This window comes from Coccinella septempunctata, chromosome 6, assembly GCF_907165205.1.
Source record: "Coccinella septempunctata chromosome 6, icCocSept1.1, whole genome shotgun sequence".
Taxonomy (NCBI): Eukaryota; Metazoa; Arthropoda; class Insecta; order Coleoptera; family Coccinellidae; genus Coccinella; species Coccinella septempunctata.
The window spans coordinates 592,736-664,824 of record NC_058194.1 but is presented as its reverse complement, the minus strand read 5'-3'; the positions used below and the strand labels follow the sequence as shown (position 1 = coordinate 664,824).

Below are 72,089 nucleotides of genomic sequence, written 5' to 3'. Positions count from 1 at the left end.
CATATAAAAAAGTCGTTCGGACTCTGAAAATTCCACATATAGTAAAATGTGAGGTTCGAGGACATGATTTTCGTATTTTTCAAAAATTAGCGGAGGTATGAACGGAAAACTTCCTACGAAGTAGTATCTTACCTAATTCAACCCAAATCGACGATAAAAACCATAGGTCACGCTTCATATAAGAAAGTCGTTCGGACTCTGAAAATTCCACATATAGTAAAATGTGAGGTTCGAGGACATGATTTTCGTATTTTTCAAAAATTAGCAGAGGTATGAACGGAAAACTTCCTAGGAAGTAGTATCTTATCTAATTCAACCCAAATCGACGATAAAAACCATAGGTCACGCTTCATATAAAAAAGTCGTTCGGACTCTGAAAATTCCACATATAGTAAAATGTGAGGTTCGGAGACATAATTTTCTTATTTTTCCAAAATTAGGGAAGTTATGAACGGGAAACTTCGTAGGAAGTAGTATCTTACCTAATTCAACCCAAATCGACGATAAAAACCATAGGTCACGCTTCATATAAGAAAGTCGTTCGGACTCTGAAAATTCCACATATAGTAAAATGTGAGGTTCGGAGACATAATTTTATTATTTTTCAAAAACTATTGAAGGAACGTTGGAAATACTTTCTACGAAGTAGTATCTCACCTAAGTCAACCCAAATCGACGATGAAAACCATAGGTCACGCTTCATATAAGAAAGTCGTTCGGACTCTGAAAATTCCACATATAGTAAAATGTGAGGTTCGGAGAGATAATTTTTTTTTTTTCAAAAATTAGGGAAGATATGAACGGAAACTTCGTAGGAAGTAGTATCTCACCTAACTCAACCCAAGTCGACGATAAAAACCATAGGTCACGCTTCATATAAGAAAGTCGTTCGGACTGAAAATTCCACATATAGTAAAATGTGAGGTTCGGAGACATAATTTTATTATTTTTCAAAAACTATTGAAGGAACGTTGGAAATACTTTCTACGAAGTAGTATCTCACCTAAGTCAACCCAAATCGACGATAAAAACCATAGGTCACGCTTCATATAAGAAAGTCGTTCGGACTCTGAAAATTCCACGTATAGTAAAATGTGAGGTTCGGAGACATAATTTTCCTTTTTTCAAAAATTAGGGAAGGTATGAACGGGAAACTTCGTGGGAAGTGGTATCTCACCTAATTACACTCAAATCGACGATAAAAACCATAGGTCACGCTTCATATAAGAAAGTCGTTCGGACTCTGAAAATTCCACATATAGTAAAATGTGAGGTTCGGAGACATAATTTTCTTATTCTTCAAAAATTAGGGAAGATATGAACGGGAAACTTCGTGGGAAGTTGTATCTCACCTAATTACACTCATATCGACGATAAAAACCATAGGTCAAGCTTCATATAAGAAAGTCGTTCGGACTCTGAAAATTCCACATATAGTAAAATGTGAGGTTCGGAGACATAATTTTCTTTTTTTCAAAAATTAGGGAAGATATGAACGGGAAACTTCGTAGGAAGTTGTACTTCACCTAATTACACTAAAATCGACGAAAAAAACCATAGGTCACGCTTCATATAAGAAAGTCGTTCGGACTCTGAAAATTCCACATATAGTAAAATGTGAGGTTCGGAGACATAATTTTCTTTTTTTCAAAAATTAGGGAAGGTATGAACGGGAAACTTCGTAGGAAGTAGAATCTAACCTAATTACACCCAAATCGACGATAAAAACCATAGGTCACGCTTCATATAAGAAAGTCGTTCGGACTCTGAAAATTCCACATATAGTAAAATGTGAGGTTCGGAGACATAATTTTCTTTTTTTCAAAAATTAGGGAAGGTATGAACGGGAAACTTCGTAGGAAGTAGAATCTAACCTAATTACACCCAAATCGACGATAAAAACCATAGGTCACGCTTCATATAAGAAAGTCGTTCGGACTCTGAAAATTCCACATATAGTAAAATGTGAGGTTCGAGGACATGATTTTCGTATTTTTCAAAAATTAGCAGAGGTATGAACGGAAAACTTCCTAGGAAGTAGTATCTTACCTAATTCAACCCAAATCGACGATAAAAACCATAGGTCACGCTTCATATAAGAAAGTCGTGCGGACTCTGAAAATTCCACATATAGTAAAATGTGAGGTTCTAGGACATGATTTTCGTATTTTTCAAAAATTAGCAGAGGTATGAACGGAAAACTTCCTAGGAAGTAGTATCTTACCTAATTCAACCCAAATCGACGATAAAAACCATAGGTCACGCTTCATATAAGAAAGTCGTTCGGACTCTGAAAATTCCACATATAGTAAAATGTGAGGTTCTAGGACATGATTTTCGTATTTTTTCAAAAATTAGCAGAGGTATGAACGGAAAATTTCCTAGGAAGTAGTATCTTACCCAATTCAACCCAAATCGACGATAAAAACCATAGGTCACGCTTCATATAAGAAAGTCGTTCGGACTCTGAAAATTCCACATATAGTAAAATGTGAGGTTCGGAGACATAATTTTCTTATTTTTCAAAAATTAGGGAAGTTATGAACGTTAAACTTCGTAGGAAGTAGTATCTTTCCTAATTCAACCCAAATCGACGATAAAAACCATAGGTCACGCTTCATATAAGAAAGTCGTTCGGACTCTGAAAATTCCACATATAGTAAAATGTGAGGTTCGAGGACATGATTTTCGTATTTTTCAAAAATTAGCAGAGGTATGAACGGAAAACTTCCTAGGAAGTAGTATCTTACCTAATTCAACCCAAATCGACGATAAAAACCATAGGTCACGCTTCATATAAAAAAGTCGTTCGGACTCAGAAAATTCCACATATAGTAAAATGTGAGGTTCGAGGACATGATTTTCGTATTTTTCAAAAATTAGCAGAGGTATGAACGGAAAACTTCTAGGAAGTAGTATCTTACCTAATTCAACCCAAATCGACGATAAAAACCATAGGTAACGCTTCATATAAGAAAGTCGTTCGGACTCTGAAAATTCCACATATAGTAAAATGTGAGGTTCGAGGACATAATTTTCGTATTTTTCAAAAATTAGCAGAGGTATGAACGGAAAACTTCCTAGGAAGTAGTATCTTATCTAATTCAACCCAAATCGACGATAAAAACCATAGGTCACGCTTCATATAAGAAAGTCGTTCGGACTCTGAAAATTCCACATATAGTAAATGTGAGGTTCGGAGACATAATTTTCTTATTTTTCCAAAATTAGGGAAGTTATGAACGGGAAACTTCGTAGGAGAGTAGTATCTTACCTAATTCAACCCAAATCGACGATAAAAACCATAGGTCACGCTTCATATAAGAAAGTCGTTCGGACTCTGAAAATTCCACATATAGTAAAATGTGAGGTTCGGAGACATAATTTTATTATTTTTCAAAAACTATTGAAGGAAACGTTGGAAATACTTTCTACGAAGTAGTATCTCACCTAAGTCAACCCAAATCGACGATGAAAACCATAGGTCACGCTTCATATAAGAAAGTCGTTCGGACTCTGAAAATTCCACATATAGTAAAATGTGAGGTTCGGAGAGATAATTTTTTTTTTTTCAAAAATTAGGGAAGATATGAACGGAAACTTCGTAGGAAGTAGTATCTCACCTAACTCAACCCAAGTCGACGATAAAAAACCATAGGTCACGCTTCATATAAGAAAGTTGTTCGGACTGAAAATTTCCACATATAGTAAAATGTGAGGTTCGGAGACATAATTTTATTATTTTTCAAAAACTATTGAAGGAACGTTGGAAATACTTTCTACGAAGTAGTATCTCACCTAAGTCAACCCAAATCGACGATAAAACCATAGGTCACGCTTCATATAAGAAAGTCGTTCGGACTCTGAAAATTCCACGTATAGTAAAATGTGAGGTTCGGAGACATAATTTTCCTTTTTTCAAAAATTAGGGAAGGTATGAACGGGAAACTTCGTGGGGAAGTGGTATCTCACCTAATTACACTCAATCGACGATAAAAACCATAGGTCACGCTTCATATAAGAAAGTCGTTCGGACTCTGAAAATTCCACATATAGTAAAATGTGAGGTTCGGAGACATAATTTTCTTATTCTTCAAAAATTAGGGAAGATATGAACGGGAAACTTCGTGGGAAGTTGTATCTCACCTAATTACACTCATATCGACGATAAAAACCATAGGTCAAGCTTCATATAAGAAAGTCGTTCGGACTCTGAAAATTCCACATATAGTAAAATGTGAGGTTCGGAGACATAATTTTCTTTTTTTCAAAAATTAGGGAAGATATGAACGGGAAACTTCGTAGGAAGTTGTACTTCACCTAATTACACTAAAATCGACGAAAAAAAAACCATAGGTCACGCTTCATATAAGAAAGTCGTTCGGACTCTGAAAATTCCACATATAGTAAAATGTGAGGTTCGGAGACATAATTTTCTTTTTTTCAAAAATTAGGGAAGGTATGAACGGGAAACTTCGTAGGAAGTAGAATCTAACCTAATTACACCCAAATCGACGATAAAAACCATAGGTCACGCTTCATATAAGAAAGTCGTTCGGACTCTGAAAATTCCACATATAGTAAAATGTGAGGTTCGGAGACATAATTTTCTTTTTTTCAAAAATTAGGGAAGGTATGAACGGGAAACTTCGTAGGAAGTAGAATCTAACCTAATTACACCCAAATCGACGATAAAAACCATAGGTCACGCTTCATATAAGAAAGTCGTTCGGACTCTGAAAATTCCACATATAGTAAAATGTGAGGTTCGAGGACATGATTTTCGTATTTTTCAAAAATTAGCAGAGGTATGAACGGAAAACTTCCTAGGAAGTAGTATCTTACCTAATTCAACCCAAATCGACGATAAAAACCATAGGTCACGCTTCATATAAGAAAGTCGTGCGGACTCTGAAAATTCCACATATAGTAAAATGTGAGGTTCTAGGACATGATTTTCGTATTTTTCAAAAATTAGCAGAGGTATGAACGGAAAATTTTCCTAGGAAGTAGTATCTTACCCAATTCAACCCAAATCGACGATAAAAACCATAGGTCACGCTTCATATAAGAAAGTCGTTCGGGACTCTGAAAATTCCACATATAGTAAAAATGTGAGGTTCGGAGACATAATTTTCTTATTTTTCAAAAAATTAGGGAAGTTATGAACGTTAAACTTTCGTAGGAAGTAGTATCTTTCCTAATTCAACCCAAATCGACGATAAAAACCATAGGTCACGCTTCATATAAGAAAGTCGTTCGGACTCTGAAAAATTCCACATATAGTAAAATGTGAGGTTCGGTGACATAATTTTTCAAAAACTATTGAAGGAATGTTCGGAAAACTTCCTAGGAAGTAGTATCTCACCTAATTCAACCCAAATCGACGATAAAAACCATAGGTCACGCTACATATAAGAAAGTCGTTCGGACTCTGAAAATTCCACATATAGTAAAATGTGAGGTTCGGAGACATAATTTTATTATTTTTCAAAAACTATTGAAGGAACGTTGGAAATACTTTCTACGAAGTAGTATCTCACCTAATTCAACCCAAATCGACGATAAAAACCATAGGTCACGCTTCATATAAGAAAGTCGTTCGGACTCTGAAAATTCCACATATAGTAAAATGTGAGGTTCGGAGAGATAATTTTTTTTTTTTCAAAAATTAGGGAAGATATGAACGGAAACTTCGTAGGAAGTAGTATCTCACCTAACTCAACCCAAGTCGACGATAAAAACCATAGGTCACGCTTCATATAAGAAAGTCGTTCGGACTGAAAATTCCACATATAGTAAAATGTGAGGTTCGGAGACATAATTTTATTATTTTTCAAAAACTATTGAAGGAACGTTGGAAATACTTTCTACGAAGTAGTATCTCACCTAAGTCAACCCAAATCGACGATAAAAACCATAGGTCACGCTTCATATAAGAAAGTCGTTCGGACTCTGAAAATTCCACGTATAGTAAAATGTGAGGTTCGGAGACATAATTTTCCTTTTTTCAAAAATTAGGGAAGGTATGAACGGGAAACTTCGTGGGAAGTGGTATCTCACCTAATTACACTCAAATCGACGATAAAAACCATAGGTCACGCTTCATATAAGAAAGTCGTTCGGACTCTGAAAATTCCACATATAGTAAAATGTGAGGTTCGAGGACATGATTTTCGTATTTTTCAAAAATTAGCAGAGGTATGAACGGAAAATTTCCTAGGAAGTAGTATCTTACCTAATTCAACCCAAATCGACGATAAAAACCATAGGTCACGCTTCATATAAGAAAGTCGTTCGGACTCTGAAAATTCCACATATAGTAAAATGTGAGGTTCGGTGACATAATTTTTCAAAAAACTATTGAAGGAATGTTCGGAAAACATCTCAGGAGGTAGTATCTCACCTAATTCAACCCAAATCGACGATAAAAACCATAGGTCACGCTTCATATAAGAAGGTCGTTCGGACTCTGAAAATTCCACATATAGTAAAATGTGAGGTTCTAGGACATGATTTTCGTATTTTTCAAAATTAGCAGAGGTATGAACGGAAAATTTCCTAGGAAGTAGTATCTTACCTAATTCAACCCAAATCGACGATAAAAACCATAGGTCACGCTTCATATAAGAAAGTCGTTCGGACTCTGAAAATTCCACATATAGTAAAATGTGAGGTTCGGAGACATAATTTTCTTATTTTTCCAAAATTAGGGAAGGTATGAACGGGAAACTTCGTAGGAAGTAGTATCTTACCTAATTCAACCCAAATCGACGATAAAAACCATAGGTCACGCTTCATATAAGAAAGTCGTTCGGACTCTGAAAATTCCACATATAGTAAAATGTGAGGTTCGAGGACATGATTTTCGTATTTTTCAAAAATTAGCAGAGGTATGAACGGAAAACTTCCTAGGAAGTAGTATCTTACCTAATTAAACCCAAATCGACGATAAAAACCATAGGTCACGCTTCATATAAGAAAGTCGTTCGGACTCTGAAAATTCCACATATAGTAAAATGTGAGGTTCGAGGACATGATTTTCGTATTTTTCAAAAATTAGCAGAGGTATGAACGGAAAACTTCCTAGGAAGTAGTATCTTATCTAATTCAACCCAAATCGACGATAAAAACCATAGGTCACGCTTCATATAAAAAAGTCGTTCGGACTCTGAAAATTCCACATATAGTAAAATGTGAGGTTCGGAGACATAATTTTCTTATTTTTTCCAAAATTAGGGAAGTTATGAACGGGAAACTTCGTAGGAAGTAGTATCTTACCTAATTCAACCCAAATCGACGATAAAAACCATAGGTCACGCTTCATATAAGAAAGTCGTTCGGACTCTGAAAATTCCACATATAGTAAAATGTGAGGTTCGGAGACATAATTTTATTATTTTTCAAAAACTATTGAAGGAACGTTGGAAATACTTTCTACGAAGTAGTATCTCACCTAAGTCAACCCAAATCGACGATGAAAACCATAGGTCACGCTTCATATAAGAAAGTCGTTCGGACTCTGAAAATTCCACATATAGTAAAATGTGAGGTTCGGAGAGATAATTTTTTTTTTTTCAAAAATTAGGGAAGATATGAACGGAAACTTCGTAGGAAGTAGTATCTCACCTAACTCAACCCAAGTCGACGATAAAAACCATAGGTCACGCTTCATATAAGAAAGTCGTTCGGACTGAAAATTCCACATATAGTAAAATGTGAGGTTCGGAGACATAATTTTATTATTTTTCAAAAACTATTGAAGGAACGTTGGAAATACTTTCTACGAAGTAGTATCTCACCTAAGTCAACCCAAATCGACGATAAAAACCATAGGTCACGCTTCATATAAGAAAGTCGTTCGGACTCTGAAAATTCCACGTATAGTAAAATGTGAGGTTCGGAGACATAATTTTCCTTTTTTCAAAAATTAGGGAAGGTATGAACGGGAAACTTCGTGGGAAGTGGTATCTCACCTAATTACACTCAAATCGACGATAAAAACCATAGGTCACGCTTCATATAAGAAAGTCGTTCGGACTCTGAAAATTCCACATATAGTAAAATGTGAGGTTCGGAGACATAATTTTCTTATTCTTCAAAAATTAGGGAAGATATGAACGGGAAACTTCGTGGGAAGTTGTATCTCACCTAATTACACTCATATCGACGATAAAAACCATAGGTCAAGCTTCATATAAGAAAGTCGTTCGGACTCTGAAAATTCCACATATAGTAAAATGTGAGGTTCGGAGACATAATTTTCTTTTTTTCAAAAATTAGGGAAGATATGAACGGGAAACTTCGTAGGAAGTTGTACTTCACCTAATTACACTAAAATCGACGAAAAAAACCATAGGTCACGCTTCATATAAGAAAGTCGTTCGGACTCTGAAAATTCCACATATAGTAAAATGTGAGGTTCGGAGACATAATTTTCTTTTTTTCAAAAATTAGGGAAGGTATGAACGGGAAACTTCGTAGGAAGTAGAATCTAACCTAATTACACCCAAATCGACGATAAAAACCATAGGTCACGCTTCATATAAGAAAGTCGTTCGGACTCTGAAAATTCCACATATAGTAAAATGTGAGGTTCGGAGACATAATTTTCTTTTTTTCAAAAATTAGGGAAGGTATGAACGGGAAACTTCGTAGGAAGTAGAATCTAACCTAATTACACCCAAATCGACGATAAAAACCATAGGTCACGCTTCATATAAGAAAGTCGTTCGGACTCTGAAAATTCCACATATAGTAAAATGTGAGGTTCGGAGACATAATTTTATTATTTTTCAAAAACTATTGAAGGAACGTTGGAAATACTTTCTACGAAGTAGTATCTCACCTAAGTCAACCCAAATCGACGATGAAAACCATAGGTCACGCTTCATATAAGAAAGTCGTTCGGACTCTGAAAATTCCACATATAGTAAAATGTGAGGTTCGGAGAGATAATTTTTTTTTTTTTCAAAAATTAGGGAAGATATGAACGGAAACTTCGTAGGAAGTAGTATCTCACCTAACTCAACCCAAGTCGACGATAAAAACCATAGGTCACGCTTCATATAAGAAAGTCGTTCGGACTGAAAATTCCACATATAGTAAAATGTGAGGTTCGGAGACATAATTTTATTATTTTTCAAAAACTATTGAAGGAACGTTGGAAATACTTTCTACGAAGTAGTATCTCACCTAAGTCAACCCAAATCGACGATAAAAACCATAGGTCACGCTTCATATAAGAAAGTCGTTCGGACTCTGAAAATTCCACGTATAGTAAAATGTGAGGTTCGGAGACATAATTTTCCTTTTTTCAAAAATTAGGGAAGGTATGAACGGGAAACTTCGTGGGAAGTGGTATCTCACCTAATTACACTCAAATCGACGATAAAAACCATAGGTCACGCTTCATATAAGAAAGTCGTTCGGACTCTGAAAATTCCACATATAGTAAAATGTGAGGTTCGGAGACATAATTTTCTTATTCTTCAAAAATTAGGGAAGATATGAACGGGAAACTTCGTGGGAAGTTGTATCTCACCTAATTACACTCATATCGACGATAAAAACCATAGGTCAAGCTTCATATAAGAAAGTCGTTCGGACTCTGAAAATTCCACATATAGTAAAAATGTGAGGTTCGGAGACATAATTTTCTTTTTTTCAAAATTAGGGAAGATATGAACGGGAAACTTCGTAGGAAGTTGTACTTCACCTAATTACACTAAAATCGACGAAAAAAACCATAGGTCACGCTTCATATAAGAAAGTCGTTCGGACTCTGAAAATTCCACATATAGTAAAATGTGAGGTTCGGAGACATAATTTTCTTTTTTTCAAAAATTAGGGAAGGTATGAACGGGAAACTTCGTAGGAAGTAGAATCTAACCTAATTACACCCAAATCGACGATAAAAACCATAGGTCACGCTTCATATAAGAAAGTCGTTCGGACTCTGAAAATTCCACATATAGTAAAATGTGAGGTTCGGAGACATAATTTTCTTTTTTTCAAAAATTAGGGAAGGTATGAACGGGAAACTTCGTAGGAAGTAGAATCTAACCTAATTACACCCAAATCGACGATAAAAACCATAGGTCACGCTTCATATAAGAAAGTCGTGCGGACTCTGAAAATTCCACATATAGTAAAATGTGAGGTTCTAGGACATGATTTTCGTATTTTTCAAAAATTAGCAGAGGTATGAACGGAAAACTTCCTAGGAAGTAGTATCTTACCTAATTCAACCCAAATCGACGATAAAAACCATAGGTCACGCTTCATATAAGAAAGTCGTGCGGACTCTGAAAATTCCACATATAGTAAAATGTGAGGTTCTAGGACATGATTTTCGTATTTTTCAAAAATTAGCAGAGGTATGAACGGAAAATTTCCTAGGAAGTAGTATCTTACCCAATTCAACCCAAATCGACGATAAAAACCATAGGTCACGCTTCATATAAGAAAGTCGTTCGGACTCTGAAAATTCCACATATAGTAAAATGTGAGGTTCGGAGACATAATTTTCTTATTTTTTCAAAAATTAGGGAAGTTATGAACGTTAAACTTCGTAGGAAGTAGTATCTTTCCTAATTCAACCCAAATCGACGATAAAAACCATAGGTCACGCTTCATATAAGAAAGTCGTTCGGACTCTGAAAATTCCACATATAGTAAAATGTGAGGTTCGAGGACATGATTTTCGTATTTTTCAAAAATTAGCAGAGGTATGAACGGAAAACTTCCTAGGAAGTAGTATCTTACCTAATTCAACCCAAATCGACGATAAAAACCATAGGTCACGCTTCATATAAAAAAGTCGTTCGGACTCTGAAAATTCCACATATAGTAAAATGTGAGGTTCGAGGACATGATTTTCGTATTTTTCAAAAATTAGCAGAGGTATGAACGGAAAACTTCCTACGAAGTAGTATCTTACCTAATTCAACCCAAATCGACGATAAAAACCATAGGTCACGCTTCATATAAGAAAGTCGTTCGGACTCTGAAAATTCCACATATAGTAAAATGTGAGGTTCGAGGACATAATTTTCGTATTTTTCAAAAATTAGCAGAGGTATGAACGGAAAACTTCCTAGGAAGTAGTATCTTATCTAATTCAACCCAAATCGACGATAAAAACCATAGGTCACGCTTCATATAAAAAAGTCGTTCGGACTCTGAAAATTCCACATATAGTAAAATGTGAGGTTCGGAGACATAATTTTCTTATTTTTCCAAAATTAGGGAAGTTATGAACGGGAAACTTCGTAGGAAGTAGTATCTTACCTAATTCAACCCAAATCGACGATAAAAACCATAGGTCACGCTTCATATAAGAAAGTCGTTCGGACTCTGAAAATTCCACATATAGTAAAATGTGAGGTTCGGAGACATAATTTTATTATTTTTCAAAAACTATTGAAGGAACGTTGGAAATACTTTCTACGAAGTAGTATCTCACCTAAGTCAACCCAAATCGACGATGAAAACCATAGGTCACGCTTCATATAAGAAAGTCGTTCGGACTCTGAAAATTCCACATATAGTAAAATGTGAGGTTCGGAGAGATAATTTTTTTTTTTTCAAAAATTAGGGAAGATATGAACGGAAACTTCGTAGGAAGTAGTATCTCACCTAACTCAACCCAAGTCGACGATAAAAACCATAGGTCACGCTTCATATAAGAAAGTTGTTCGGACTGAAAATTCCACATATAGTAAAATGTGAGGTTCGGAGACATAATTTTATTATTTTTCAAAAACTATTGAAGGAACGTTGGAAATACTTTCTACGAAGTAGTATCTCACCTAAGTCAACCCAAATCGACGATAAAAACCATAGGTCCACGCTTCATATAAGAAAGTCGTTCGGACTCTGAAAATTCCACGTATAGTAAAATGTGAGGTTCGGAGACATAATTTTCCTTTTTTCAAAAATTAGGGAAGGTATGAACGGGAAACTTCGTGGGAAGTGGTATCTCACCTAATTACACTCAAATCGACGATAAAAACCATAGGTCACGCTTCATATAAGAAAGTCGTTCGGACTCTGAAAATTCCACATATAGTAAAATGTGAGGTTCGGAGACATAATTTTCTTATTCTTCAAAAATTAGGGAAGATATGAACGGGAAACTTCGTGGGAAGTTGTATCTCACCTAATTACACTCATATCGACGATAAAAACCATAGGTCAAGCTTCATATAAGAAAGTCGTTCGGACTCTGAAAATTCCACATATAGTAAAATGTGAGGTTCGGAGACATAATTTTCTTTTTTTCAAAAATTAGGGAAGATATGAACGGGAAACTTCGTAGGAAGTTGTACTTCACCTAATTACACTAAAATCGACGAAAAAAAACCATAGGTCACGCTTCATATAAGAAAGTCGTTCGGACTCTGAAAATTCCACATATAGTAAAATGTGAGGTTCGGAGACATAATTTTCTTTTTTTCAAAAATTAGGGAAGGTATGAACGGGAAACTTCGTAGGAAGTAGAATCTAACCTAATTACACCCAAATCGACGATAAAAACCATAGGTCACGCTTCATATAAGAAAGTCGTTCGGACTCTGAAAATTCCACATATAGTAAAATGTGAGGTTCGGAGACATAATTTTCTTTTTTTCAAAAATTAGGGAAGGTATGAACGGGAAACTTCGTAGGAAGTAGAATCTAACCTAATTACACCCAAATCGACGATAAAAACCATAGGTCACGCTTCATATAAGAAAGTCGTTCGGACTCTGAAAATTCCACATATAGTAAAATGTGAGGTTCGAGGACATGATTTTCGTATTTTTCAAAAATTAGCAGAGGTATGAACGGAAAACTTCCTAGGAAGTAGTATCTTACCTAATTCAACCCAAATCGACGATAAAAACCATAGGTCACGCTTCATATAAGAAAGTCGTGCGGACTCTGAAAATTCCACATATAGTAAAATGTGAGGTTCTAGGACATGATTTTCGTATTTTTCAAAAATTAGCAGAGGTATGAACGGAAAATTTCCTAGGAAGTAGTATCTTACCCAATTCAACCCAAATCGACGATAAAAACCATAGGTCACGCTTCATATAAGAAAGTCGTTCGGACTCTGAAAATTCCACATATAGTAAAATGTGAGGTTCGGAGACATAATTTTCTTATTTTTCAAAAATTAGGGAAGTTATGAACGTTAAACTTCGTAGGAAGTAGTATCTTTCCTAATTCAACCCAAATCGACGATAAAAACCATAGGTCACGCTTCATATAAGAAAGTCGTTCGGACTCTGAAAATTCCACATATAGTAAAATGTGAGGTTCGGTGACATAATTTTTCAAAAACTATTGAAGGAATGTTCGGAAAACTTCCTAGGAAGTAGTATCTCACCTAATTCAACCCAAATCGACGATAAAAACCATAGGTCACGCTTCATATAAGAAAGTCGTTCGGACTCTGAAAATTCCACATATAGTAAAATGTGAGGTTCGGAGACATAATTTTATTATTTTTCAAAAACTATTGAAGGAACGTTGGAAATACTTTCTACGAAGTAGTATCTCACCTAAGTCAACCCAAATCGACGATAAAAACCATAGGTCACGCTTCATATAAGAAAGTCGTTCGGACTCTGAAAATTCCACATATAGTAAAATGTGAGGTTCGGAGAGATAATTTTTTTTTTTTCAAAAATTAGGGAAGATATGAACGGAAACTTCGTAGGAAGTAGTATCTCACCTAACTCAACCCAAGTCGACGATAAAAACCATAGGTCACGCTTCATATAAGAAAGTCGTTCGGACTGAAAATTCCACATATAGTAAAATGTGAGGTTCGGAGACATAATTTTATTATTTTTCAAAAACTATTGAAGGAACGTTGGAAATACTTTCTACGAAGTAGTATCTCACCTAAGTCAACCCAAATCGACGATAAAAACCATAGGTCACGCTTCATATAAGAAAGTCGTTCGGACTCTGAAAATTCCACATATAGTAAAATGTGAGGTTCGGAGACATAATTTTCCTTTTTTCAAAAATTAGGGAAGGTATGAACGGGAAACTTCGTGGGAAGTGGTATCTCACCTAATTACACTCAAATCGACGATAAAAACCATAGGTCACGCTTCATATAAGAAAGTCGTTCGGACTCTGAAAATTCCACATATAGTAAAATGTGAGGTTCGAGGACATGATTTTCGTATTTTTCAAAAATTAGCAGAGGTATGAACGGAAAATTTCCTAGGAAGTAGTATCTTACCCAATTCAACCCAAATCGACGATAAAAACCATAGGTCACGCTTCATATAAGAAAGTCGTTCGGACTCTGAAAATTCCACATATAGTAAAATGTGAGGTTCGGTGACATAATTTTTCAAAAACTATTGAAGGAATGTTCGGAAAACTTCCTAGGAAGTAGTATCTCACCTAATTCAACCCAAATCGACGATAAAAACCATAGGTCACGCTTCATATAAGAAAGTCGTGCGGACTCTGAAAATTCCACATATAGTAAAATGTGAGGTTCTAGGACATGATTTTCGTATTTTTCAAAAATTAGCAGAGGTATGAACGGAAAATTTCCTAGGAAGTAGTATCTTACCCAATTCAACCCAAATCGACGATAAAAACCATAGGTCACGCTTCATATAAGAAAGTCGTTCGGACTCTGAAAATTCCACATATAGTAAAATGTGAGGTTCGGAGACATAATTTTCTTATTTTTCCAAAATTAGGGAAGGTATGAACGGGAAACTTCGTAGGAAGTAGTATCTTACCTAATTCAACCCAAATCGACGATAAAAACCATAGGTCACGCTTCATATAAGAAAGTCGTTCGGACTCTGAAAATTCCACATATAGTAAAATGTGAGGTTCGAGGACATGATTTTCGTATTTTTCAAAAATTAGCAGAGGTATGAACGGAAAACTTCCTAGGAAGTAGTATCTTACCTAATTCAACCCAAATCGACGATAAAAACCATAGGTCACGCTTCATATAAGAAAGTCGTTCGGACTCTGAAAATTCCACATATAGTAAAATGTGAGGTTCGAGGACATGATTTTCGTATTTTTCAAAAATTAGCAGAGGTATGAACGGAAAACTTCCTAGGAAGTAGTATCTTATCTAATTCAACCCAAATCGACGATAAAAACCATAGGTCACGCTTCATATAAAAAAGTCGTTCGGACTCTGAAAATTCCACATATAGTAAAATGTGAGGTTCGGAGACATAATTTTCTTATTTTTCCAAAATTAGGGAAGTTATGAACGGGAAACTTCGTAGGAAGTAGTATCTTACCTAATTCAACCCAAATCGACGATAAAAACCATAGGTCACGCTTCATATAAGAAAGTCGTTCGGACTCTGAAAATTCCACATATAGTAAAATGTGAGGTTCGGAGACATAATTTTATTATTTTTCAAAAACTATTGAAGGAACGTTGGAAATACTTTCTACGAAGTAGTATCTCACCTAAGTCAACCCAAATCGACGATGAAAACCATAGGTCACGCTTCATATAAGAAAGTCGTTCGGACTCTGAAAATTCCACATATAGTAAAATGTGAGGTTCGGAGAGATAATTTTTTTTTTTTCAAAAATTAGGGAAGATATGAACGGAAACTTCGTAGGAAGTAGTATCTCACCTAACTCAACCCAAGTCGACGATAAAAACCATAGGTCACGCTTCATATAAGAAAGTCGTTCGGACTGAAAATTCCACATATAGTAAAATGTGAGGTTCGGAGACATAATTTTATTATTTTTCAAAAACTATTGAAGGAACGTTGGAAATACTTTCTACGAAGTAGTATCTCACCTAAGTCAACCCAAATCGACGATAAAAACCATAGGTCACGCTTCATATAAGAAAGTCGTTCGGACTCTGAAAATTCCACGTATAGTAAAATGTGAGGTTCGGAGACATAATTTTCCTTTTTTCAAAAATTAGGGAAGGTATGAACGGGAAACTTCGTGGGAAGTGGTATCTCACCTAATTACACTCAAATCGACGATAAAAACCATAGGTCACGCTTCATATAAGAAAGTCGTTCGGACTCTGAAAATTCCACATATAGTAAAATGTGAGGTTCGGAGACATAATTTTCTTATTCTTCAAAAATTAGGGAAGATATGAACGGGAAACTTCGTGGGAAGTAGTATCTTTCCTAATTCAACCCAAATCGACGATAAAAACCATAGGTCACGCTTCATATAAGAAAGTCGTTCGGACTCTGAAAATTCCACATATAGTAAAATGTGAGGTTCGGTGACATAATTTTTCAAAAACTATTGAAGGAATGTTCGGAAAACTTCCTAGGAAGTAGTATCTCACCTAATTCAACCCAAATCGACGATAAAAACCATAGGTCACGCTACATATAAGAAAGTCGTTCGGACTCTGAAAATTCCACATATAGTAAAATGTGAGGTTCGGAGACATAATTTTATTATTTTTCAAAAACTATTGAAGGAACGTTGGAAATACTTTCTACGAAGTAGTATCTCACCTAAGTCAACCCAAATCGACGATAAAAACCATAGGTCACGCTTCATATAAGAAAGTCGTTCGGACTCTGAAAATTCCACATATAGTAAAATGTGAGGTTCGGAGAGATAATTTTTTTTTTTTCAAAAATTAGGGAAGATATGAACGGAAACTTCGTAGGAAGTAGTATCTCACCTAACTCAACCCAAGTCGACGATAAAAACCATAGGTCACGCTTCATATAAGAAAGTCGTTCGGACTGAAAATTCCACATATAGTAAAATGTGAGGTTCGGAGACATAATTTTATTATTTTTCAAAAACTATTGAAGGAACGTTGGAAATACTTTCTACGAAGTAGTATCTCACCTAAGTCAACCCAAATCGACGATAAAAACCATAGGTCACGCTTCATATAAGAAAGTCGTTCGGACTCTGAAAATTCCACATATAGTAAAATGTGAGGTTCGGAGACATAATTTTCCTTTTTTCAAAAATTAGGGAAGGTATGAACGGGAAACTTCGTGGGAAGTGGTATCTCACCTAATTACACTCAAATCGACGATAAAAACCATAGGTCACGCTTCATATAAGAAAGTCGTTCGGACTCTGAAAATTCCACATATAGTAAAATGTGAGGTTCGAGGACATGATTTTCGTATTTTTCAAAAATTAGCAGAGGTATGAACGGAAAATTTCCTAGGAAGTAGTATCTTACCCAATTCAACCCAAATCGACGATAAAAACCATAGGTCACGCTTCATATAAGAAAGTCGTTCGGACTCTGAAAATTCCACATATAGTAAAATGTGAGGTTCGGTGACATAATTTTTCAAAAACTATTGAAGGAATGTTCGGAAAACTTCCTAGGAAGTAGTATCTCACCTAATTCAACCCAAATCGACGATAAAAACCATAGGTCACGCTTCATATAAGAAAGTCGTTCGGACTCTGAAAATTCCACATATAGTAAAATGTGAGGTTCTAGGACATGATTTTCGTATTTTTCAAAAATTAGCAGAGGTATGAACGGAAAATTTCCTAGGAAGTAGTATCTTACCCAATTCAACCCAAATCGACGATAAAAACCATAGGTCACGCTTCATATAAGAAAGTCGTTCGGACTCTGAAAATTCCACATATAGTAAAATGTGAGGTTCGGAGACATAATTTTCTTATTTTTCCAAAATTAGGGAAGGTATGAACGGGAAACTTCGTAGGAAGTAGTATCTTACCTGATTCAACCCAAATCGACGATAAAAACCATAGGTCACGCTTCATATAAGAAAGTCGTTCGGACTCTGAAAATTCCACATATAGTAAAATGTGAGGTTCGAGGACATGATTTTCGTATTTTTCAAAAATTAGCAGAGGTATGAACGGAAAACTTCCTAGGAAGTAGTATCTTACCTAATTCAACCCAAATCGACGATAAAAACCATAGGTCACGCTTCATATAAGAAAGTCGTTCGGACTCTGAAAATTCCACATATAGTAAAATGTGAGGTTCGAGGACATGATTTTCGTATTTTTCAAAAATTAGCAGAGGTATGAACGGAAAACTTCCTAGGAAGTAGTATCTTATCTAATTCAACCCAAATCGACGATAAAAACCATAGGTCACGCTTCATATAAGAAAGTCGTTCGGACTCTGAAAATTCCACATATAGTAAAATGTGAGGTTCGGAGACATAATTTTCTTATTTTTCCAAAATTAGGGAAGTTATGAACGGGAAACTTCGTAGGAAGTAGTATCTTACCTAATTCAACCCAAATCGACGATAAAAACCATAGGTCACGCTTCATATAAGAAAGTCGTTCGGACTCTGAAAATTCCACATATAGTAAAATGTGAGGTTCGGAGACATAATTTTATTATTTTTCAAAAACTATTGAAGGAACGTTGGAAATACTTTCTACGAAGTAGTATCTCACCTAAGTCAACCCAAATCGACGATGAAAACCATAGGTCACGCTTCATATAAGAAAGTCGTTCGGACTCTGAAAATTCCACATATAGTAAAATGTGAGGTTCGGAGAGATAATTTTTTTTTTTTCAAAAATTAGGGAAGATATGAACGGAAACTTCGTAGGAAGTAGTATCTCACCTAACTCAACCCAAGTCGACGATAAAAACCATAGGTCACGCTTCATATAAGAAAGTCGTTCGGACTGAAAATTCCACATATAGTAAAATGTGAGGTTCGGAGACATAATTTTATTATTTTTCAAAAACTATTGAAGGAACGTTGGAAATACTTTCTACGAAGTAGTATCTCACCTAAGTCAACCCAAATCGACGATAAAAACCATAGGTCACGCTTCATATAAGAAAGTCGTTCGGACTCTGAAAATTCCACGTATAGTAAAATGTGAGGTTCGGAGACATAATTTTCCTTTTTTCAAAAATTAGGGAAGGTATGAACGGGAAACTTCGTGGGAAGTGGTATCTCACCTAATTACACTCAAATCGACGATAAAAACCATAGGTCACGCTTCATATAAGAAAGTCGTTCGGACTCTGAAAATTCCACATATAGTAAAATGTGAGGTTCGGAGACATAATTTTCTTATTCTTCAATAATTAGGGAAGATATGAACGGGAAACTTCGTGGGAAGTTGTATCTCACCTAATTACACTCATATCGACGATAAAAACCATAGGTCAAGCTTCATATAAGAAAGTCGTTCGGACTCTGAAAATTCCACATATAGTAAAATGTGAGGTTCGGAGACATAATTTTCTTTTTTTCAAAAATTAGGGAAGATATGAACGGGAAACTTCGTAGGAAGTTGTACTTCACCTAATTACACTAAAATCGACGAAAAAAACCATAGGTCACGCTTCATATAAGAAAGTCGTTCGGACTCTGAAAATTCCACATATAGTAAAATGTGAGGTTCGGAGACATAATTTTCTTTTTTTCAAAAATTAGGGAAGGTATGAACGGAAAACTTCGTAGGAAGTAGAATCTAACCTAATTACACCCAAATCGACGATAAAAACCATAGGTCACGCTTCATATAAGAAAGTCGTTCGGACTCTGAAAATTCCACATATAGTAAAATGTGAGGTTCGGAGACATAATTTTCTTTTTTTCAAAAATTAGGGAAGGTATGAACGGGAAACTTCGTAGGAAGTAGAATCTAACCTAATTACACCCAAATCGACGATAAAAACCATAGGTCACGCTTCATATAAGAAAGTCGTTCGGACTCTGAAAATTCCACATATAGTAAAATGTGAGGTTCGGAGACATAATTTTATTATTTTTCAAAAACTATTGAAGGAACGTTGGAAATACTTTCTACGAAGTAGTATCTCACCTAAGTCAACCCAAATCGACGATGAAAACCATAGGTCACGCTTCATATAAGAAAGTCGTTCGGACTCTGAAAATTCCACATATAGTAAAATGTGAGGTTCGGAGAGATAATTTTTTTTTTTCAAAAATTAGGGAAGATATGAACGGAAACTTCGTAGGAAGTAGTATCTCACCTAACTCAACCCAAGTCGACGATAAAAACCATAGGTCACGCTTCATATAAGAAAGTCGTTCGGACTGAAAATTCCACATATAGTAAAATGTGAGGTTCGGAGACATAATTTTATTATTTTTCAAAAACTATTGAAGGAACGTTGGAAATACTTTCTACGAAGTAGTATCTCACCTAAGTCAACCCAAATCGACGATAAAAACCATAGGTCACGCTTCATATAAGAAAGTCGTTCGGACTCTGAAAATTCCACGTATAGTAAAATGTGAGGTTCGGAGACATAATTTTCCTTTTTTCAAAAATTAGGGAAGGTATGAACGGGAAACTTCGTGGGAAGTGGTATCTCACCTAATTACACTCAAATCGACGATAAAAACCATAGGTCACGCTTCATATAAGAAAGTCGTTCGGACTCTGAAAATTCCACATATAGTAAAATGTGAGGTTCGGAGACATAATTTTCTTATTCTTCAAAAATTAGGGAAGATATGAACGGGAAACTTCGTGGGAAGTTGTATCTCACCTAATTACACTCATATCGACGATAAAAACCATAGGTCAAGCTTCATATAAGAAAGTCGTTCGGACTCTGAAAATTCCACATATAGTAAAATGTGAGGTTCGGAGACATAATTTTCTTTTTTTCAAAAATTAGGGAAGATATGAACGGGAAACTTCGTAGGAAGTTGTACTTCACCTAATTACACTAAAATCGACGAAAAAAACCATAGGTCACGCTTCATATAAGAAAGTCGTTCGGACTCTGAAAATTCCACATATAGTAAAATGTGAGGTTCGGAGACATAATTTTCTTTTTTTCAAAAATTAGGGAAGGTATGAACGGGAAACTTCGTAGGAAGTAGAATCTAACCTAATTACACCAAAATCGACGATAAAAACCATAGGTCACGCTTCATATAAGAAAGTCGTTCGGACTCTGAAAATTCCACATATAGTAAAATGTGAGGTTCGGAGACATAATTTTCTTTTCTTCAAAAATTAGGGAAGGTATGAACGGGAAACTTCGTAGGAAGTAGAATCTAACCTAATTACACCCAAATCGACGATAAAAACCATAGGTCACGCTTCATATAAGAAAGTCGTGCGGACTCTGAAAATTCCACATATAGTAAAATGTGAGGTTCTAGGACATGATTTTCGTATTTTTCAAAAATTAGCAGAGGTATGAACGGAAAACTTCCTAGGAAGTAGTATCTTACCTAATTCAACCCAAATCGACGATAAAAACCATAGGTCACGCTTCATATAAGAAAGTCGTGCGGACTCTGAAAATTCCACATATAGTAAAATGTGAGGTTCTAGGACATGATTTTCGTATTTTTCAAAAATTAGCAGAGGTATGAACGGAAAATTTCCTAGGAAGTAGTATCTTACCCAATTCAACCCAAATCGACGATAAAAACCATAGGTCACGCTTCATATAAGAAAGTCGTTCGGACTCTGAAAATTCCACATATAGTAAAATGTGAGGTTCGGAGACATAATTTTCTTATTTTTCAAAAATTAGGGAAGTTATGAACGTTAAACTTCGTAGGAAGTAGTATCTTTCCTAATTCAACCCAAATCGACGATAAAAACCATAGGTCACGCTTCATATAAGAAAGTCGTTCGGACTCTGAAAATTCCACATATAGTAAAATGTGAGGTTCGAGGACATGATTTTCGTATTTTTCAAAAATTAGCAGAGGTATGAACGGAAAACTTCCTAGGAAGTAGTATCTTACCTAATTCAACCCAAATCGACGATAAAAACCATAGGTCACGCTTCATATAAAAAAGTCGTTCGGACTCTGAAAATTCCACATATAGTAAAATGTGAGGTTCGAGGACATGATTTTCGTATTTTTCAAAAATTAGCAGAGGTATGAACGGAAAACTTCCTAGGAAGTAGTATCTTACCTAATTCAACCCAAATCGACGATAAAAACCATAGGTCACGCTTCATATAAGAAAGTCGTTCGGACTCTGAAAATTCCACATATAGTAAAATGTGAGGTTCGAGGACATAATTTTCGTATTTTTCAAAAATTAGCAGAGGTATGAACGGAAAACTTCCTAGGAAGTAGTATCTTATCTAATTCAACCCAAATCGACGATAAAAACCATAGGTCACGCTTCATATAAAAAAGTCGTTCGGACTCTGAAAATTCCACATATAGTAAAATGTGAGGTTCGGAGACATAATTTTCTTATTTTTCCAAAATTAGGGAAGTTATGAACGGGAAACTTCGTAGGAAGTAGTATCTTACCTAATTCAACCCAAATCGACGATAAAAACCATAGGTCACGCTTCATATAAGAAAGTCGTTCGGACTCTGAAAATTCCACATATAGTAAAATGTGAGGTTCGGAGACATAATTTTATTATTTTTCAAAAACTATTGAAGGAACGTTGGAAATACTTTCTACGAAGTAGTATCTCACCTAAGTCAACCCAAATCGACGATGAAAACCATAGGTCACGCTTCATATAAGAAAGTCGTTCGGACTCTGAAAATTCCACATATAGTAAAATGTGAGGTTCGGAGAGATAATTTTTTTTTTTTCAAAAATTAGGGAAGATATGAACGGAAACTTCGTAGGAAGTAGTATCTCACCTAACTCAACCCAAGTCGACGATAAAAACCATAGGTCACGCTTCATATAAGAAAGTTGTTCGGACTGAAAATTCCACATATAGTAAAATGTGAGGTTCGGAGACATAATTTTATTATTTTTCAAAAACTATTGAAGGAACGTTGGAAATACTTTCTACGAAGTAGTATCTCACCTAAGTCAACCCAAATCGACGATAAAAACCATAGGTCACGCTTCATATAAGAAAGTCGTTCGGACTCTGAAAATTCCACGTATAGTAAAATGTGAGGTTCGGAGACATAATTTTCCTTTTTTCAAAAATTAGGGAAGGTATGAACGGGAAACTTCGTGGGAAGTGGTATCTCACCTAATTACACTCAAATCGACGATAAAAACCATAGGTCACGCTTCATATAAGAAAGTCGTTCGGACTCTGAAAATTCCACATATAGTAAAATGTGAGGTTCGGAGACATAATTTTCTTATTCTTCAAAAATTAGGGAAGATATGAACGGGAAACTTCGTGGGAAGTTGTATCTCACCTAATTACACTCATATCGACGATAAAAACCATAGGTCAAGCTTCATATAAGAAAGTCGTTCGGACTCTGAAAATTCCACATATAGTAAAATGTGAGGTTCGGAGACATAATTTTCTTTTTTTCAAAAATTAGGGAAGATATGAACGGGAAACTTCGTAGGAAGTTGTACTTCACCTAATTACACTAAAATCGACGAAAAAAACCATAGGTCACGCTTCATATAAGAAAGTCGTTCGGACTCTGAAAATTCCACATATAGTAAAATGTGAGGTTCGGAGACATAATTTTCTTTTTTTCAAAAATTAGGGAAGGTATGAACGGGAAACTTCGTAGGAAGTAGAATCTAACCTAATTACACCCAAATCGACGATAAAAACCATAGGTCACGCTTCATATAAGAAAGTCGTTCGGACTCTGAAAATTCCACATATAGTAAAATGTGAGGTTCGGAGACATAATTTTCTTTTTTTCAAAAATTAGGGAAGGTATGAACGGGAAACTTCGTAGGAAGTAGAATCTAACCTAATTACACCCAAATCGACGATAAAAACCATAGGTCACGCTTCATATAAGAAAGTCGTTCGGACTCTGAAAATTCCACATATAGTAAAATGTGAGGTTCGAGGACATGATTTTCGTATTTTTCAAAAATTAGCAGAGGTATGAACGGAAAACTTCCTAGGAAGTAGTATCTTACCTAATTCAACCCAAATCGACGATAAAAACCATAGGTCACGCTTCATATAAGAAAGTCGTGCGGACTCTGAAAATTCCACATATAGTAAAATGTGAGGTTCTAGGACATGATTTTCGTATTTTTCAAAAATTAGCAGAGGTATGAACGGAAAATTTCCTAGGAAGTAGTATCTTACCCAATTCAACCCAAATCGACGATAAAAACCATAGGTCACGCTTCATATAAGAAAGTCGTTCGGACTCTGAAAATTCCACATATAGTAAAATGTGAGGTTCGGAGACATAATTTTCTTATTTTTCAAAAATTAGGGAAGTTATGAACGTTAAACTTCGTAGGAAGTAGTATCTTTCCTAATTCAACCCAAATCGACGATAAAAACCATAGGTCACGCTTCATATAAGAAAGTCGTTCGGACTCTGAAAATTCCACATATAGTAAAATGTGAGGTTCGGTGACATAATTTTTCAAAAACTATTGAAGGAATGTTCGGAAAACTTCCTAGGAAGTAGTATCTCACCTAATTCAACCCAAATCGACGATAAAAACCATAGGTCACGCTTCATATAAGAAAGTCGTTCGGACTCTGAAAATTCCACATATAGTAAAATGTGAGGTTCGGAGACATAATTTTATTATTTTTCAAAAACTATTGAAGGAACGTTGGAAATACTTTCTACGAAGTAGTATCTCACCTAAGTCAACCCAAATCGACGATAAAAACCATAGGTCACGCTTCATATAAGAAAGTCGTTCGGACTCTGAAAATTCCACATATAGTAAAATGTGAGGTTCGGAGAGATAATTTTTTTTTTTTCAAAAATTAGGGAAGATATGAACGGAAACTTCGTAGGAAGTAGTATCTCACCTAACTCAACCCAAGTCGACGATAAAAACCATAGGTCACGCTTCATATAAGAAAGTCGTTCGGACTGAAAATTCCACATATAGTAAAATGTGAGGTTCGGAGACATAATTTTATTATTTTTCAAAAACTATTGAAGGAACGTTGGAAATACTTTCTACGAAGTAGTATCTCACCTAAGTCAACCCAAATCGACGATAAAAACCATAGGTCACGCTTCATATAAGAAAGTCGTTCGGACTCTGAAAATTCCACGTATAGTAAAATGTGAGGTTCGGAGACATAATTTTCCTTTTTTCAAAAATTAGGGAAGGTATGAACGGGAAACTTCGTGGGAAGTGGTATCTCACCTAATTACACTCAAATCGACGATAAAAACCATAGGTCACGCTTCATATAAGAAAGTCGTTCGGACTCTGAAAATTCCACATATAGTAAAATGTGAGGTTCGAGGACATGATTTTCGTATTTTTCAAAAATTAGCAGAGGTATGAACGGAAAATTTCCTAGGAAGTAGTATCTTACCCAATTCAACCCAAATCGACGATAAAAACCATAGGTCACGCTTCATATAAGAAAGTCGTTCGGACTCTGAAAATTCCACATATAGTAAAATGTGAGGTTCGGTGACATAATTTTTCAAAAACTATTGAAGGAATGTTCGGAAAACTTCCTAGGAAGTAGTATCTCACCTAATTCAACCCAAATCGACGATAAAAACCATAGGTCACGCTTCATATAAGAAAGTCGTGCGGACTCTGAAAATTCCACATATAGTAAAATGTGAGGTTCTAGGACATGATTTTCGTATTTTTCAAAAATTAGCAGAGGTATGAACGGAAAATTTCCTAGGAAGTAGTATCTTACCCAATTCAACCCAAATCGACGATAAAAACCATAGGTCACGCTTCATATAAGAAAGTCGTTCGGACTCTGAAAATTCCACATATATTAAAATGTGAGGTTCGGAGACATAATTTTCTTATTTTTCCAAAATTAGGGAAGGTATGAACGGGAAACTTCGTAGGAAGTAGTATCTTACCTAATTCAACCCAGATCGACGATAAAAACCATAGGTCACGCTTCATATAAGAAAGTCGTTCGGACTCTGAAAATTCCACATATAGTAAAATGTGAGGTTCGAGGACATGATTTTCGTATTTTTCAAAAATTAGCAGAGGTATGAACGGAAAACTTCCTAGGAAGTAGTATCTTACCTAATTCAACCCAAATCGACGATAAAAACCATAGGTCACGCTTCATATAAGAAAGTCGTTCGGACTCTGAAAATTCCACATATAGTAAAATGTGAGGTTCGAGGACATGATTTTCGTATTTTTCAAAAATTAGCAGAGGTATGAACGGAAAACTTCCTAGGAAGTAGTATCTTATCTAATTCAACCCAAATCGACGATAAAAACCATAGGTCACGCTTCATATAAAAAAGTCGTTCGGACTCTGAAAATTCCACATATAGTAAAATGTGAGGTTCGGAGACATAATTTTCTTATTTTTCCAAAATTAGGGAAGTTATGAACGGGAAACTTCGTAGGAAGTAGTATCTTACCTAATTCAACCCAAATCGACGATAAAAACCATAGGTCACGCTTCATATAAGAAAGTCGTTCGGACTCTGAAAATTCCACATATAGTAAAATGTGAGGTTCGGAGACATAATTTTATTATTTTTCAAAAACTATTGAAGGAACGTTGGAAATACTTTCTACGAAGTAGTATCTCACCTAAGTCAACCCAAATCGACGATGAAAACCATAGGTCACGCTTCATATAAGAAAGTCGTTCGGACTCTGAAAATTCCACATATAGTAAAATGTGAGGTTCGGAGAGATAATTTTTTTTTTTTCAAAAATTAGGGAAGATATGAACGGAAACTTCGTAGGAAGTAGTATCTCACCTAACTCAACCCAAGTCGACGATAAAAACCATAGGTCACGCTTCATATAAGAAAGTCGTTCGGACTGAAAATTCCACATATAGTAAAATGTGAGGTTCGGAGACATAATTTTATTATTTTTCAAAAACTATTGAAGGAACGTTGGAAATACTTTCTACGAAGTAGTATCTCACCTAAGTCAACCCAAATCGACGATAAAAACCATAGGTCACGCTTCATATAAGAAAGTCGTTCGGACTCTGAAAATTCCACGTATAGTAAAATGTGAGGTTCGGAGACATAATTTTCCTTTTTTCAAAAATTAGGGAAGGTATGAACGGGAAACTTCGTGGGAAGTGGTATCTCACCTAATTACACTCAAATCGACGATAAAAACCATAGGTCACGCTTCATATAAGAAAGTCGTTCGGACTCTGAAAATTCCACATATAGTAAAATGTGAGGTTCGGAGACATAATTTTCTTATTCTTCAAAAATTAGGGAAGATATGAACGGGAAACTTCGTGGGAAGTTGTATCTCACCTAATTACACTCATATCGACGATAAAAACCATAGGTCAAGCTTCATATAAGAAAGTCGTTCGGACTCTGAAAATTCCACATATAGTAAAATGTGAGGTTCGGAGACATAATTTTCTTTTTTTCAAAAATTAGGGAAGATATGAACGGGAAACTTCGTAGGAAGTTGTACTTCACCTAATTACACTAAAATCGACGAAAAAAACCATAGGTCACGCTTCATATAAGAAAGTCGTTCGGACTCTGAAAATTCCACATATAGTAAAATGTGAGGTTCGGAGACATAATTTTCTTTTTTTCAAAAATTAGGGAAGGTATGAACGGGAAACTTCGTAGGAAGTAGAATCTAACCTAATTACACCCAAATCGACGATAAAAACCATAGGTCACGCTTCATATAAGAAAGTCGTTCGGACTCTGAAAATTCCACATATAGTAAAATGTGAGGTTCGGAGACATAATTTTCTTTTTTTCAAAAATTAGGGAAGGTATGAACGGGAAACTTCGTAGGAAGTAGAATCTAACCTAATTACACCCAAATCGACGATAAAAACCATAGGTCACGCTTCATATAAGAAAGTCGTTCAGACTCTGAAAATTCCACATATAGTAAAATGTGAGGTTCGGAGACATAATTTTATTATTTTTCAAAAACTATTGAAGGAACGTTGGAAATACTTTCTACGAAGTAGTATCTCACCTAAGTCAACCCAAATCGACGATGAAAACCATAGGTCACGCTTCATATAAGAAAGTCGTTCGGACTCTGAAAATTCCACATATAGTAAAATGTGAGGTTCGGAGAGATAATTTTTTTTTTTTCAAAAATTAGGGAAGATATGAACGGAAACTTCGTAGGAAGTAGTATCTCACCTAACTCAACCCAAGTCGACGATAAAAACCATAGGTCACGCTTCATATAAGAAAGTCGTTCGGACTGAAAATTCCACATATAGTAAAATGTGAGGTTCGGAGACATAATTTTATTATTTTTCAAAAACTATTGAAGGAACGTTGGAAATACTTTCTACGAAGTAGTATCTCACCTAAGTCAACCCAAATCGACGATAAAAACCATAGGTCACGCTTCATATAAGAAAGTCGTTCGGACTCTGAAAATTCCACGTATAGTAAAATGTGAGGTTCGGAGACATAATTTTCTTTTTTTCAAAAATTAGGGAAGGTATGAACGGGAAACTTCGTGGGAAGTGGTATCTCACCTAATTACACTCAAATCGACGATAAAAACCATAGGTCACGCTTCATATAAGAAAGTCGTTCGGACTCTGAAAATTCCACATATAGTAAAATGTGAGGTTCGGAGACATAATTTTCTTATTCTTCAAAAATTAGGGAAGATATGAACGGGAAACTTCGTGGGAAGTTGTATCTCACCTAATTACACTCATATCGACGATAAAAACCATAGGTCAAGCTTCATATAAGAAAGTCGTTCGGACTCTGAAAATTCCACATATAGTAAAATGTGAGGTTCGGAGACATAATTTTCTTTTTTTCAAAAATTAGGGAAGATATGAACGGGAAACTTCGTAGGAAGTTGTACTTCACCTAATTACACTAAAATCGACGAAAAAAACCATAGGTCACGCTTCATATAAGAAAGTCGTTCGGACTCTGAAAATTCCACATATAGTAAAATGTGAGGTTCGGAGACATAATTTTCTTTTTTTCAAAAATTAGGGAAGGTATGAACGGGAAACTTCGTAGGAAGTAGAATCTAACCTAATTACACCAAAATCGACGATAAAAACCATAGGTCACGCTTCATATAAGAAAGTCGTTCGGACTCTGAAAATTCCACATATAGTAAAATGTGAGGTTCGGAGACATAATTTTCTTTTCTTCAAAAATTAGGGAAGGTATGAACGGGAAACTTCGTAGGAAGTAGAATCTAACCTAATTACACCCAAATCGACGATAAAAACCATAGGTCACGCTTCATATAAGAAAGTCGTTCGGACTCTGAAAATTCCACATATAGTAAAATGTGAGGTTCGAGGACATGATTTTCGTATTTTTCAAAAATTAGCAGAGGTATGAACGGAAAACTTCCTAGGAAGTAGTATCTTACCTAATTCAACCCAAATCGACGATAAAAACCATAGGTCACGCTTCATATAAGAAAGTCGTGCGGACTCTGAAAATTCCACATATAGTAAAATGTGAGGTTCTAGGACATGATTTTCGTATTTTTCAAAAATTAGCAGAGGTATGAACGGAAAATTCCCTAGGAAGTAGTATCTTACCCAATTCAACCCAAATCGACGATAAAAACCATAGGTCACGCTTCATATAAGAAAGTCGTTCGGACTCTGAAAATTCCACATATAGTAAAATGTGAGGTTCGGAGACATAATTTTCTTATTTTTCAAAAATTAGGGAAGTTATGAACGTTAAACTTCGTAGGAAGTAGTATCTTTCCTAATTCAACCCAAATCGACGATAAAAACCATAGGTCACGCTTCATATAAGAAAGTCGTTCGGACTCTGAAAATTCCACATATAGTAAAATGTGAGGTTCGAGGACATGATTTTCGTATTTTTCAAAAATTAGCAGAGGTATGAACGGAAAACTTCCTAGGAAGTAGTATCTTACCTAATTCAACCCAAATCGACGATAAAAACCATAGGTCACGCTTCATATAAAAAAGTCGTTCGGACTCTGAAAATTCCACATATAGTAAAATGTGAGGTTCGGTGACATAATTTTTCAAAAACTATTGAAGGAATGTTCGGAAAACTTCCTAGGAAGTAGTATCTCACCTAATTCAACCCAAATCGACGATAAAAACCATAGGTCACGCTACATATAAGAAAGTCGTTCGGACTCTGAAAATTCCACATATAGTAAAATGTGAGGTTCGGAGACATAATTTTTCAAAAACTATTGAAGGAATGTTCGGAAAACTTCCTAGGAAGTAGTATCTCACCTAATTCAACCTAAATCGACGATAAAAACCATAGGTCACGCTTCATATAAGAAAGTCGTTCGGACTCTGAAAATTCCACATATAGTAAAATGTGAGGTTCGGTGACATAATTTTTCAAAAACTATTGAAGGAATGTTCGGAAAACTTCCTAGGAAGTAGTATCTCACCTAATTCAACCCAAATCGACGATAAAAACCATAGGTCACGCTACATATAAGAAAGTCGTTCGGACTCTGAAAATTCCACATATAGTAAAATGTGAGGTTCGGAGACATAATTTTATTATTTTTCAAAAACTATTGAAGGAACGTTGGAAATACTTTCTACGAAGTAGTATAATTTGAAAAATTTACTACCGAAGAGAACTAATTGTTCTCAACTAATTTCTACAGTTGCTTTGTTGTGAAGTACTGTCAAATGTGGATTTACCAGTGATGAACTGGAAAATTGTACGTTTATAGTGTTATTGTCGGGAATTTTAAAAAACGTTCACGAACATCTGTGGATGCTGTGTTTCGAAGGGAGGCGAAGTACTGCGGCATTTTTGTTACCGTATGTTCATTGTGACAGGCGAGGTACTGCTGCCTTTTTGTTGTCGTCTGTTTGATTGCAGGAAGTGGAGAACTGCAACAATTCTCTGGAGGGCCTCACACACTTCAAGACAAGAATGTCTGTTGGCATGGAGTTTGTAAAAATTTTGAGGGAAGAACTGCTCAAGCAAACTGCTACCTTGAGGAAGGATTTGGAGAGAATAGAGGCCGAAATTAAGGGAGATAGGAAGGATGTGTGGAGCCGACTGCAGTCGGTTGGAACTCGTCTGGATAGTGTGGAGTCTGAGATACTGAAAGCCGAGAGAAAGGCGAGAAAGAATAATTTAATCATTGTGGGACTGGAGGTTGATTTTGGGAATATTGTGGAATCAACAATAGCAAAACTCAATCAGATTTTAAATCTAAGCCTTTCCAAGTTGAGCATCAACAATATATACAGCCTTGGTCGCTCGAGCTTGGCTCTCATCAAGGTGGAGTTTACTTCGTTCCTAGCGAAATCCTTGGTACTGAAGAACAGATCTAAGCTACGTGGAACTAAAATCTATATACGTGAAGACTTGTGTGATAAGGATAGAAGAGACGAAAAAATTCTGAGGAGTCATCTCAGGGAGGCTAGAAAAAGGGAATATAAGGCTTATCTCAAAAACGGTTTCCTTTACGTAAATGGTACTAAATATGGTCCTGAGGAGTTGTCTGGAGGTGAGCCGATAGTGAATGTGCGTGTAAACGATAACGGTGATCCCTCGGGTGATCCTTTGTGTGATGATGTTTTTGATGGGGAGGGATCAGACGTGCTGAATGCGACCGTGAAGGGGGTGCGAGATCAGGGAGTGGCGGAAGTTGAAATTGTGGAGAGTGTGAAGTCAAACAGTGCTCCGAATTCGCCGAACCCAGTGTCGCGTCTCAAGCAGTTATCCCTAGAACATGAGCATATACAGATCTTGGACGAGTGCCGCATCCGTAAGGATGCAGATAGGATCAGCGAAGTTTTAATGAAGGCGGAGGATATTGTCCAACATAAGAAGGGGAGTCATCAAACCACTAGCGTCGAGAGTTCTTCAACTAGAACAACGAGGACCAGGAACAAAGAGACTGTGGTGAATAAAAATTGATACTGCCCAATCTTTCTTTTTTGTTTGATTTTCTATATTGCTGCATGATATTTTTTCGCTATTTTTTTTGCTATTTTTTTTGCTATTTTTTTTTGCTATTTTTTTTGTTGCTATTGTTCAAGCTGCTTGTTGCATCCTTGCTTTTTTTGTTTTTCCTGTTTTTCACTGCATTTGTTTTGCTGCTTGCTTGTTGTTTGTACTAATTTCGGCGAAATTTTTTTTTCTGGTTGTTCTCTGCTGTCTCTAATTTTAACCGCTTAACATGAAGTTGTCTCATTTGAATGCGAGATCTTTGCAGCCCAAGTTGTGTGAGTTCAGGGATATTGTACATAATTCTCAGTACGACATTGTGGGGGTGACTGAGACCTGGTTTGTTGATGGGATGGGATCAGACGATGTGTCGGTGCAGGGTTTTAGGCTATATCGCAGCGACAGGCTCGGGAGGGGTGGCGGAGTTTGTGTGTATGTCAGAGAATATTTGAGGTGTGAGTTGGTTGATTTGGAGGTGGAAACGGAGAGCCCCGTTGAGTACTTGTGGTTGAAGGTTCATCTGTCTGGCTATACAATCATCGTGGGATTTCTTTATCGACCACCTGATAAAAAGAAGCGACCATCTAAGTTGAGTCCTTTTATTGACGACATGAATAAGATGTTGAGTTTAGTTAGTCCTATGGGAAGTTATTTGTTTTGTTTGGGTGATGTCAATGTGGATCTGTTGACTGGTAGAGGCCCGGTTGTTGATTGTTTCTTTTCGTTTGGCCTTGATCAGATAATAAGTGAGCCTACTAGAATAACATCACGTGGAGGTTCGTTGGTGGATCCTATTTTTGTTAGTTGCCCGAGTACAATGATCAAGTCTTCCGGTGTTGTTAACGTGGATCACATAAGTGATCATAGTCTTACATTTGTTGAGGTAAAACTTCTGAGAGAGAAAAAAGTTTCCAGGTTAATTAAATACAGGGACTTCTCCAATTTCGATAATGATGTGTTTCTCGAGGACCTACAAAATAAGAGGTGGATTGAGTTTTTGTACGAGTCGAATATTGATAATAAGGTAGAAATTTTCAACAGCTTTTTACTGAGCGTATTTAATAAGCATGCTCCTGTTGTGACTAGAAGGGTTTCTCGTCCTAAGGCTCCGTGGATTACTGACTTTATAAGACATCTGATGGGAGAACGTGATCGCGCCTTGAACAGGTTTAAGAACTTCCGGAGCGATGACATGTGGAAGGAATATAAGAACTTGAGAAATAAGGTCCTTTTTGAGATTCGTAAGTCAAAGAAGTCATTTATTGCTGAGGCCACATTAGAAGGAGGTAAAAAGGCATGGATGGCGTTGAAAAATATTGGGATTTCTTGTAGATTTAGGTCGGGCTTATCTGGAGAATTATCTGACCCAGAAGTAATTAATGATTATTTTGCACAATTTAATGCCACCACGAATGATGCATTATGTATGGAGAGAACTTCCTTCTATAATGAAAATAAGTTTGACCGGTCATTGTCGTTTGACTTCCACATTGTAGAGCAGGCATTGGTTACCGATTTGCTTAATGATATCAAGACCAAGTCAATGGGTGCAGATTCTATAGACATTGGGATGCTCAATTTTTGTAGGCCATTTATTGATCCCTTCATACTGCACCTAGTGAATAGTTGCATTCTTAAAGGTGTATTTCCGACCACCTGGAAAACTGCTGTTGGGGTTCCCTTGCCGAAGGTCCTAGAACCAAACACCGTGTCGGATTTACGAATTATTAGTATTTTACCTGTTCTATCGAAGGTGCTGGAAAGGGTACTTTACCAGCAGATGAGCTGTTACTTTGAAGCAAAAGAGTTGTTACCTTCCTATCAGTCTGGCTTTCGGAAGGGATGTAGCACGGCTACATGTCTCCTGTCGGTGACTGATGCTATTTTCCGTGATCTTGATCGGGGATTCATTGATGTACTCGTTCTGCTGGATTTCAGCAAAGCCTTCGACACTATCAATCATAAGTTGTTGTGTGCGAAGCTGAAATACTATGGTTTCTCTTTCTCTTCGCTTTCTTTGATATCTTCATTTCTGGCACTCCGTACGCAGACTATAAGGGTTGGTGATAGGCTTTCTAGCAGGAGGGATGTTTTGGCTGGAGTTCCACAGGGATCTATTCTTGGTCCTCTGATGTACATCATCTACACAGCCGATGTTTTTTCTAGGTTGAAATTTTGCATGGTCGAACTATTTGCTGATGATGCGCAATTGTTATTCAGGTTCTTGCCGGAGGACATATTGCTGTCTTCTGACAGAATAAATTCGGACTTGGAGGTTTTAAGGAATATTTCACTGCACCATAATCTGAACATAAACCCAGATAAAAGTAAAATGTTGGTCTTTACGGGCAAGAGAGATTATGAGAATATTGTGAACAGTTTGAACATATGTGTAGAGGGAGTAAAGCTGAAGGCATATGACAGTGCTAGAGATCTGGGTCTATTGATTGATAGAGAGCTCAATTTTTCAGACCATGTATCCCAGATTACGAGATCAGCTTTTTTCAAGCTTAAATTGATTTACTCCGCACGGAGGTATTTGACGATTGAGATCAAGAAAATGCTGTGTGAAACATTGATTCTATCCAGATTCAATTACTGTGACGTTGTGTATGGTTCGTGTATCAATCATTTTTCCCGGAATCGCATTCAGAGTATCCAAAATTGGTGCGTGAGGTTCATTTATGGGCTCAGGAAATTTGACAGGGGAATTTCTCGTAGAATAAATGAGCTGAATTGGCTGCGCATGGATAATCGGGCTAAATTGCACTTGGGTTGCTTCGTGTTCAGATTGATGAAGGTGCCGTCGGTGCACGATCTGAGGCTCAGGTTGATACCGAGATGTGCCGTTCATGATCGTCATATACGTGGCGCGAACTTGCTGACGATTCCGTCTCATCGGACGGCCAGGTTTCAGAGGTCATTCTCTTACGGTGCTGCAAAAATTTTCAATGCTGTCAACTTGGATTTGCATTCAACTTCGTATTCACAGTTTAGGGCACGTTTGAGATCTATATTATTCCAGAGACAGATTCAGTGATGTTTATTTTATCATATTCTATTTTTTTGCTTTTGCTTTCTATAAGTGTTAAGTTTTCACATATGATTTGTTTTTTTTTTCTGGTCTTGTTACATGTTGTATTACTATGGTTTGGACCATTATCGATGTAATTTTTTTTTTTGGGGCCTCTCTGGAGTTAAGTGTAAGAGTAGTCATAGACTAAACTTCGCTTCAGTTGGGTCCCTAACATCTTCAGAGTGTATCTTATGATTTCATTCTAATAAAGGCGACATTATTATTATTATTATTATCTCACCTAAGTCAACCCAAATCGACGATAAAAACCATAGGTCACGCTTCATATAAGAAAGTCGTTCGGACTCTGAAAATTCCACATATAGTAAAATGTGAGGTTCGGAGAGATAATTTTTTTTTTTCAAAAATTAGGGAAGATATGAACGGAAACTTCGTAGGAAGTAGTATCTCACCTAACTCAACCCAAGTCGACGATAAAAACCATAGGTCACGCTTCATATAAGAAAGTCGTTCGGACTGAAAATTCCACATATAGTAAAATGTGAGGTTCGGAGACATAATTTTATTATTTTTCAAAAACTATTGAAGGAACGTTGGAAATACTTTCTACGAAGTAGTATCTCACCTAAGTCAACCCAAATCGACGATAAAAACCATAGGTCACGCTTCATATAAGAAAGTCGTTCGGACTCTGAAAATTCCACGTATAGTAAAATGTGAGGTTCGGAGACATAATTTTCCTTTTTTCAAAAATTAGGGAAGGTATGAACGGGAAACTTCGTGGGAAGTGGTATCTCACCTAATTACACTCAAATCGACGATAAAAACCATAGGTCACGCTTCATATAAGAAAGTCGTTCGGACTCTGAAAATTCCACATATAGTAAAATGTGAGGTTCGGAGACATAATTTTCTTATTCTTCAAAAATTAGGGAAGATATGAACGGGAAACTTCGTGGGAAGTTGTATCTCACCTAATTACACTCAAATCGACGATAAAAACCATAGGTCAAGCTTCATATAAGAAAGTCGTTCGGACTCTGAAAATTCCACATATAGTAAAATGTGAGGTTCGGAGACATAATTTTATTATTTTTCAAAAACTATTGAAGGAACGTTGGAAATACTTTCTACGAAGTAGTATCTCACCTAAGTCAACCCAAATTGACGATAAAAACCATAGGTCACGCTTCATATAAGAAAGTCGTTCGGACTCTGAAAATTCCACATATAGTAAAATGTGGGGTTCGGAGACATAATTTTCTTATTTTTCAAAAACTATTGAAGGAACGTTGAAAATACTTTCTACGAAGTAGTATCTCACCTAAGTCAACCCAAATTGACGATAAAAACCATAGGTCACGCTTCATATAAGAAAGTCGTTCGGACTCTGAAAATTCCACATATAGTAAAATGTGAGGTTCGGAGACATAATTTTCTTTTTTTCAAAAATTAGGGAAGGTATGAACGGGAAACTTCGTAGGAAGTAGAATCTAACCTAATTACACCCAAATCGACGATAAAAACCATAGGTCACGCTTCATATAAGAAAGTCGTTCGGACTCTGAAAATTCCACATATAGTAAAATGTGAGGTTCGAGGACATGATTTTCGTATTTTTCAAAAATTAGCAGAGGTATGAACGGAAAACTTCCTAGGAAGTAGTATCTTACCTAATTCAACCCAAATCGACGATAAAAACCATAGGTCACGCTTCATATAAGAAAGTCGTGCGGACTCTGAAAATTCCACATATAGTAAAATGTGAGGTTCTAGGACATGATTTTCGTATTTTTCAAAAATTAGCAGAGGTATGAACGGAAAATTTCCTAGGAAGTAGTATCTTACCCAATTCAACCCAAATCGACGATAAAAACCATAGGTCACGCTTCATATAAGAAAGTCGTTCGGACTCTGAAAATTCCACATATAGTAAAATGTGAGGTTCGGAGACATAATTTTCTTATTTTTCAAAAATTAGGGAAGTTATGAACGTTAAACTTCGTAGGAAGTAGTATCTTTCCTAATTCAACCCAAATCGACGATAAAAACCATAGGTCACGCTTCATATAAGAAAGTCGTTCGGACTCTGAAAATTCCACATATAGTAAAATGTGAGGTTCGAGGACATGATTTTCGTATTTTTCAAAAATTAGCAGAGGTATGAACGGAAAACTTCCTAGGAAGTAGTATCTTACCTAATTCAACCCAAATCGACGATAAAAACCATAGGTCACGCTTCATATAAAAAAGTCGTTCGGACTCTGAAAATTCCACATATAGTAAAATGTGAGGTTCGGAGACATAATTTTCTTATTTTTCAAAAATTAGGGAAGATATGAACGGGAAACTTCGTAGAAAGTTGTACTTCACCTAATTACACTAAAATCGACGAAAAAAACCATAGGTCACGCTTCATATAAGAAAGTCGTTCGGACCCTGAAAATTCCACATATAGTAAAATGTGGGGTTCGGAGACATAATTTTCTTATTTTTCAAAAACTATTGAAGGAACGTTGAAAATACTTTCTACGAAGTAGTATCTCACCTAAGTCAACCCAAATTGACGATAAAAACCATAGGTCACGCTTCATATAAGAAAGTCGTTCGGACTCTGAAAATTCCACATATAGTAAAATGTGAGGTTCGGAGACATAATTTTCTTTTTTTCAAAAATTAGGGAAGGTATGAACGGGAAACTTCGTAGGAAGTAGAATCTAACCTAATTACACCCAAATCGACGATAAAAACCATAGGTCACGCTTCATATAAGAAAGTCGTTCGGACTCTGAAAATTCCACATATAGTAAAATGTGAGGTTCGAGGACATGATTTTCGTATTTTTCAAAAATTAGCAGAGGTATGAACGGAAAACTTCCTAGGAAGTAGTATCTTACCTAATTCAACCCAAATCGACGATAAAAACCATAGGTCACGCTTCATATAAGAAAGTCGTGCGGACTCTGAAAATTCCACATATAGTAAAATGTGAGGTTCCAGGACATGATTTTCGTATTTTTCAAAAATTAGCAGAGGTATGAACGGAAAATTTCCTAGGAAGTAGTATCTTACCCAATTCAACCCAAATCGACGATAAAAACCATAGGTCACGCTTCATATAAGAAAGTCGTTCGGACTCTGAAAATTCCACATATAGTAAAATGTGAGGTTCGGAGACATAATTTTCTTATTTTTCAAAAATTAGGGAAGTTATGAACGTTAAACTTCGTAGGAAGTAGTATCTTTCCTAATTCAACCCAAATCGACGATAAAAACCATAGGTCACGCTTCATATAAGAAAGTCGTTCGGACTCTGAAAATTCCACATATAGTAAAATGTGAGGTTCGAGGACATGATTTTCGTATTTTTCAAAAATTAGCAGAGGTATGAACGGAAAACTTCGTAGGAAGTTGTACTTCACCTAATTACACTAGAATCGACGAAAAAAACCATAGGTCACGCTTCATATAAGAAAGTTGTTCGGACTCTGAAAATTCCACATATAGTAAAATGTGAGGTTCGGAGACATAATTTTCTTTTTTTCAAAAATTAGGGAAGGTATGAACGGGAAACTTCGTAGGAAGTAGAATCTAACCTAATTACACCCAAATCGACGATAAAAACCATAGGTCACGCTTCATATAAGAAAGTCGTTCGGACTCTGAAAATTCCACATATAGTAAAATGTGAAGTTCGGAGACATAATTTTCTTATTTTTCAAAAATTAGGGAAGATATGAACGGGAAACTTCGTAGGAAGTAGTATCTAACCTAATTACACCCAAATCGACGATAAAAACCATAGGTCACGCTTCATATAAGAAAGTCGTTCGGACTCTGAAAATTCCACATATAGTAAAATGTGAGGTTCGGAGACATAATTTTCTTTTTTTTCAAAAATTAGGGAAGATATGAACGGGAAACTTCGTAGGAAGTTGTACTTCACCTAATTACACTAAAATCGACGAAAAAAACCATAGGTCACGCTTCATATAAGAAAGTTGTTCGGACTCTGAAAATTCCACATATAGTAAAATGTGAGGTTCGGAGACATAATTTTCTTTTTTTTCAAAAATTAGGGAAGATATGAACGGGAAACTTCGTAGGAAGTTGTACTTCACCTAATTACACTAAAATCGACGAAAAAAACCATAGGTCACGCTTCATATAAGAAAGTCGTTCGGACTCTGAAAATTCCACATATAGTAAAATGTGAGGTTCGGAGACATAATTTTCTTTTTTTCAAAAATTAGGGAAGATATGAACGGGAAACTTCGTAGGAAGTAGTATCTCACCTAACTCAACCCAAATCGACGATAAAAACCATAGGTCACGCTTCATATAAGAAAGTCGTTCGGACTCTGAAAATTCCACATATAGTAAAATGTGAGGTTCGGAGACATAATTTTCATTTTTTCAAAAAGTAGGGAAGGTATGAACGGGAAACTTCGTAGGAAGTAGAATCTAACCTAGTTACACCCAAATCGACGATAAAAACCATAGGTCACGCTTCATATAAGAAAGTCGTTCGGACTCTGAAAATTCCACATATAGTAAAATGTGAGGTTCGGAGACATAATTTTCTTTTTTTCAAAAATTAGGGAAGATATGAACGGGAAACTTCGTAGGAAGTAGTATCTCACCTAACTCAACCCAAATCGACGATAAAAACCATAGGTCACGCTTCATATAAGAAAGTCGTTCGGACTCTGAAAATTCCACATATAGTAAAATGTGAGGTTCGGAGACATAATTTTCTTTTTTTCAAAAATTAGGGAAGATATGAACGGGAAACTTCGTAGGAAGTAGTATCTCACCTAACTCAACCCAAATCGACGATAAAAACCATAGGTCACGCTTCATATAAGAAAGTCGTTCGGACTCTGAAAATTCCACATATAGTAAAATGTGAGGTTCGGAGACATAATTTTCTTTTTTTCAAAAAGTAGGGAAGGTATGAACGGGAAACTTCGTAGGAAGTAGAATCTAACCTAATTACACCCAAATCGACGATAAAAACCATAGGTCACGCTTCATATAAGAAAGTCGTTCGGACTCTGAAAATTCCACATATAGTAAAATGTGAGGTTCGGAGACATAATTTTCTTTTTTTCAAAAATTAGGGAAGATATGAACGGGAAACTTCGTAGGAAGTTGTACTTCTCCTAATTACACTAAAATCGACGAAAAAAACCATAGGTCACGCTTCATATAAGAAAGTCGTTCGGACTCTGAAAATTCCACATATAGTAAAATGTGAGGTTCGGAGACATAATTTTCTTTTCTTCAAAAATTAGGGAAGGTATGAACGGGAAACTTCGTAGGAAGTAGAATCTAACCTAATTACACCCAAATCGACGATAAAAACCATAGGTCACGCTTCATATAAGAAAGTCGTTCGGACTCTGAAAATTCCACATATAGTAAAATGTGAGGTTCGGAGACATAATTTTCTTTTTTTCAAAAATTAGGGAAGATATGAACGGGAAACTTCGTAGGAAGTAGTATCTCACCTAATTACACCCAAATCGACGATAAAAACCATAGGTCACGCTTCATATAAGAAAGTCGTTCGGACTCTGAAAATTCCACATATAGTAAAATGTGAGGTTCGGAGACATAATTTTCTTATTTTTCAAAAATTAGCGAAGGTATGAACGGGAAACTTCGTAGGAAGTAGTATCTTACCTAATTCAACCCAAATCGACGATAAAAACCATAGTTCACGCTTCATATAAGAAACTTGTCCGGACTGAAAATTCCACATATAGTAAAATGTGAGGTTCGAGTGACATGATTTCCTCATTTTTCAAAAACTACTGAAGGAATGTTCGAAAAACATCTCAGGAGGTAGAATCGTACCTATACCAACCCAAATCAATGATAAAAACCATAGGTCATGCTTAATATAAGAAACTTGTTCGGACTCTGAAAATTCCACATATAGTAAAATGTGAGGTTCGGGCGATATGATTTCCTTATTTTTCAAAAACTATTGGAGGAATGTTCTAAAAGCAGCTCAGGAGGTAGTATCGTACCTATACCAACCCAAATCAACGATAAAAACCATAGGTCATGCTTCATATAAGAAACTTGTTCGGACCCTGAAAATTGTCGCGGTCTTCTGGAGGGTTACCCCATGCTCTCCTAGCATATGTAGGTAGGGAGGGCTCCGTCTCGGACACATAACGATGTTTAACGTTGAAAAGAGTCGTTCGGATGGGAGACCATAGATGGTTGCTCCGATGCATATTTTCGTTTATGTCTTCGTTTAATAAAGTGTTATTATCCCGAAAGGTGCATTCGAAACTTATGAATGAGAGACCTTCGGACATATTACGAGTGTGAGACTGATACGATTAGAGATATTCGATGCGATCCGAGGCAAATCGCCCCGGATCTAATGAATATGTACGTAATTGTGATTCTGGAGGGTTATCCCATGTCCTCCAGACACATATGTAAAGGGATGGAGAATGGGTCATGCTGGCCAGTTGTGGCGGATTTCTTTTTCTAGGATGAAGTTGCTGTTCTGGTTGGTAGGCTCGAATCGGATCCCCGCAGTGATGGGTTTGACGTGATTTCGTAGAATAAGTCGGTGCATTATCAGAATTAAGCTCCGATGTGCGAACTTTGAAGTGGTTGATCTCAGCTAGTCTTTGTTCTTCCGGAGTATTCTCGATCTCGATGTATCGCTTCTATGTTTCATCTCTTGCCTTGAGCGACCCCTCGCAGCGAGATCGCGGTCCGCTTCGTATCTTTGTATTCGAATGGCCATTATGCGATCGACTATAAAAAACGTGTCTAACCTTTCGGTTTTACCTTTCGGTTATGTCACTATACTTTGCGACCACTCACTCCTCGGACTTCCTTCCGAACGAGAATGAATTACATCTCTCATTCACCGAGTCGTTATTTTTTCATATATAGCGAAGGGTTGAGAATGTGTATGGAGCCGGGGGTTTACCACTTGTGGCAAACGCCTCGGCGAGGGACATAACGGTCTCAGTTTCTTTGCGGTCTAGTAGAAACGTTCAAGGCTTAGAACTCCTGTGTTCGGAGCTAATCGTATCTCTGGGCTCGCAAGGTGCTAAACCTTAGTCTTCCGACGCGGTTAGTGCCATATTACAAGGGTCCGCGCGTAGCTCGTCTGTTATCCTTCTGCCGTGTTGTCTGATTTTCGAGGAGGGTGTTCGACTGCGATTTCGATTGAATTTCGTTAGTCGATTTACCCGAAGATTGTTGATGTACATAGGCGAAGATGCTGACGTCTCGTGGCCCTATCGTGTGAACATAGTCAGTTCACATATACTTAGAGTGGTTAGTTTTACCCTACTGATGACTTAGTTTTAGCTTCTATGAGCCGTAAGACTCAAACAATGTGACTTTACCAAGGCATCAGACGTGTTCGTCTGGTGTCGCACGAGCCAAGGTTGCCGTTTGGAGCTAATGGTCAGCGGCGGGATCGCCACGTACGACCTGGGCCCTTGAGGGTCAATCCTTGACGGTTAATCATGGTTCAATTTCGATGTTGAAGCTTTAAATAATTGCCTGTAGGCAACTTACATCCTGGCAAGGGTGACAGTGGGTACATCGGTTTCCATGCTACGGATCTGTTGATACTCTGCCCTTAGCTTGGGGATTCGTCTTGTCGATTAGACGAGACCCCGTAACGAAGATGAAAGCCTCTTCTCCAGCTCGAAGACGATACACACATTTCGTGTCAGTATCCGTAGTTTACAGAAAAAACGATTCAAAACGTTATAGTTTTCTGAACACTTCACATAAACGAGAATAGCAATAGTACACTTCAAAATAATAAATGAAAAACCGTCTATGTGACCGATAATGCCTGACAAAAAGAATTGTTAAAACTGATGGAGATGTTTGTCTCCCATATCTTCATTAAATTGCGAATGATAGCGCAAGATGATATCACGATAGCGCGATCCGGTTATCGACTATAAGTTTCGGAGCTGTACGAAATAACGTACTGAACCGGGTGCTGTAGGACTGGAACGTGACCACGATTGTCAATATTAAATGCGTTCGGGTGAATAACGTGTTGAATCATTTTCTAGTTTTAAATGCGACCCTTCCTGCCAATAACGTGTTGATTCAACGTGAAATTCATCCGAAATCAGTATCAATTCAATATAAAATTTTTGTCAACCACCGTCATTGAGTAAAATCCAAATCAATCTGACAGTCAACCATCATATCAAGATAACACATTGAAATGGACAGGTAGGTCTTATTCATTTATTTATTTATTCATATATTTATTGAGTATGAGAATACAAACAGTTATTTCAACCCAATACAGTAGTCACAGATTCACATGGAAAAGTTGCAATAACGTACAAAAATACCTCCAATACTTAAACCCAGTATTCAGTGATGAAACTTCTGGAAAAAAACAATATAGTGAAAAATCCCCATTATCGCAAAAAAACAAGTAAAATCATATACATATAAACAGGAAAGCAAATACAACTTTAATCATAACTTCGCATAATAATGAAGTTTCAACATTTTCTTAAACTGCACAATGGAAACATTGAAGGGATCTATATTGACAGAGCTCGAGATGAACTCTGTCAATCGACGATAAAAACCATAGGTCACGCTTCATAGAAGAAAGTCGTTCGGACTCTGAAAATTCCACATATAGTAAAATGTGAGGTTCGGAGACATAATTTTCTTTTTTTCAAAAATTAGGGAAGATATGAACGGGAAACTTCGTAGGAAGTAGTATCTCACCTAACTCAACCCAAATCGACGATAAAAACCATAGGTCACGCTTCATATAAGAAAGTCGTTCGGACTCTGAAAATTCCACATATAGTAAAATGTGAGGTTCGGAGACATAATTTTCTTATTTTTCAAAAATTAGGAAAGATATGAACGGGAAACTTCGTAGGAAGTAGTATCTAACCTAATTACACCCAAATCGACGATAAAAACCATAGGTCACGCTTCATATAAGAAAGTCGTTCGGACTCTGAAAATTCCACATATAGTAAAATGTGAGGTTCGGAGACATAATTTTATTATTTTTCAAAAACTATTGAAGGAACGTTGGAAATACTTTCTACGAAGTAGTATCTCACCTAAGTCAACCCAAATTGACGATAAAAACCATAGGTCACGCTTCATATAAGAAAGTCGTTCGGACTCTGAAAATTCCACATATAGTAAAATGTGGGGTTCGGAGACATAATTTTCTTATTTTTCAAAAACTATTGAAGGAACGTTGAAAATACTTTCTACGAAGTAGTATCTCACCTAAGTCAACCCAAATTGACGATAAAAACCATAGGTCACGCTTCATATAAGAAAGTCGTTCGGACTCTGAAAATTCCACATATAGTAAAATGTGAGGTTCGGAGACATAATTTTCATTTTTTCAAAAAGTAGGGAAGGTATGAACGGGAAACTTCGTAGGAAGTAGAATCTAACCTAGTTACACCCAAATCGACGATAAAAACCATAGGTCACGCTTCATATAAGAAAGTCGTTCGGACTCTGAAAATTCCACATATAGTAAAATGTGAGGTTCGGAGACATAATTTTCTTTTTTTCAAAAATTAGGGAAGATATGAACGGGAAACTTCGTAGGAAGTAGTATCTCACCTAACTCAACCCAAATCGACGATAAAAACCATAGGTCACGCTTCATATAAGAAAGTCGTTCGGACTCTGAAAATTCCACATATAGTAAAATGTGAGGTTCGGAGACATAATTTTCTTTTTTTCAAAAATTAGGGAAGGTATGAACGGGAAACTTCGTAGGAAGTAGTATCTCACCTAACTCAACCCAAATCGACGATAAAAACCATAGGTCACGCTTCATATAAGAAAGTCGTTCGGACTCTGAAAATTCCACATATAGTAAAATGTGAGGTTCGGAGACATAATTTTCATTTTTTCAAAAAGTAGGGAAGGTATGAACGGGAAACTTCGTAGGAAGTAGAATCTAACCTAATTACACCCAAATCGACGATAAAAACCATAGGTCACGCTTCATATAAGAAAGTCGTTCGGACTCTGAAAATTCCACATATAGTAAAATGTGAGGTTCGGAGACATAATTTTCTTTTTTTCAAAAATTAGGGAAGATATGAACGGGAAACTTCGTAGGAAGTTGTACTTCTCCTAATTACACTAAAATCGACGAAAAAAACCATAGGTCACGCTTCATATAAGAAAGTCGTTCGGACTCTGAAAATTCCACATATAGTAAAATGTGAGGTTCGGAGACATAATTTTCTTTTCTTCAAAAATTAGGGAAGGTATGAACGGGAAACTTCGTAGGAAGTAGAATCTAACCTAACTCCACCCAAATCGACGATAAAAACCATAGGTCACGCTTCATATAAGAAAGTCGTTCGGACTCTGAAAATTCCACATATAGTAAAATGTGAGGTTCGGAGACATAATTTTCTTTTTTTCAAAAATTAGGGAAGATATGAACGGGAAACTTCGTAGGAAGTAGTATCTCACCTAATTACACCCAAATCGACGATAAAAACCATAGGTCACGCTTCATATAAGAAAGTCGTTCGGACTCTGAAAATTCCACATATAGTAAAATGTGAGGTTCGGAGACATAATTTTCTTATTTTTCAAAAATTAGCAGAGGTATGAACGGAAAACTTCGTAGGAAGTAGTATCTTACCTAATTCAACCCAAATCGACGATAAAAACCATAGTTCACGCTTCATATAAGAAACTTGTCCGGACTGAAAATTCCACATATAGTAAAATGTGAGGTTCGAGTGACATGATTTCCTCATTTTTCAAAAACTACTGAAGGAATGTTCGAAAAACATCTCAGGAGGTAGAATCGTACCTATACCAACCCAAATCAATGATAAAAACCATAGGTCATGCTTAATATAAGAAACTTGTTCGGACTCTGAAAATTCCACATATAGTAAAATGTGAGGTTCGGGCGATATGATTTCCTTATTTTTCAAAAACTATTGGAGGAATGTTCTAAAAGCAGCTCAGGAGGTAGTATCGTACCTATACCAACCCAAATCAACGATAAAAACCATAGGTCATGCTTCATATAAGAAACTTGTTCGGACCCTGAAAATTGTCGCGGTCTTCTGGAGGGTTACCCCATGCTCTCCTAGCATATGTAGGTAGGGAGGGCTCCGTCTCGGACACATAACGATGTTTAACGAAGAAAAGAGTCGTTCGGATGGGAGACCATAGATGGTTGCTCCGATGCATATTTTCGTTTATGTCTTCGTTTAATAAAGTGTTATTATCCCGAAAGGTGCATTCGAAACTTATGAATGAGAGACCTTCGGACATATTACGAGTGTGAGACTGATACGATTAGAGATATTCGATGCGATCCGAGGCAAATCGCCCCGGATCTAATGAATATGTACGTAATTGTGATTCTGGAGGGTTATCCCATGTCCTCCAGACACATATGTAAAGGGATGGAGAATGGGTCATGCTGGCCAGTTGTGGCGGATTTCTTTTTCTAGGATGAAGTTGCTGTTCTGGTTGGTAGGCTCGAATCGGATCCCCGCAGTGATGGGTTTGACGTGATTTCGTAGAATAAGTCGGTGCATTATCAGAATTAAGCTCCGATGTGCGAACTTTGAAGTGGTTGATCTCAGCTAGTCTTTGTTCTTCCGGAGTATTCTCGATCTCGATGTATCGCTTCTATGTTTCATCTCTTGCCTTGAGCGACCCCTCGCAGCGAGATCGCGGTCCGCTTCGTATCTTTGTATTCGAATGGCCATTATGCGATCGACTATAAAAAACGTGTCTAACCTTTCGGTTTTACCTTTCGGTTATGTCACTATACTTTGCGACCACTCACTCCTCGGACTTCCTTCCGAACGAGAATGAATTACATCTCTCATTCACCGAGTCGTTATTTTTTCATATATAGCGAAGGGTTGAGAATGTGTATGGAGCCGGGGGTTTACCACTTGTGGCAAACGCCTCGGCGAGGGACATAACGGTCTCAGTTTCTTTGCGGTCTAGTAGAAACGTTCAAGGCTTAGAACTCCTGTGTTCGGAGCTAATCGTATCTCTGGGCTCGCAAGGTGCTAAACCTTAGTCTTCCGACGCGGTTAGTGCCATATTACAAGGGTCCGCGCGTAGCTCGTCTGTTATCCTTCTGCCGTGTTGTCTGATTTTCGAGGAGGGTGTTCGACTGCGATTTCGATTGAATTTCGTTAGTCGATTTACCCGAAGATTGTTGATGTACATAGGCGAAGATGCTGACGTCTCGTGGCCCTATCGTGTGAACATAGTCAGTTCACATATACTTAGAGTGGTTAGTTTTACCCTACTGATGACTTAGTTTTAGCTTCTATGAGCCGTAAGACTCAAACAATGTGACTTTACCAAGGCATCAGACGTGTTCGTCTGGTGTCGCACGAGCCAAGGTTGCCGTTTGGAGCTAATGGTCAGCGGCGGGATCGCCACGTACGACCTGGGCCCTTGAGGGTCAATCCTTGACGGTTAATCATGGTTCAATTTCGATGTTGAAGCTTTAAATAATTGCCTGTAGGCAACTTACATCCTGGCAAGGGTGACAGTGGGTACATCGGTTTCCATGCTACGGATCTGTTGATACTCTGCCCTTAGCTTGGGGATTCGTCTTGTCGATTAGACGAGACCCCGTAACGAAGATGAAAGCCTCTTCTCCAGCTCGAAGACGATACACACATTTCGTGTCAGTATCCGTAGTTTACAGAAAAAACGATTCAAAACGTTATAGTTTTCTGAACACTTCACATAAACGAGAATAGCAATAGTACACTTCAAAATAATAAATGAAAAACCGTCTATGTGACCGATAATGCCTGACAAAAAGAATTGTTAAAACTGATGGAGATGTTTGTCTCCCATATCTTCATTAAATTGCGAATGATAGCGCAAGATGATATCACGATAGCGCGATCCGGTTATCGACTATAAGTTTCGGAGCTGTACGAAATAACGTACTGAACCGGGTGCTGTAGGACTGGAACGTGACCACGATTGTCAATATTAAATGCGTTCGGGTGAATAACGTGTTGAATCATTTTCTAGTTTTAAATGCGACCCTTCCTGCCAATAACGTGTTGATTCAACGTGAAATTCATCCGAAATCAGTATCAATTCAATATAAAATTTTTGTCAACCACCGTCATTGAGTAAAATCCAAATCAATCTGACAGTCAACCATCATATCAAGATAACACATTGAAATGGACAGGTAGGTCTTATTCATTTATTTATTTATTCATATATTTATTGAGTATGAGAATACAAACAGTTATTTCAACCCAATACAGTAGTCACAGATTCACATGGAAAAGTTGCAATAACGTACAAAAATACCTCCAATACTTAAACCCAGTATTCAGTGATGAAACTTCTGGAAAAAAACAATATAGTGAAAAATCCCCATTATCGCAAAAAAACAAGTAAAATCATATACATATAAACAGGAAAGCAAATACAACTTTAATCATAACTTCGCATAATAATGAAGTTTCAACATTTTCTTAAACTGCACAATGGAAACATTGAAGGGATCTATATTGACAGAGCTCGAGATGAACTCTGTCAATCGACGATAAAAACCATAGGTCACGCTTCATAGAAGAAAGTCGTTCGGACTCTGAAAATTCCACATATAGTAAAATGTGAGGTTCGGAGACATAATTTTCTTTTTTTCAAAAATTAGGGAAGATATGAACGGGAAACTTCGTAGGAAGTAGTATCTCACCTAACTCAACCCAAATCGACGATAAAAACCATAGGTCACGCTTCATATAAGAAAGTCGTTCGGACTCTGAAAATTCCACATATAGTAAAATGTGAGGTTCGGAGACATAATTTTCTTATTTTTCAAAAATTAGGAAAGATATGAACGGGAAACTTCGTAGGAAGTAGTATCTAACCTAATTACACCCAAATCGACGATAAAAACCATAGGTCACGCTTCATATAAGAAAGTCGTTCGGACTCTGAAAATTCCACATATAGTAAAATGTGAGGTTCGGAGACATAATTTTATTATTTTTCAAAAACTATTGAAGGAACGTTGGAAATACTTCCTACGAAGTACTATCTCACCTAAGTCAACCCAAATTGACGATAAAAACCATAGGTCACGCTTCATATAAGAAAGTCGTTCGGACTCTGAAAATTCCACATATAGTAAAATGTGGGGTTCGGAGACATAATTTTCTTATTTTTCAAAAACTATTGAAGGAACGTTGAAAATACTTTCTACGAAGTAGTATCTCACCTAAGTCAACCCAAATTGACGATAAAAACCATAGGTCACGCTTCATATAAGAAAGTCGTTCGGACTCTGAAAATTCCACATATAGTAAAATGTGAGGTTCGGAGACATAATTTTCTTTTTTTCAAAAATTAGGGAAGGTATGAACGGGAAACTTCGTAGGAAGTAGAATCTAACCTAATTACACCCAAATCGACGATAAAAACCATAGGTCACGCTTCATATAAGAAAGTCCTTCGGACTCTGAAAATTCCACATATAGTAAAATGTGAGGTTCGAGGACATGATTTTCGTATTTTTCAAAAATTAGCAGAGGTATGAACGGAAAACTTCCTAGGAAGTAGTATCTTACCTAATTCAACCCAAATCGACGATAAAAACCATAGGTCACGCTTCATATAAGAAAGTCGTTCGGACTCTGAAAATTCCACATATAGTAAAATGTGAGGTTCTAGGACATGATTTTCGTATTTTTCAAAAATTAGCAGAGGTATGAACGGAAAATTTCCTAGGAAGTAGTATCTTACCCAATTCAACCCAAATCGACGATAAAAACCATAGGTCACGCTTCATATAAGAAAGTCGTTCGGACTCTGAAAATTCCACATATAGTAAAATGTGAGGTTCGGAGACATAATTTTCTTATTTTTCAAAAATTAGGGAAGTTATGAACGTTAAACTTCGTAGGAAGTAGTATCTTTCCTAATTCAACCCAAATCGACGATAAAAACCATAGGTCACGCTTCATATAAGAAAGTCGTTCGGACTCTGAAAATTCCACATATAGTAAAATGTGAGGTTCGAGGACATGATTTTCGTATTTTTCAAAAATTAGCAGAGGTATAACGGAAAACTTCCTAGGAAGTAGTATCTTACCTAATTCAACCCAAATCGACGATAAAAACCATAGGTCACGCTTCATATAAAAAAGTCGTTCGGACTCTGAAAATTCCACATATAGTAAAATGTGAGGTTCGGAGACATAATTTTCTTATTTTTCAAAAATTAGGGAAGATATGAACGGGAAACTTCGTAGAAAGTTGTACTTCACCTAATTACACTAAAATCGACGAAAAAAACCATAGGTCACGCTTCATATAAGAAAGTCGTTCGGACTCTGAAAATTCCACATATAGTAAAATGTGGGGTTCGGAGACATAATTTTCTTATTTTTCAAAAACTATTGAAGGAACGTTGAAAATACTTTCTACGAAGTAGTATCTCACCTAAGTCAACCCAAATTGACGATAAAAACCATAGGTCACGCTTCATATAAGAAAGTCGTTCGGACTCTGAAAATTCCACATATAGTAAAATGTGAGGTTCGGAGACATAATTTTCTTTTTTTCAAAAATTAGGGAAGGTATGAACGGGAAACTTCGTAGGAAGTAGAATCTAACCTAATTACACCCAAATCGACGATAAAAACCATAGGTCACGCTTCATATAAGAAAGTCGTTCGGACTCTGAAAATTCCACATATAGTAAAATGTGAGGTTCGAGGACATGATTTTCGTATTTTTCAAAAATTAGCAGAGGTATGAACGGAAAACTTCCTAGGAAGTAGTATCTTACCTAATTCAACCCAAATCGACGATAAAAACCATAGGTCACGCTTCATATAAGAAAGTCGTGCGGACTCTGAAAATTCCACATATAGTAAAATGTGAGGTTCTAGGACATGATTTTCGTATTTTTCAAAAATTAGCAGAGGTATGAACGGAAAATTTCCTAGGAAGTAGTATCTTACCCAATTCAACCCAAATCGACGATAAAAACCATAGGTCACGCTTCATATAAGAAAGTCGTTCGGACTCTGAAAATTCCACATATAGTAAAATGTGAGGTTCGGAGACATAATTTTCTTATTTTTCAAAAATTAGGGAAGTTATGAACGTTAAACTTCGTAGGAAGTAGTATCTTTCCTAATTCAACCCAAATCGACGATAAAAACCATAGGTCACGCTTCATATAAGAAAGTCGTTCGGACTCTGAAAATTCCACATATAGTAAAATGTGAGGTTCGAGGACATGATTTTCGTATTTTTCAAAAATTAGCAGAGGTATGAACGGAAAACTTCGTAGGAAGTTGTACTTCACCTAATTACACTAGAATCGACGAAAAAAACCATAGGTCACGCTTCATATAAGAAAGTTGTTCGGACTCTGAAAATTCCACATATAGTAAAATGTGAGGTTCGGAGACATAATTTTCTTTTTTTCAAAAATTAGGGAAGGTATGAACGGGAAACTTCGTAGGAAGTAGAATCTAACCTAATTACACCCAAATCGACGATAAAAACCATAGGTCACGCTTCATATAAGAAAGTCGTTCGGACTCTGAAAATTCCACATATAGTAAAATGTGAGGTTCGGAGACATAATTTTCTTATTTTTCAAAAATTAGGGAAGATATGAACGGGAAACTTCGTAGGAAGTAGTATCTAACCTAATTACACCCAAATCGACGATAAAAACCATAGGTCACGCTTCATATAAGAAAGTCGTTCGGACTCTGAAAATTCCACATATAGTAAAATGTGAGGTTCGGAGACATAATTTTCTTTTTTTTCAAAAATTAGGGAAGATATGAACGGGAAACTTCGTAGGAAGTTGTTCTTCTCCTAATTACACTAAAATCGACGAAAAAAACCATAGGTCACGCTTCATATAAGAAAGTTGTTCGGACTCTGAAAATTCCACATATAGTAAAATGTGAGGTTCGGAGACATAATTTTCTTATTTTTCAAAAATTAGGGAAGATATGAACGGGAAACTTCGTAGGAAGTTGTACTTCACCTAATTACACTAAAATCGACGAAAAAAACCATAGGTCACGCTTCATATAAGAAAGTCGTTCGGACTCTGAAAATTCCACATATAGTAAAATGTGAGGTTCGGAGACATAATTTTCTTTTTTTCAAAAATTAGGGAAGATATGAACGGGAAACTTCGTAGGAAGTAGTATCTCGCCTAACTCAACCCAAATCGACGATAAAAACCATAGGTCACGCTTCATATAAGAAAGTCGTTCGGACTCTGAAAATTCCACATATAGTAAAATGTGAGGTTCGGAGACATAATTTTCATTTTTTCAAAAAGTAGGGAAGGTATGAACGGGAAACTTCGTAGGAAGTAGAATCTAACCTAGTTACACCCAAATCGACGATAAAAACCATAGGTCACGCTTCATATAAGAAAGTCGTTCGGACTCTGAAAATTCCACATATAGTAAAATGTGAGGTTCGGAGACATAATTTTCTTTTTTTCAAAAATTAGGGAAGATATGAACGGGAAACTTCGTAGGAAGTAGTATCTCACCTAACTCAACCCAAATCGACGATAAAAACCATAGGTCACGCTTCATATAAGAAAGTCGTTCGGACTCTGAAAATTCCACATATAGTAAAATGTGAGGTTCGGAGACATAATTTTCTTTTTTTCAAAAATTAGGGAAGATATGAACGGGAAACTTCGTAGGAAGTAGTATCTCACCTAACTCAACCCAAATCGACGATAAAAACCATAGGTCACGCTTCATATAAGAAAGTCGTTCGGACTCTGAAAATTCCACATATAGTAAAATGTGAGGTTCGGAGACATAATTTTCATTTTTTCAAAAAGTAGGGAAGGTATGAACGGGAAACTTCGTAGGAAGTAGAATCTAACCTAATTACACCCAAATCGACGATAAAAACCATAGGTCACGCTTCATATAAGAAAGTCGTTCGGACTCTGAAAATTCCACATATAGTAAAATGTGAGGTTCGGAGACATAATTTTCTTTTTTTCAAAAATTAGGGAAGATATGAACGGGAAACTTCGTAGGAAGTTGTACTTCTCCTAATTACACTAAAATCGACGAAAAAAACCATAGGTCACGCTTCATATAAGAAAGTCGTTCGGACTCTGAAAATTCCACATATAGTAAAATGTGAGGTTCGGAGACATAATTTTCTTTTCTTCAAAAATTAGGGAAGGTATGAACGGGAAACTTCGTAGGAAGTAGAATCTAACCTAATTACACCCAAATCGACGATAAAAACCATAGGTCACGCTTCATATAAGAAAGTCGTTCGGACTCTGAAAATTCCACATATAGTAAAATGTGAGGTTCGGAGACATAATTTTCTTTTTTTCAAAAATTAGGGAAGATATGAACGGGAAACTTCGTAGGAAGTAGTATCTCACCTAATTACACCCAAATCGACGATAAAAACCATAGGTCACGCTTCATATAAGAAAGTCGTTCGGACTGAAAATTCCACATATAGTAAAATGTGAGGTTCGGAGACATAATTTTCTTATTTTTCAAAAATTAGCAGAGGTATGAACGGAAAACTTCGTAGGAAGTAGTATCTTACCTAATTCAACCCAAATCGACGATAAAAACCATAGTTCACGCTTCATATAAGAAACTTGTCCGGACTGAAAATTCCACATATAGTAAAATGTGAGGTTCGAGTGACATGATTTCCTCATTTTTCAAAAACTACTGAAGGAATGTTCGAAAAACATCTCAGGAGGTAGTATCGTACCTATACCAACCGAAATCAATGATAAAAACCATAGGTCATGCTTAATATAAGAAACTTGTTCGGACTCTGAAAATTCCACATATAGTAAAATGTGAGGTTCGGGCGATATGATTTCCTTATTTTTCAAAAACTATTGGAGGAATGTTCTAAAAGCAGCTCAGGAGGTAGTATCGTACCTATACCAACCCAAATCAACGATAAAAACCATAGGTCATGCTTCATATAAGAAACTTGTTCGGACCCTGAAAATTGTCGCGGTCTTCTGGAGGGTTACCCCATGCTCTCCTAGCATATGTAGGTAGGGAGGGCTCCGTCTCGGACACATAACGATGTTTAACGTTGAAAAGAGTCGTTCGGATGGGAGACCATAGATGGTTGCTCCGATGCATATTTTCGTTTATGTCTTCGTTTAATAAAGTGTTATTATCCCGAAAGGTGCATTCGAAACTTATGAATGAGAGACCTTCGGACATATTACGAGTGTGAGACTGATACGATTAGAGATATTCGATGCGATCCGAGGCAAATCGCCCCGGATCTAATGAATATGTACGTAATTGTGATTCTGGAGGGTTATCCCATGTCCTCCAGACACATATGTAAAGGGATGGAGAATGGGTCATGCTGGCCAGTTGTGGCGGATTTCTTTTTCTAGGATGAAGTTGCTGTTCTGGTTGGTAGGCTCGAATCGGATCCCCGCAGTGATGGGTTTGACGTGATTTCGTAGAATAAGTCGGTGCATTATCAGAATTAAGCTCCGATGTGCGAACTTTGAAGTGGTTGATCTCAGCTAGTCTTTGTTCTTCCGGAGTATTCTCGATCTCGATGTATCGCTTCTATGTTTCATCTCTTGCCTTGAGCGACCCCTCGCAGCGAGATCGCGGTCCGCTTCGTATCTTTGTATTCGAATGGCCATTATGCGATCGACTATAAAAAACGTGTCTAACCTTTCGGTTTTACCTTTCGGTTATGTCACTATACTTTGCGACCACTCACTCCTCGGACTTCCTTCCGAACGAGAATGAATTACATCTCTCATTCACCGAGTCGTTATTTTTTCATATATAGCGAAGGGTTGAGAATGTGTATGGAGCCGGGGGTTTACCACTTGTGGCAAACGCCTCGGCGAGGGACATAACGGTCTCAGTTTCTTTGCGGTCTAGTAGAAACGTTCAAGGCTTAGAACTCCTGTGTTCGGAGCTAATCGTATCTCTGGGCTCGCAAGGTGCTAAACCTTAGTCTTCCGACGCGGTTAGTGCCATATTACAAGGGTCCGCGCGTAGCTCGTCTGTTATCCTTCTGCCGTGTTGTCTGATTTTCGAGGAGGGTGTTCGACTGCGATTTCGATTGAATTTCGTTAGTCGATTTACCCGAAGATTGTTGATGTACATAGGCGAAGATGCTGACGTCTCGTGGCCCTATCGTGTGAACATAGTCAGTTCACATATACTTAGAGTGGTTAGTTTTACCCTACTGATGACTTAGTTTTAGCTTCTATGAGCCGTAAGACTCAAACAATGTGACTTTACCAAGGCATCAGACGTGTTCGTCTGGTGTCGCACGAGCCAAGGTTGCCGTTTGGAGCTAATGGTCAGCGGCGGGATCGCCACGTACGACCTGGGCCCTTGAGGGTCAATCCTTGACGGTTAATCATGGTTCAATTTCGATGTTGAAGCTTTAAATAATTGCCTGTAGGCAACTTACATCCTGGCAAGGGTGACAGTGGGTACATCGGTTTCCATGCTACGGATCTGTTGATACTCTGCCCTTAGCTTGGGGATTCGTCTTGTCGATTAGACGAGACCCCGTAACGAAGATGAAAGCCTCTTCTCCAGCTCGAAGACGATACACACATTTCGTGTCAGTATCCGTAGTTTACAGAAAAAACGATTCAAAACGTTATAGTTTTCTGAACACTTCACATAAACGAGAATAGCAATAGTACACTTCAAAATAATAAATGAAAAACCGTCTATGTGACCGATAATGCCTGACAAAAAGAATTGTTAAAACTGATGGAGATGTTTGTCTCCCATATCTTCATTAAATTGCGAATGATAGCGCAAGATGATATCACGATAGCGCGATCCGGTTATCGACTATAAGTTTCGGAGCTGTACGAAATAACGTACTGAACCGGGTGCTGTAGGACTGGAACATGACCACGATTGTCAATATTAAATGCGTTCGGGTGAATAACGTGTTGAATCATTTTCTAGTTTTAAATGCGACCCTTCCTGCCAATAACGTGTTGATTCAACGTGAAATTCATCCGAAATCAGTATCAATTCAATATAAAATTTTTGTCAACCACCGTCATTGAGTAAAATCCAAATCAATCTGACAGTCAACCATCATATCAAGATAACACATTGAAATGGACAGGTAGGTCTTATTCATTTATTTATTTATTCATATATTTATTGAGTATGAGAATACAAACAGTTATTTCAACCCAATACAGTAGTCACAGATTCACATGGAAAAGTTGCAATAACGTACAAAAATACCTCCAATACTTAAACCCAGTATTCAGTGATGAAACTTCTGGAAAAAAACAATATAGTGAAAAATCCCCATTATCGCAAAAAAACAAGTAAAATCATATACATATAAACAGGAAAGCAAATACAACTTTAATCATAACTTCGCATAATAATGAAGTTTCAACATTTTCTTAAACTGCACAATGGAAACATTGAAGGGATCTATATTGACAGAGCTCGAGATGAACTCTGTCAATCGACGATAAAAACCATAGGTCACGCTTCATAGAAGAAAGTCGTTCGGACTCTGAAAATTCCACATATAGTAAAATGTGAGGTTCGGAGACATAATTTTCTTTTTTTCAAAAATTAGGGAAGATATGAACGGGAAACTTCGTAGGAAGTAGTATCTCACCTAACTCAACCCAAATCGACGATAAAAACCATAGGTCACGCTTCATATAAGAAAGTCGTTCGGACTCTGAAAATTCCACATATAGTAAAATGTGAGGTTCGGAGACATAATTTTCTTATTTTTCAAAAATTAGGAAAGATATGAACGGGAAACTTCGTAGGAAGTAGTATCTAACCTAATTACACCCAAATCGACGATAAAAACCATAGGTCACGCTTCATATAAGAAAGTCGTTCGGACTCTGAAAATTCCACATATAGTAAAATGTGAGGTTCGGAGACATAATTTTCTTATTTTTCAAAAACTATTGAAGGAACGTTGGAAATACTTTCTACGAAGTAGTATCTCACCTAAGTCAACCCAAATGGACGATAAAAACCATAGGTCACGCTTCATATAAGAAAGTCGTTCGGACTCTGAAAATTCCACATATAGTAAAATGTGGGGTTCGGAGACATAATTTTCTTATTTTTCAAAAACTATTGAAGGAACGTTGAAAATACTTTCTACGAAGTAGTATCTCACCTAAGTCAACCCAAATTGACGATAAAAACCATAGGTCACGCTTCATATAAGAAAGTCGTTCGGACTCTGAAAATTCCACATATAGTAAAATGTGAGGTTCGGAGACATAATTTTCTTTTTTTCAAAAATTAGGGAAGGTATGAACGGGAAACTTCGTAGGAAGTAGAATCTAACCTAATTACACCCAAATCGACGATAAAAACCATAGGTCACGCTTCATATAAGAAAGTCCTTCGGACTCTGAAAATTCCACATATAGTAAAATGTGAGGTTCGAGGACATGATTTTCGTATTTTTCAAAAATTAGCAGAGGTATGAACGGAAAACTTCCTAGGAAGTAGTATCTTACCTAATTCAACCCAAATCGACGATAAAAACCATAGGTCACGCTTCATATAAGAAAGTCGTGCGGACTCTGAAAATTCCACATATAGTAAAATGTGAGGTTCTAGGACATGATTTTCGTATTTTTCAAAAATTAGCAGAGGTATGAACGGAAAATTTCCTAGGAAGTAGTATCTTACCCAATTCAACCCAAATCGACGATAAAAACCATAGGTCACGCTTCATATAAGAAAGTCGTTCGGACTCTGAAAATTCCACATATAGTAAAATGTGAGGTTCGGAGACATAATTTTCTTATTTTTCAAAAATTAGGGAAGTTATGAACGGGAAACTTCGTAGGAAGTAGTATCTTTCCTAATTCAACCCAAATCGACGATAAAAACCATAGGTCACGCTTCATATAAGAAAGTCGTTCGGACTCTGAAAATTCCACATATAGTAAAATGTGAGGTTCGAGGACATGATTTTCGTATTTTTCAAAAATTAGCAGAGGTATGAACGGAAAACTTCCTAGGAAGTAGTATCTTACCTAATTCAACCCAAATCGACGATAAAAACCATAGGTCACGCTTCATATAAGAAAGTCGTTCGGACTCTGAAAATTCCACATATAGTAAAATGTGAGGTTCGGAGACATAATTTTCTTATTTTTCAAAAATTAGGGAAGATATGAACGGGAAACTTCGTAGAAAGTTGTACTTCACCTAATTACACTAAAATCGACGAAAAAAACCATAGGTCACGCTTCATATAAGAAAGTCGTTCGGACTCTGAAAATTCCACATATAGTAAAATGTGGGGTTCGGAGACATAATTTTCTTATTTTTCAAAAACTATTGAAGGAACGTTGAAAATACTTTCTACGAAGTAGTATCTCACCTAAGTCAACCCAAATTGACGATAAAAACCATAGGTCACGCTTCATATAAGAAAGTCGTTCGGACTCTGAAAATTCCACATATAGTAAAATGTGAGGTTCGGAGACATAATTTTCTTTTTTTCAAAAATTAGGGAAGGTATGAACGGGAAACTTCGTAGGAAGTAGAATCTAACCTAATTACACCCAAATCGACGATAAAAACCATAGGTCACGCTTCATATAAGAAAGTCGTTCGGACTCTGAAAATTCCACATATAGTAAAATGTGAGGTTCGAGGACATGATTTTCGTATTTTTCAAAAATTAGCAGAGGTATGAACGGAAAACTTCCTAGGAAGTAGTATCTTACCTAATTCAACCCAAATCGACGATAAAAACCATAGGTCACGCTTCATATAAGAAAGTCGTGCGGACTCTGAAAATTCCACATATAGTAAAATGTGAGGTTCTAGGACATGATTTTCGTATTTTTCAAAAATTAGCAGAGGTATGAACGGAAAATTTCCTAGGAAGTAGTATCTTACCCAATTCAACCCAAATCGACGATAAAAACCATAGGTCACGCTTCATATAAGAAAGTCGTTCGGACTCTGAAAATTCCACATATAGTAAAATGTGAGGTTCGGAGACATAATTTTCTTATTTTTCAAAAATTAGGGAAGGTATGAACGGGAAACTTCGTAGGAAGTAGAATCTAACCTAATTACACCCAAATCGACGATAAAAACCATAGGTCACGCTTCATATAAGAAAGTCGTTCGGACTCTGAAAATTCCACATATAGTAAAATGTGAGGTTCGGAGACATAATTTTCTTTTTTTCAAAAATTAGGGAAGATATGAACGGGAAACTTCGTAGGAAGTTGTACTTCTCCTAATTACACTAAAATCGACGAAAAAAACCATAGGTCACGCTTCATATAAGAAAGTCGTTCGGACTCTGAAAATTCCACATATAGTAAAATGTGAGGTTCGGAGACATAATTTTCTTTTTTTCAAAAATTAGGGAAGATATGAACGGGAAACTTCGTAGGAAGTAGTATCTCACCTAACTCAACCCAAATCGACGATAAAAACCATAGGTCACGCTTCATATAAGAAAGTCGTTCGGACTCTGAAAATTCCACATATAGTAAAATGTGAGGTTCGGAGACATAATTTTCTTTTTTTCAAAAATTAGGGAAGATATGAACGGGAAACTTCGTAGGAAGTAGTATCTCACCTAACTCAACCCAAATCGACGATAAAAACCATAGGTCACGCTTCATATAAGAAAGTCGTTCGGACTCTGAAAATTCCACATATAGTAAAATGTGAGGTTCGGAGACATAATTTTCATTTTTTCAAAAAGTAGGGAAGGTATGAACGGGAAACTTCGTAGGAAGTAGAATCTAACCTAATTACACCCAAATCGACGATAAAAACCATAGGTCACGCTTCATATAAGAAAGTCGTTCGGACTCTGAAAATTCCACATATAGTAAAATGTGAGGTTCGGAGACATAATTTTCTTTTTTTCAAAAATTAGGGAAGATATGAACGGGAAACTTCGTAGGAAGTTGTACTTCTCCTAATTACACTAAAATCGACGAAAAAAACCATAGGTCACGCTTCATATAAGAAAGTCGTTCGGACTCTGAAAATTCCACATATAGTAAAATGTGAGGTTCGGAGACATAATTTTCTTTTCTTCAAAAATTAGGGAAGGTATGAACGGAAAACTTCGTAGGAAGTAGAATCTAACCTAATTACACCCAAATCGACGATAAAAACCATAGGTCACGCTTCATATAAGAAAGTCGTTCGGACTCTGAAAATTCCACATATAGTAAAATGTGAGGTTCGGAGACATAATTTTCTTTTTTTCAAAAATTAGGGAAGATATGAACGGGAAACTTCGTAGGAAGTAGTATCTCACCTAATTACACCCAAATCGACGATAAAAACCATAGGTCACGCTTCATATAAGAAAGTCGTTCGGACTCTGAAAATTCCACATATAGTAAAATGTGAGGTTCGGAGACATAATTTTCTTATTTTTCAAAAATTAGCAGAGGTATGAACGGAAAACTTCGTAGGAAGTAGTATCTTACCTAATTCAACCCAAATCGACGATAAAAACCATAGTTCACGCTTCATATAAGAAACTTGTCCGGACTGAAAATTCCACATATAGTAAAATGTGAGGTTCGAGTGACATGATTTCCTCATTTTTCAAAAACTACTGAAGGAATGTTCGAAAAACATCTCAGGAGGTAGTATCGTACCTATACCAACCGAAATCAATGATAAAAACCATAGGTCATGCTTAATATAAGAAACTTGTTCGGACTCTGAAAATTCCACATATAGTAAAATGTGAGGTTCGGGCGATATGATTTCCTTATTTTTCAAAAACTATTGGAGGAATGTTCTAAAAGCAGCTCAGGAGGTAGTATCGTACCTATACCAACCCAAATCAACGATAAAAACCATAGGTCATGCTTCATATAAGAAACTTGTTCGGACCCTGAAAATTGTCGCGGTCTTCTGGAGGGTTACCCCATGCTCTCCTAGCATATGTAGGTAGGGAGGGCTCCGTCTCGGACACATAACGATGTTTAACGTTGAAAAGAGTCGTTCGGATGGGAGACCATAGATGGTTGCTCCGATGCATATTTTCGTTTATGTCTTCGTTTAATAAAGTGTTATTATCCCGAAAGGTGCATTCGAAACTTATGAATGAGAGACCTTCGGACATATTACGAGTGTGAGACTGATACGATTAGAGATATTCGATGCGATCCGAGGCAAATCGCCCCGGATCTAATGAATATGTACGTAATTGTGATTCTGGAGGGTTATCCCATGTCCTCCAGACACATATGTAAAGGGATGGAGAATGGGTCATGCTGGCCAGTTGTGGCGGATTTCTTTTTCTAGGATGAAGTTGCTGTTCTGGTTGGTAGGCTCGAATCGGATCCCCGCAGTGATGGGTTTGACGTGATTTCGTAGAATAAGTCGGTGCATTATCAGAATTAAGCTCCGATGTGCGAACTTTGAAGTGGTTGATCTCAGCTAGTCTTTGTTCTTCCGGAGTATTCTCGATCTCGATGTATCGCTTCTATGTTTCATCTCTTGCCTTGAGCGACCCCTCGCAGCGAGATCGCGGTCCGCTTCGTATCTTTGTATTCGAATGGCCATTATGCGATCGACTATAAAAAACGTGTCTAACCTTTCGGTTTTACCTTTCGGTTATGTCACTATACTTTGCGACCACTCACTCCTCGGACTTCCTTCCGAACGAGAATGAATTACATCTCTCATTCACCGAGTCGTTATTTTTTCATATATAGCGAAGGGTTGAGAATGTGTATGGAGCCGGGGGTTTACCACTTGTGGCAAACGCCTCGGCGAGGGACATAACGGTCTCAGTTTCTTTGCGGTCTAGTAGAAACGTTCAAGGCTTAGAACTCCTGTGTTCGGAGCTAATCGTATCTCTGGGCTCGCAAGGTGCTAAACCTTAGTCTTCCGACGCGGTTAGTGCCATATTACAAGGGTCCGCGCGTAGCTCGTCTGTTATCCTTCTGCCGTGTTGTCTGATTTTCGAGGAGGGTGTTCGACTGCGATTTCGATTGAATTTCGTTAGTCGATTTACCCGAAGATTGTTGATGTACATAGGCGAAGATGCTGACGTCTCGTGGCCCTATCGTGTGAACATAGTCAGTTCACATATACTTAGAGTGGTTAGTTTTACCCTACTGATGACTTAGTTTTAGCTTCTATGAGCCGTAAGACTCAAACAATGTGACTTTACCAAGGCATCAGACGTGTTCGTCTGGTGTCGCACGAGCCAAGGTTGCCGTTTGGAGCTAATGGTCAGCGGCGGGATCGCCACGTACGACCTGGGCCCTTGAGGGTCAATCCTTGACGGTTAATCATGGTTCAATTTCGATGTTGAAGCTTTAAATAATTGCCTGTAGGCAACTTACATCCTGGCAAGGGTGACAGTGGGTACATCGGTTTCCATGCTACGGATCTGTTGATACTCTGCCCTTAGCTTGGGGATTCGTCTTGTCGATTAGACGAGACCCCGTAACGAAGATGAAAGCCTCTTCTCCAGCTCGAAGACGATACACACATTTCGTGTCAGTATCCGTAGTTTACAGAAAAAACGATTCAAAACGTTATAGTTTTCTGAACACTTCACATAAACGAGAATAGCAATAGTACACTTCAAAATAATAAATGAAAAACCGTCTATGTGACCGATAATGCCTGACAAAAAGAATTGTTAAAACTGATGGAGATGTTTGTCTCCCATATCTTCATTAAATTGCGAATGATAGCGCAAGATGATATCACGATAGCGCGATCCGGTTATCGACTATAAGTTTCGGAGCTGTACGAAATAACGTACTGAACCGGGTGCTGTAGGACTGGAACATGACCACGATTGTCAATATTAAATGCGTTCGGGTGAATAACGTGTTGAATCATTTTCTAGTTTTAAATGCGACCCTTCCTGCCAATAACGTGTTGATTCAACGTGAAATTCATCCGAAATCAGTATCAATTCAATATAAAATTTTTGTCAACCACCGTCATTGAGTAAAATCCAAATCAATCTGACAGTCAACCATCATATCAAGATAACACATTGAAATGGACAGGTAGGTCTTATTCATTTATTTATTTATTCATATATTTATTGAGTATGAGAATACAAACAGTTATTTCAACCCAATACAGTAGTCACAGATTCACATGGAAAAGTTGCAATAACGTACAAAAATACCTCCAATACTTAAACCCAGTATTCAGTGATGAAACTTCTGGAAAAAAACAATATAGTGAAAAATCCCCATTATCGCAAAAAAACAAGTAAAATCATATACATATAAACAGGAAAGCAAATACAACTTTAATCATAACTTCGCATAATAATGAAGTTTCAACATTTTCTTAAACTGCACAATGGAAACATTGAAGGGATCTATATTGACAGAGCTCGAGATGAACTCTGTCAATCGACGATAAAAACCATAGGTCACGCTTCATAGAAGAAAGTCGTTCGGACTCTGAAAATTCCACATATAGTAAAATGTGAGGTTCGGAGACATAATTTTCTTTTTTTCAAAAATTAGGGAAGATATGAACGGGAAACTTCGTAGGAAGTAGTATCTCACCTAACTCAACCCAAATCGACGATAAAAACCATAGGTCACGCTTCATATAAGAAAGTCGTTCGGACTCTGAAAATTCCACATATAGTAAAATGTGAGGTTCGGAGACATAATTTTCTTATTTTTCAAAAATTAGGAAAGATATGAACGGGAAACTTCGTAGGAAGTAGTATCTAACCTAATTACACCCAAATCGACGATAAAAACCATAGGTCACGCTTCATATAAGAAAGTCGTTCGGACTCTGAAAATTCCACATATAGTAAAATGTGAGGTTCGGAGACATAATTTTATTATTTTTCAAAAACTATTGAAGGAACGTTGGAAATACTTTCTACGAAGTAGTATCTCACCTAAGTCAACCCAAATTGACGATAAAAACCATAGGTCACGCTTCATATAAGAAAGTCGTTCGGACTCTGAAAATTCCACATATAGTAAAATGTGGGGTTCGGAGACATAATTTTCTTATTTTTCAAAAACTATTGAAGGAACGTTGAAAATACTTTCTACGAAGTAGTATCTCACCTAAGTCAACCCAAATTGACGATAAAAACCATAGGTCACGCTTCATATAAGAAAGTCGTTCGGACTCTGAAAATTCCACATATAGTAAAATGTGAGGTTCGGAGACATAATTTTCTTTTTTTCAAAAATTAGGGAAGGTATGAACGGGAAACTTCGTAGGAAGTAGAATCTAACCTAATTACACCCAAATCGACGATAAAAACCATAGGTCACGCTTCATATAAGAAAGTCCTTCGGACTCTGAAAATTCCACATATAGTAAAATGTGAGGTTCGAGGACATAATTTTCGTATTTTTCAAAAATTAGCAGAGGTATGAACGGAAAACTTCCTAGTAAGTAGTATCTTACCTAATTCAACCCAAATCGACGATAAAAACCATAGGTCACGCTTCATATAAGAAAGTCGTGCGGACTCTGAAAATTCCACATATAGTAAAATGTGAGGTTCTAGGACATGATTTTCGTATTTTTCAAAAATTAGCAGAGGTATGAACGGAAAATTTCCTAGGAAGTAGTATCTTACCCAATTCAACCCAAATCGACGATAAAAACCATAGGTCACGCTTCATATAAGAAAGTCGTTCGGACTCTGAAAATTCCACATATAGTAAAATGTGAGGTTCGGAGACATAATTTTCTTATTTTTCAAAAATTAGGGAAGTTATGAACGTTAAACTTCGTAGGAAGTAGTATCTTTCCTAATTCAACCCAAATCGACGATAAAAACCATAGGTCACGCTTCATATAAGAAAGTCGTTCGGACTCTGAAAATTCCACATATAGTAAAATGTGAGGTTCGAGGACATGATTTTCGTATTTTTCAAAAATTAGCAGAGGTATGAACGGAAAACTTCCTAGGAAGTAGTATCTTACCTAATTCAACCCAAATCGACGATAAAAACCATAGGTCACGCTTCATATAAAAAAGTCGTTCGGACTCTGAAAATTCCACATATAGTAAAATGTGAGGTTCGGAGACATAATTTTCTTATTTTTCAAAAATTAGGGAAGATATGAACGGGAAACTTCGTAGAAAGTTGTACTTCACCTAATTACACTAAAATCGACGAAAAAAACCATAGGTCACGCTTCATATAAGAAAGTCGTTCGGACTCTGAAAATTCCACATATAGTAAAATGTGGGGTTCGGAGACATAATTTTCTTATTTTTCAAAAACTATTGAAGGAACGTTGAAAATACTTTCTACGAAGTAGTATCTCACCTAAGTCAACCCAAATTGACGATAAAAACCATAGGTCACGCTTCATATAAGAAAGTCGTTCGGACCCTGAAAATTCCACATATAGTAAAATGTGAGGTTCGGAGACATAATTTTCTTTTTTTCAAAAATTAGGGAAGGTATGAACGGGAAACTTCGTAGGAAGTAGAATCTAACCTAATTACACCCAAATCGACGATAAAAACCATAGGTCACGCTTCATATAAGAAAGTCGTTCGGACTCTGAAAATTCCACATATAGTAAAATGTGAGGTTCGAGGACATGATTTTCGTATTTTTCAAAAATTAGCAGAGGTATGAACGGAAAACTTCCTAGGAAGTAGTATCTTACCTAATTCAACCCAAATCGACGATAAAAACCATAGGTCACGCTTCATATAAGAAAGTCGTGCGGACTCTGAAAATTCCACATATAGTAAAATGTGAGGTTCTAGGACATGATTTTCGTATTTTTCAAAAATTAGCAGAGGTATGAACGGAAAATTTCCTAGGAAGTAGTATCTTACCCAATTCAACCCAAATCGACGATAAAAACCATAGGTCACGCTTCATATAAGAAAGTCGTTCGGACTCTGAAAATTCCACATATAGTAAAATGTGAGGTTCGGAGACATAATTTTCTTATTTTTCAAAAATTAGGGAAGGTATGAACGGGAAACTTCGTAGGAAGTAGAATCTAACCTAATTACACCCAAATCGACGATAAAAACCATAGGTCACGCTTCATATAAGAAAGTCGTTCGGACTCTGAAAATTCCACATATAGTAAAATGTGAGGTTCGGAGACATAATTTTCTTTTTTTCAAAAATTAGGGAAGATATGAACGGGAAACTTCGTAGGAAGTTGTACTTCTCCTAATTACACTAAAATCGACGAAAAAAACCATAGGTCACGCTTCATATAAGAAAGTCGTTCGGACTCTGAAAATTCCACATATAGTAAAATGTGAGGTTCGGAGACATAATTTTCTTTTCTTCAAAAATTAGGGAAGGTATGAACGGGAAACTTCGTAGGAAGTAGAATCTAACCTAATTACACCCAAATCGACGATAAAAACCATAGGTCACGCTTCATATAAGAAAGTCGTTCGGACTCTGAAAATTCCACATATAGTAAAATGTGAGGTTCGAGGACATGATTTTCGTATTTTTCAAAAATTAGCAGAGGTATGAACGGAAAACTTCGTAGGAAGTTGTACTTCACCTAATTACACTAGAATCGACGAAAAAAACCATAGGTCACGCTTCATATAAGAAAGTTGTTCGGACTCTGAAAATTCCACATATAGTAAAATGTGAGGTTCGGAGACATAATTTTCTTTTTTTCAAAAATTAGGGAAGGTATGAACGGGAAACTTCGTAGGAAGTAGAATCTAACCTAATTACACCCAAATCGACGATAAAAACCATAGGTCACGCTTCATATAAGAAAGTCGTTCGGACTCTGAAAATTCCACATATAGTAAAATGTGAGGTTCGGAGACATAATTTTCTTATTTTTCAAAAATTAGGGAAGATATGAACGGGAAACTTCGTAGGAAGTAGTATCTAACCTAATTACACCCAAATCGACGATAAAAACCATAGGTCACGCTTCATATAAGAAAGTCGTTCGGACTCTGAAAATTCCACATATAGTAAAATGTGAGGTTCGGAGACATAATTTTCTTTTTTTTCAAAAATTAGGGAAGATATGAACGGGAAACTTCGTAGGAAGTTGTACTTCACCTAATTACACTAAAATCGACGAAAAAAACCATAGGTCACGCTTCATATAAGAAAGTTGTTCGGACTCTGAAAATTCCACATATAGTAAAATGTGAGGTTCGGAGACATAATTTTCTTTTTTTTCAAAAATTAGGGAAGATATGAACGGGAAACTTCGTAGGAAGTTGTACTTCACCTAATTACACTAAAATCGACGAAAAAAACCATAGGTCACGCTTCATATAAGAAAGTCGTTCGGACTCTGAAAATTCCACATATAGTAAAATGTGAGGTTCGGAGACATAATTTTCTTTTTTTCAAAAATTAGGGAAGATATGAACGGGAAACTTCGTAGGAAGTAGTATCTCACCTAACTCAACCCAAATCGACGATAAAAACCATAGGTCACGCTTCATATAAGAAAGTCGTTCGGACTCTGAAAATTCCACATATAGTAAAATGTGAGGTTCGGAGACATAATTTTCATTTTTTCAAAAAGTAGGGAAGGTATGAACGGGAAACTTCGTAGGAAGTAGAATCTAACCTAGTTACACCGAAATCGACGATAAAAACCATAGGTCACGCTTCATATAAGAAAGTCGTTCGGACTCTGAAAATTCCACATATAGTAAAATGTGAGGTTCGGAGACATAATTTTCTTTTTTTCAAAAATTAGGGAAGATATGAACGGGAAACTTCGTAGGAAGTAGTATCTCACCTAACTCAACCCAAATCGACGATAAAAACCATAGGTCACGCTTCATATAAGAAAGTCGTTCGGACTCTGAAAATTCCACATATAGTAAAATGTGAGGTTCGGAGACATAATTTTCTTTTTTTCAAAAATTAGGGAAGATATGAACGGGAAACTTCGTAGGAAGTAGTATCTCACCTAACTCAACCCAAATCGACGATAAAAACCATAGGTCACGCTTCATATAAGAAAGTCGTTCGGACTCTGAAAATTCCACATATAGTAAAATGTGAGGTTCGGAGACATAATTTTCATTTTTTCAAAAAGTAGGGAAGGTATGAACGGGAAACTTCGTAGGAAGTAGAATCTAACCTAATTACACCCAAATCGACGATAAAAACCATAGGTCACGCTTCATATAAGAAAGTCGTTCGGACTCTGAAAATTCCACATATAGTAAAATGTGAGGTTCGGAGACATAATTTTCTTTTTTTCAAAAATTAGGGAAGATATGAACGGGAAACTTCGTAGGAAGTTGTACTTCTCCTAATTACACTAAAATCGACGAAAAAAACCATAGGTCACGCTTCATATAAGAAAGTCGTTCGGACTCTGAAAATTCCACATATAGTAAAATGTGAGGTTCGGAGACATAATTTTCTTTTCTTCAAAAATTAGGGAAGGTATGAACGGGAAACTTCGTAGGAAGTAGAATCTAACCTAATTACACCCAAATCGACGATAAAAACCATAGGTCACGCTTCATATAAGAAAGTCGTTCGGACTCTGAAAATTCCACATATAGTAAAATGTGAGGTTCGGAGACATAATTTTCTTTTTTTCAAAAATTAGGGAAGATATGAACGGGAAACTTCGTAGGAAGTAGTATCTCACCTAATTACACCCAAATCGACGATAAAAACCATAGGTCACGCTTCATATAAGAAAGTCGTTCGGACTCTGAAAATTCCACATATAGTAAAATGTGAGGTTCGGAGACATAATTTTCTTATTTTTCAAAAATTAGCAGAGGTATGAACGGAAAACTTCGTAGGAAGTAGTATCTTACCTAATTCAACCCAAATCGACGATAAAAACCATAGTTCACGCTTCATATAAGAAACTTGTCCGGACTGAAAATTCCACATATAGTAAAATGTGAGGTTCGAGTGACATGATTTCCTCATTTTTCAAAAACTACTGAAGGAATGTTCGAAAAACATCTCAGGAGGTAGTATCGTACCTATACCAACCCAAATCAATGATAAAAACCATAGGTCATGCTTAATATAAGAAACTTGTTCGGACTCTGAAAATTCCACATATAGTAAAATGTGAGGTTCGGGCGATATGATTTCCTTATTTTTCAAAAACTATTGGAGGAATGTTCTAAAAGCAGCTCAGGAGGTAGTATCGTACCTATACCAACCCAAATCAACGATAAAAACCATAGGTCATGCTTCATATAAGAAACTTGTTCGGACCCTGAAAATTGTCGCGGTCTTCTGGAGGGTTACCCCATGCTCTCCTAGCATATGTAGGTAGGGAGGGCTCCGTCTCGGACACATAACGATGTTTAACGTTGAAAAGAGTCGTTCGGATGGGAGACCATAGATGGTTGCTCCGATGCATATTTTCGTTTATGTCTTCGTTTAATAAAGTGTTATTATCCCGAAAGGTGCATTCGAAACTTATGAATGAGAGACCTTCGGACATATTACGAGTGTGAGACTGATACGATTAGAGATATTCGATGCGATCCGAGGCAAATCGCCCCGGATCTAATGAATATGTACGTAATTGTGATTCTGGAGGGTTATCCCATGTCCTCCAGACACATATGTAAAGGGATGGAGAATGGGTCATGCTGGCCAGTTGTGGCGGATTTCTTTTTCTAGGATGAAGTTGCTGTTCTGGTTGGTAGGCTCGAATCGGATCCCCGCAGTGATGGGTTTGACGTGATTTCGTAGAATAAGTCGGTGCATTATCAGAATTAAGCTCCGATGTGCGAACTTTGAAGTGGTTGATCTCAGCTAGTCTTTGTTCTTCCGGAGTATTCTCGATCTCGATGTATCGCTTCTATGTTTCATCTCTTGCCTTGAGCGACCCCTCGCAGCGAGATCGCGGTCCGCTTCGTATCTTTGTATTCGAATGGCCATTATGCGATCGACTATAAAAAACGTGTCTAACCTTTCGGTTTTACCTTTCGGTTATGTCACTATACTTTGCGACCACTCACTCCTCGGACTTCCTTCCGAACGAGAATGAATTACATCTCTCATTCACCGAGTCGTTATTTTTTCATATATAGCGAAGGGTTGAGAATGTGTATGGAGCCGGGGGTTTACCACTTGTGGCAAACGCCTCGGCGAGGGACATAACGGTCTCAGTTTCTTTGCGGTCTAGTAGAAACGTTCAAGGCTTAGAACTCCTGTGTTCGGAGCTAATCGTATCTCTGGGCTCGCAAGGTGCTAAACCTTAGTCTTCCGACGCGGTTAGTGCCATATTACAAGGGTCCGCGCGTAGCTCATCTGTTATCCTTCTGCCGTGTTGTCTGATTTTCGAGGAGGGTGTTCGACTGCGATTTCGATTGAATTTCGTTAGTCGATTTACCCGAAGATTGTTGATGTACATAGGCGAAGATGCTGACGTCTCGTGGCCCTATCGTGTGAACATAGTCAGTTCACATATACTTAGAGTGGTTAGTTTTACCCTACTGATGACTTAGTTTCAGCTTCTATGAGCCGTAAGACTCAAACAATGTGACTTTACCAAGGCATCAGACGTGTTCGTCTGGTGTCGCACGAGCCAAGGTTGCCGTTTGGAGCTAATGGTCAGCGGCGGGATCGCCACGTACGACCTGGGCCCTTGAGGGTCAATCCTTGACGGTTAATCATGGTTCAATTTCGATGTTGAAGCTTTAAATAATTGCCTGTAGGCAACTTACATCCTGGCAAGGGTGACAGTGGGTACATCGGTTTCCATGCTACGGATCTGTTGATACTCTGCCCTTAGCTTGGGGATTCGTCTTGTCGATTAGACGAGACCCCGTAACGAAGATGAAAGCCTCTTCTCCAGCTCGAAGACGATACACACATTTCGTGTCAGTATCCGTAGTTTACAGAAAAAACGATTCAAAACGTTATAGTTTTCTGAACACTTCACATAAACGAGAATAGCAATAGTACACTTCAAAATAATAAATGAAAAACCGTCTATGTGACCGATAATGCCTGACAAAAAGAATTGTTAAAACTGATGGAGATGTTTGTCTCCCAAATCTTCATTAAATTGCGAATGATAGCGCAAGATGATATCACGATAGCGCGATCCGGTTATCGACTATAAGTTTCGGAGCTGTACGAAATAACGTACTGAACCGGGTGCTGTAGGACTGGAACGTGACCACGATTGTCAATATTAAATGCGTTCGGGTGAATAACGTGTTGAATCATTTTCTAGTTTTAAATGCGACCCTTCCTGCCAATAACGTGTTGATTCAACGTGAAATTCATCCGAAATCAGTATCAATTCAATATAAAATTTTTGTCAACCACCGTCATTGAGTAAAATCCAAATCAATCTGACAGTCAACCATCATATCAAGATAACACATTGAAATGGACAGGTAGGTCTTATTCATTTATTTATTTATTCATATATTTATTGAGTATGAGAATACAAACAGTTATTTCAACCCAATACAGTAGTCACAGATTCACATGGAAAAGTTGCAATAACGTACAAAAATACCTCCAATACTTAAACCCAGTATTCAGTGATGAAACTTCTGGAAAAAAACAATATAGTGAAAAATCCCCATTATCGCAAAAAAACAAGTAAAATCATATACATATAAACAGGAAAGCAAATACAACTTTAATCATAACTTCGCATAATAATGAAGTTTCAACATTTTCTTAAACTGCACAATGGAAACATTGAAGGGATCTATATTGACAGAGCTCGAGATGAACTCTGTCAATCGACGATAAAAACCATAGGTCACGCTTCATAGAAGAAAGTCGTTCGGACTCTGAAAATTCCACATATAGTAAAATGTGAGGTTCGGAGACATAATTTTCTTATTCTTCAAAAATTAGGGAAGATATGAACGGGAAACTTCGTGGGAAGTTGTATCTCACCTAATTACACTCATATCGACGATAAAAACCATAGGTCAAGCTTCATATAAGAAAGTCGTTCGGACTCTGAAAATTCCACATATAGTAAAATGTGAGGTTCGGAGACATAATTTTCTTTTTTTCAAAAATTAGGGAAGATATGAACGGGAAACTTCGTAGGAAGTAGTACTTCACCTAATTACACTAAAATCGACGAAAAAAACCATAGGTCACGCTTCATATAAGAAAGTCGTTCGGACTCTGAAAATTCCACATATAGTAAAATGTGAGGTTCGGAGACATAATTTTCTTTTTTTCAAAAATTAGGGAAGGTATGAACGGAAAACTTCGTAGGAAGTAGAATCTAACCTAA

At 36.9% G+C, this 72,089-nt stretch overlaps 2 protein-coding genes across 2 annotated transcripts; one reads left to right on the top strand and one right to left on the bottom strand.

Moving 5' to 3' along the window:
* Positions 1-31,986: 31,986 nt before the first annotated feature.
* Positions 31,987-33,130, top strand: LOC123315281. The gene is made up of 2 exons (XM_044900921.1): positions 31,987-32,995; positions 33,087-33,130. Exons 1-2 carry the CDS (start codon positions 31,987-31,989, stop codon positions 33,128-33,130), a joined length of 1,053 nt encoding a protein of 350 aa, XP_044756856.1.
* Positions 33,124-34,315, bottom strand: LOC123315494. Its single transcript, XM_044901205.1, has 2 exons — positions 33,569-34,315; positions 33,124-33,447 (listed from the first exon to the last, which is right to left on the bottom strand). Exons 1-2 carry the CDS (start codon positions 33,715-33,717, stop codon positions 33,198-33,200), a joined length of 399 nt encoding a protein of 132 aa, XP_044757140.1. The 5' UTR covers positions 33,718-34,315; the 3' UTR covers positions 33,124-33,197.
* Between the last annotated feature and the right edge of the window lie 37,774 nt (positions 34,316-72,089).

Coding starts and splice junctions, on each gene's coding strand:
- LOC123315281 (XM_044900921.1), top strand. CDS start 31,987: ATGAAGTTGTCTCATTTGAATGCGAGATCTTTGCAGCCCAAGTTGTGT. Junction 32,996..33,086: donor TAAGGTCCTTTTTGAGATTC/GTAAGTCAAAGA, acceptor GATTTCTTGTAG/ATTTAGGTCGGGCTTATCTG.
- LOC123315494 (XM_044901205.1), bottom strand. CDS start 33,717: ATGATTGATAGTGTCGAAGGCTTTGCTGAAATCCAGCAGAACGAGTAC. Junction 33,448..33,568: donor AAAGCCAGACTGATAGGAAG/GTAACAACTCTT, acceptor GTTTGGTTCTAG/GACCTTCGGCAAGGGAACCC.